The 65,163-nt window shown below is 36.0% G+C and overlaps 4 protein-coding genes and 1 pseudogene across 7 annotated transcripts; 3 read left to right on the top strand and 2 right to left on the bottom strand.

The window, feature by feature from the left end:
* Positions 1–18,403: 18,403 nt before the first annotated feature.
* LOC130986657 (uncharacterized) lies at positions 18,404–23,251 on the bottom strand. Its single transcript, XM_057910124.1, has 6 exons — positions 22,832–23,251; positions 21,400–21,534; positions 21,171–21,255; positions 20,767–20,861; positions 18,874–19,041; positions 18,404–18,781 (listed from the first exon to the last, which is right to left on the bottom strand). Exons 1-6 carry the CDS (start codon positions 23,169–23,171, stop codon positions 18,621–18,623), a joined length of 984 nt encoding a protein of 327 aa, XP_057766107.1. The 5' UTR covers positions 23,172–23,251; the 3' UTR covers positions 18,404–18,620.
* Positions 23,252–25,055: 1,804 nt separating this feature from the next.
* Positions 25,056–28,715, top strand: LOC130986656 (uncharacterized). Of its 3 annotated transcripts, none has more exons than XM_057910122.1 (5): positions 25,056–25,432; positions 26,562–26,691; positions 27,406–27,446; positions 28,059–28,127; positions 28,213–28,715. In XM_057910122.1, the coding sequence occupies exons 2-5, from the start codon at positions 26,571–26,573 to the stop codon at positions 28,468–28,470; spliced, it is 489 nt and encodes a 162-aa protein (XP_057766105.1). In that variant the 5' UTR covers positions 25,056–25,432; positions 26,562–26,570; the 3' UTR covers positions 28,471–28,715. The 3 variants fall into 3 exon arrangements, with proteins under 3 accessions (XP_057766105.1, XP_057766104.1, XP_057766106.1); XM_057910123.1 differs by lacking the exon at positions 25,056–25,432 and having other exon boundaries at positions 26,369–26,691; positions 28,213–28,272; positions 28,393–28,715; XM_057910121.1 differs by lacking the exon at positions 25,056–25,432 and having other exon boundaries at positions 26,306–26,691.
* LOC131025640 (glycine-rich cell wall structural protein 1.0-like) lies at positions 25,086–25,451 on the bottom strand. Its single transcript, XM_057955439.1, has one exon. The coding sequence runs from the start codon at positions 25,449–25,451 to the stop codon at positions 25,086–25,088; it is 366 nt and encodes a 121-aa protein (XP_057811422.1).
* A 21,727-nt stretch (positions 28,716–50,442) lies between the features above and the next one.
* On the top strand, positions 50,443–54,184 carry LOC130986655 (synaptotagmin-2-like). Of its 2 annotated transcripts, none has more exons than XM_057910119.1 (12): positions 50,443–50,584; positions 51,423–51,521; positions 51,602–51,652; positions 51,735–51,858; positions 51,938–52,056; positions 52,136–52,237; positions 52,404–52,478; positions 52,736–52,812; positions 52,912–53,158; positions 53,257–53,607; positions 53,688–53,822; positions 53,895–54,184. In XM_057910119.1, the coding sequence occupies exons 1-12, from the start codon at positions 50,519–50,521 to the stop codon at positions 54,024–54,026; spliced, it is 1,578 nt and encodes a 525-aa protein (XP_057766102.1). In that variant the 5' UTR covers positions 50,443–50,518; the 3' UTR covers positions 54,027–54,184. The 2 variants fall into 2 exon arrangements, with proteins under 2 accessions (XP_057766102.1, XP_057766101.1); XM_057910118.1 differs by lacking the exon at positions 50,443–50,584 and adding an exon at positions 50,591–50,948.
* A 5,665-nt stretch (positions 54,185–59,849) lies between these two features.
* Positions 59,850–65,163, top strand: part of LOC130986654 (leucine-rich repeat receptor-like kinase protein HAR1) — a 6,636-nt pseudogene continuing 1,322 nt past the window's right edge.

The raw sequence follows: 65,163 nt of genomic DNA, 5'->3' as shown, positions 1-65,163 counted from the left end.
GTGAATGCATTAGATTTGATGGTTCTCCCGTTCTCACAAATAATGTAGTTCTCTCTAGAACCACACCCTATATATATATATATATATATATATATATATATATATATAGGGTTAGCTTATATTGAGATTTTAAATATTTTGAGATTTTGAGATAAATGAACATATCAATAAATTCTTTGAACATAACCAATATAACTCATGAACATATGAATCTATTTAATTTATTTAAAAAACACGCCACTTGTAGGGATTGAACCCCAGACCAACGCGCGTTCATAAAAATTAATTGACAAGTTCATCAAAATGTACTTATATGTTCATTTATCTCAAAATCTCAAAATATATATAAATCTCAATTGAACCAATTCCTATATATATATATATATATATATATATATAGGGAGAGGTTCAAATAAGAACCACTAATAAAATAAGAACAGAGAACCATTTTAAGCCATTCGATCATCAAGATCTACGGTGGATGCATCATCTTGGTGGATGGATGCAGGTGCTGGGTTCGAATCCTGAAGGAAGCAAAAAAATTATTTTTTTCGGATGCATTAAATTTAATAGCGGATGCATTAATTTGTATAGCAGATGCAGTAATTTTATTGGTTCTTATGTTCTCACGATAATTGTGGTTCTCACTATAACCGCACCCTATATATATATATATATGATATAACTTGGTATATTAAATATATAGTTTTTATATATGAGTATATGATCGTTACTAGTGGTACCATGGTCTTATAGCTTAATTTAATTTTCCGGCTATGTATGTATATACACACACATATATAATTGGGGGTTTAGTTTACTATTGTACATACATACATATATACAAATATATTTATCCTATATGTATATGTGTGTGTGTGGTTATATTTATTAAATGAATGGTAGAGAAGAATAAGATATTTTTTTTTATGTATACGTGTTTTCTTGGTTTCCACTGGTACACAAGTTAGGTGTATAAAATTTAATTCTGTGTGACAATTCCCGTAAGGATAGCCATTCATAAAATTATCACTATTTCACGAGAAATTTTATTTATTTGGTTTGATGATGATGACTATTATAATTATTATTATTGACAAATTTACAACAATTATTAAAAGTTGCCGGGCCGGTGTTCTCCATTCGATTAAAACATACTAGATGGAAAGCTAATGTTGTTATTAATAGACTAATTAAATGTTTTTAAAAACAATCTTAGCTAGGATGAACTTTCGAAGGTCTTCTTCAAATTCCATGAGTTGGTAATCATTAATAAGTGCTCGTTTGGTTCAAGTAGAGGAATGGAAAGGGAATAGAATCAAATAAAGGAGTGGAATGATAACAATAACCATTACTTTTATTGAGTGTTTGGTTCAACAATGTAAATGAATCATTAGTAAGGGATTCCCTTTCTTTTGTTTCCCCTCTATTTTGAGGGGTAACAAATTGGGTGATTGGGTTACCCTCAAGTAAGGGTAATGATTATCTCATTACCCAAACCAAACAACAAGTAATGGATTCAATTACTTGATTCCCTTTCCAACCTCTAAAAACACCCAACCAAACGTGGGCTAAGAAGGTATTCTGTTTCCCTTAAAAAATGTTACAACATCAATTAGTTCTCCTAAATTTGGATAAGGGTTTTTTCAGATGGGGCTCTCGTCTTGTCTAATGGCTTAAAAAGTGTCAAAATGACAATATTACCATCCCAACTATACCAATGTTTAACGATATTCTAAAAATGTCCTAATAGTTGAAGTGTAAAATTTTGGTACCTAATGTTTAAATATTAATTGTCTTTGAGGAGACATTCAAGTGGAATGAACTCTCGTACGTGAATAATGAGATTTAGGGTTCAAATTTCACCGCTCTCCATTTTAAGTAAAAAAAAAATTGTTTAAATATTAATTTTTAAACGATATTTAATTATTTTATCTTACAATCATTCGTGTATGTGCACAACAAAAAAAAATGCAGTTAACGACGAAAAAATCGTTGTTAAAAATAGTTAACGACGAATCCATTATGTCGTTATTTCTTTCGTGGCAAACTTAATTAATAACGAAAAATTTCGTCGTTTTCGACGTCTTACTTTTTATTATTTTTATTATTTTATTTTAAATTTATATTTTATTAATTTCAATTACAAGGGTTTTATTTTAAATTTTTCTAATGCATTTTGTACTCAATCGTAAACACTTTGGTAGACTTGGGTCACTTTCGTAGTGTTCTAAGCACGATTAACCTTGAAGTTTCTTTCGAGTAGTTACCAGTATAGAAGATGCAAATTATTGATATATTAGCACCTATCAATTCATTTAAACTTTCTTTCAATATACAATTTCATTCATGCATACCCTTAAAATATATGGAGATGGATATCTAAAACTTGTGAAGCTGACAGAAGAGTGACGACAAGAATAACTATCGATTTTAAAATAATAAAAATTTAATATTATAGTTTTAATAATTTTAAGAAATTATCATCGATTTTAAAATATAAATACCGATAAAATTTAATAAAAATAGAATTAATTTTAAATTTAATTATTAATTAACAATAAATTAACGACGAAATTTATAATTTATGTTTTTAAGATGAATGGTCAAATACTAAGTTTTATTGCTCAATATGACTATCTCAAAAGTTGGCTATAAAAATATAAAGTGCGAAGATTCTATAAATTGGTTTTAGCTTTTCCTTTTTTTTTTTATATGTGGAACGCTACGTGTGGGGATCAACATGGATACATTCTAATCTCCAAATATTTTACCGAGATAAATTATTCAGTTCAAGAAAAAGAAAATCAAATTATGAATTTAGGTGTGAAACACTTCAAAATCTTCAATTCAGATAGTAGATAAATAAGTAATTTGATTATTCTGAAAATCCACATTTCATCAAGATGTTGGCACTTGGCACTTGGCTGGGTTGCTCCGGAATGATCAATTTTGGCAAATACAGCCGAGTTTGGTGAGCTGCCACCATTTCAGCCACTTTATTTTTTTTAATTATAGAAAGATGGAGATTTAAGTATATTTGATTGATGATTTGAGCGGAATTTATTGTTTATGGAAATAACAAAAAGTTTGAAATATTAGAATTTGGTACCTGAAATATTGACCTTCTAATGGAATCGTTCTGAACTATATATATTTACAATCAAACAAAAAACAATTGACGATTTAACAAAAATATCACAAGTGTCCGAAATAGCACAAAGCTAATAAACATTTCTCAAAATTCAATTTTTGATCAGGACAAAATTATGTGGCTCCTTAGGAGTTGACGTGAATTTTTAACAAAAATATGTTGATAACAGGCTAGCGCCAAAGCAACTACTAAAAATATCACAAGTATCCTACACTCGTTCAATAGTGTCAAAAAGTGGTCATTTAGCTATTTGATAAATATACACGTAGGAGAACATTGAGATTCCTCATATATGGTGAGATCTTAAATTTATTTATAAGCATTGATTTAATGTATCATATGACTAATATTTAATTGAGGGGATTTTTTTTTTCCTAAGTTCGAATCCTGAAGTATTAGAAATAACTCTTTTCTTTATTTTCTGTGATAGCTTATAGCTAGCAGCAGCCTGTTAGATTAGTTAGTTAGAGCTAAAGACGCGGCGGTCGGTTATAACCGAAACCTCATTTAGCTTAAACTCTTGTATTCTGCTCTATATTAAGAGCTTGAAATCTGGAATGAGAAAAATGCTTTTCCTATTATTTTCTTAACATGGTATCGAGCTGCTGAATTTTTTCTCTCGATCCAAGCTTCCGCAAAAATCTTTCCTCTTCACCTTTTTCATTCCAAATATGACTTCTTCCGCACAAAATCACTCATCTCTACCACAAATGCATCCAATCAGCCTCAAATTGGATCGCACAAATTATAGTTTCTGGAAATTTCAAGTGCTTGCTACTGCGCGAGCCTATGGATTTGAAGATATATTACTTCAAACTGAATCTCCATCACAACATCTGGAGTCTACATCTGCAGAAACAACTGCAAATCCGTAGTACATTGTGTGGCTACGTCGAGATCAATTCATGTTCAGCTGGTTGCCTTCATCGATTTCTCCTCAAATGTTGGGATACATTGGACGCTGCACAACAGCTGCTAAGATCTGGTATGCGTTCGAGACTTTGTTTCATTCTCAATCGAAAGCTCGAGCAATGCAACTCCGCAACTAACTTCAACTCATGAAGAAAGGTGATGCCATGATCGATTAATATATCCTTAAGTTCAGAGAAATCTCTGATCAACTCTTCAATATAAGAAAACCTATATCTGAATCAGATCTTATATCTTACATTCTTCAAGGTCTAGGAGCTGAATTTGAGAGTATAAGTGTGTCACGCTCCTCCAGATCTAATGAAATGACACTACATGAAGTGCACTTTGCTCGTCAAACTCATGAACTTCAATTACAAAATCAAGCTTCTATGCTAACTGCTACTGTCAATTCAGTGTTTCAACCACAGGCAAATGTTGCTTATCAGCAAAATTTTGGTGGTCGTGGTTGTAAATCCGGTAGAGGATCAAGCAATCGTGGAAGGGGAGGATGAAGGTTCAATTCCAACAACAAACCAATCTGTCAACTTTGTGGTAAAACTAATTATGTAGCATTGAAATATTACAAACGGTTTGATGTGAGCTTCACTAGACCAGAGCCACTTCCTCCTCAAAATTCTAACCTCAAGCCTATAATACATCTGTTGATCCTCTCACTAACGACTACTTGCAGCAATCTTCTGTTTCTCAGGTTCCTAAAACCACCAACAACACCTCTTCTCCATCTGCCTTAACTATAGCATCTGCAACATCTCAATCTGCCTCGGATTGGTATCTGGATTCAGGAGCATCTGCACATGTAACTCCTAATCTGGACAACATCTAACACCAATCTCCATATCATGGAAATGAATCAGTTACAGTAGGTAATGGTTCAAAACTTCCAATTACTCATATTGGTTCTACTATGTTACCCTGTCTTTCTTCATCCAAATCTCTCACACTCAACAATATTCTGTTTGTTCCTCACATCATTAAGAGTTTACTAAGTATCTCTCAGTTCACTTCAGAAAATAGTGTTTATCTAGAATTTCACTCACATTGTTGTTTTGTCAAGGACAATACAACACATCAAACTCTACTAGAAGGCAGGCTTAGCAATGGACTCTACCATTTGAACCTCACCAAGCTCTCAAAGTCCACAAAACAATGTCTGGTAGCTAATTCATCCTCCTCCGCTGTCAAGTTGTGGCATGCTAGGTTAGGACACCCTTGTAATAGTGTTCTGCTTTCAGCTTTTAAAGCCATGAAACTGAATGTAACTCTTTCTTCTTCTAGTTTCTGTGAACCTTGTGCATTAGGCCAAATACATGCTGCAAATTTCCCATCTATTGAAATAAAAACAACTGCCCCTTTCCAATTAATACACTCTGATGTTTGGGGACCGAGCTCAACTCTTTCAACTGATGGATACGAATACTATGTTCATTTCATAGATGACCACACTAGGTTCACATGGATCTTCCCCTTAACTGTCAAATATGAAGTTACATCTGTGTTCATCCATGCCCTCATACTCATAAACAAAATAGTAGATCTGAAACATGCATATTATTGAAGTAGGACTTACACTCCTAACCACAACCTCACTTCCTCACAACTATTGGTGGGATGCATTCACTACAGCAGTGTATCTCATCAATTGATTACCCACTCCTTCACTCAAAAATTTCTCCCCATATCAGTCCTTATTCAAAACTAATCCTGACTATAATCTTCTCAAGACCTTTGGATGTAGCTGCTGCCCTGTCTGTTTTTAGGTTATAGTCCTATGCACAAGGGTTACAGATGTCTTCATCCATCAAGTAAGATGTACATTGCTAAAAATGTCCTTTTCAATGAGTCTGAATATCCCTATACAACTCTTTTTCAACACACATCTGTCAGCAACTCATCTTCCTCTAGTGTATCTGCTCCACCAGTATCACTTCCTCTCTCTCTACTCTTTCCAACTCCACATCTGGTACCTCAAACTCTTATCCCTCTCATCTATCCACTAGCTCAGATAAGTCATCTTCCAGCTCTTATCCATCTCATCTATCCTCCAGTCCAAATTCCCAAACACCTGCTCCAAATTCCTCATCCAACTCCAGCTCATATCCCTCTTATCTATCATCTAGACCAAGCTCACCTGCTCTAAATCATCAAAGCTCCAATCTAGCATCTTCATCTCTCTCACCACCACCTCATCCTCCCAACTTAAACACACGTCACATGGCCACTCGTTCAAAATCTAGGATTTATAAGCCCAAAATATACATAGCTACCTCTTATATCTCTCCAGCTAAAATCTTTGCATCTAGACTTCTTCGTAACTCTGGTACTAGTGGCTCTCACATCAAAACTGACTCCACCACTACAAAATTCACTAAACCACTCTCTGACTCTGAAGCAATTGCTAATCCTATGTGGAATAAAGCTATGGCTACTGAGATAGAAGCTATTAAACTGAAAGATACTTGGGATATCATTCCACCCTCTCCAGATTTGCATATCTCATTGATTGTAAATGGGTTTATAGAGTAAAGCTCTTTGCAGATGACACACTTGATAAGCTCAAGGCCAGGCTTGTGGCCAAGGGTTTTCAACAGTTAGCAGGGTTGGATTTCTTGGAGACTTTAGTCCAGTAGTGAAGCCTATTTCAGTCAGACTTCTTTTCTCTTTAGCTGCTCAGTTTAAGTGGGATATTCAACATATTGATATTAATAATGCATTTCTTAATGGTCACTTGGATAGGCCAATATACATGAAGCAGCCTCCTGGCTTTGAGGATCCTGCACATCCTGACTGGATTTGTCGATTGAAAAAGTCACTATATGGTCTTAAACAAGCTCCAAGGGTTTGGTATGAACGGCTGAAAAATCATTTGCTCAGGTATCGTTTCAAGTATTCAGCATCAGACCATTCTTTTTTTTATATGAGAAATGCAGGAAAACTGATCTTAGTCCTAATATATGTTGATGATATTCTAATTACTCGAGTTGATGCTAGTCTTGTTCATAGTCTTATTCAGACTCTCTCACATGAATTTGCTCTTAAGATGTTGGGCACCGTTAGCTTCTTCCTTGGTATTCAGGTGGTAAAGAAAAATCATACTTTTTATCTATCTCAAACAAAGTACATCAGAGATCTTCTAGCCAAAACAAATCTGATGGATAGCAAACCACAGTCTTCACCGTATGATCTGGGCAGTAAACTTCACAAATCTGATAGCCTATCATTCTCTGATCCCACGTTTTATCGCAGTGTTATTGGGGCATTACAGTATCTCACCATCACTCGGCCAGATATTTCATTCATGGTTAATAAACTAAGTCGATTTTTGCATAATCCAACTGAACTCCAGTGGAAGGCCTACAAACGACTTTTACGCTATCTTAAAGGGACACTTCACTTCTCTCTTCGCTTCTCCTCTTCACCCTATTCGCATCTAAAAGCTTACTCTGATGCTGATTGGGCCGGATCAATAGATGACATAAAATCCACCGGTGGTTAACTTGTGTTTTTGGGTTCTAATCTGTTATCTTGGAGCTCCAAGAAGCAAAGTGTTGTATCTAGTAGCTCTACTGAAGTTGAGTATCGTTCCTTAGCCGATACATCTATGGAGTTGGTCTGGATTCGTTCTCTTCTCACTGAAATTAGTTATAACATTTCTCATACTCTGGTTATATGGTGTGATAACAGAAGTGCTACAGCCATGGCGTCTAATCCAGTGTTGCATGCACGCACTAAACACATCGAAATTGATGTGCACTTCGTTCGCGACAAGGTCCTTAAGAAAGAACTTGACGTTTGTCATATTGGAGCTGAAAATCAACTTGCAGATATACTTACAAAACCTGTAACTGCAGTTCATTTCAACAACATTTGCTCTCTTTTACCGTTTGAAAAGGGTTACTCATGGTTCAGTCGGGGTTGTGTTAGAAATAACTCTTTTCTTTATTTTCTGTTATAGCTTATAGCTAGCAGCAATCTGTTAGATTAGTTAGTTAGAGCTAATGACGTGGCAGTCGGTTATAATCGAAATTTCATGTAACTTAAACTCTTGTATTCTGCTCTATATTAAGAGCTTGAAATCTGGAATGAGAAAAATGTTTTTCCTACTATTTTCTTAACATGGAGTGAGATAAAATTTTATTAATTTTCGAATATCATTATTCAACATTATATACTGCATTATCTTTTCACATAATCTTAAAGTGATCGAAAATAAAATTTTAGAATATTTTATTAATTTTATAACAGCTCAAATATATAATTATAATTATACATAGTTTGAGATATTTTTGTTAAAAAGTCAATAATTCTAATATTAAACTGTATGTATTTTTTTCCAAACAATAAAATAAACCTCAAATTCTGCAGTACCGATATTACGTTGGCTTTCGGGAATTTTGCCGAATAGTGATTCTAGAAAATTAGAAATTAGTTCGGTTCTATCAAAAAATACAAAATAAAAATAATAATAAATAAAAATAGTTCGGTAAACTACCACATTGAATTAGCTTTTATATATATATATATATATATATATATATATATATATAAATCTGCTGCAACTGCAAAGAGATAAGTCAAAGTGTATATAATTTTCTAAATGTGATTAAGAAAATTCCATGATGTGAGAATATCTGCTTGTACATGTTGAACAATAAATTAATATTCAATTAATGTTGTAATTTATAATTAAGGACGCTAGTTATTTATTAAATAAATATACTAATCATTTCTTCGTTTTCTTTTTCAAAGGAAATGATGTGGTGGGCTTTCAAGCAAACGATCAAAGGAAATTCAAAATGCGAAAAATTATTGTTGGTTAATTTCTTATTGCATCGTATCTGTGATAATACGAAGGGTTAATTGTATATAAATTATTAATTTTTTAAATATTTTTATTTTGCACATTAATATTAAAATTATTCAATTATTAATTTTTTCTCAGTTTGTCATCTTTCCAACTTAACTTAGTACTAAAGTGGGCGTATGAAATGATGTTATCTTGCCCATTTTGCTATCTCTACAGATCAATGTTGTTTAAGTAATCCACGAATTTGAATACATAAAATTTCAAATGGTCACTTCAAAACTAAATTTGGCCAAAAATTGGAAGAGAGAGCAAAATAAGAAGAAAATAAAAATTGAATAGTATTAATACATGTTTAAAACTTTAGTGTGCAAAATAAAATTATTTGAAAGTCTGATACTATATGCAATTAATCCTAATCCGAAATGAAATAAAATCTCAACTGATAAAATGCTTATCGTGCAAGTTGGAGTAACAATTATATTCAACTAATAATTAATTAAGTTGGATATTTTAGTAATATTTTTGTGACGTCACAACAAATCATTATTTTGCGTGTAAGAAAAGGACTTACCTACAAAATAATTATGTTAAACGTATAGATAAATAAAAGAGTCCGGGGATTTTTTAGGACAATAACTTATGTTGATTTGAAAATTATGACAAAAACTTTCGGATTTATAAAAATATGACACTAATTTTTTTTAGAGTAAAATAGGACACTAATTAATAAGTGTCGTAAAAATAGGACATTTCTCGGCCGATAATTGGCCGAAAAATATCCTGCGAATGCAACACTTATTAATTAGTGTCCTATTTTACTCTAAAAAAAATTAGTGTCCTGTTTTTACAAGTTTGAAAGTTATTTTCCTAATAATTTTCAAATCAATCTAAGTTACTGTCCTAAAAAACCCTCGAACTCATAAATAAAATATTGCATGGTTTTAGATATACATTCAAATTAATTATTTAATTATAACATTACCTTCCAAATTAATGCTAGCTAGTGCATGGTGGTTGCCACAACTATATATGTCTAAAGAGTTCGTTAATTTGATATATTCTAGGTTAGCATTCAATTTAATTTCCCCAATTATAAAGTCCTTTTCACTTGGTCAATTTAATATTGGGTGTGTTTTTTGATGTAATAAAAAGCTCAAATAAACTGTATAAAATTTTACAACACTTGTTCCATTGGCCAAGGTATATATAATTTTATACCTAGGACTTTAAGAGAGGGTGTTATATATTACTTTATAAAAGGTGAGACAAATATATTATTATTTAAAATAATCAAAATGTAAATAATATAATTTCACTTTAAATGATAAATTTATACCTTATTATATTATCCGTTTATTCAAAGGGATAAAATCCAACATAATAAAAGGAAAAAAGAATTGAAAAATTCACACATTATGTGTGAATTCGCTTTCTATATTTACTTTCGGATTGAAGTTATGGTAACTGAATGGATATCTCGAGTTTTATTTATAAATTAAAACAAGTTTGATCTCATAATAGTATAATTAATATTCTCTCTGTCCCACTTATCTTGGCACATTTGCTTTGGGCACGAAGATTACAATGTGAAATACGAACTAGTTAAAATGTATGAATTCTATATAGAACATGTATGAATTCGCTGTGTAAATGTATAAATTGCGAAAAATATTTTTTTTCGCTATCTATGGGAGTCAAACTCTGAACCATGAATTCATCCAACAAGGTGATGAATCAACAATAGATCTTGATGATCTAAGGACTGAAAATAGTTTTTATTTTATATTCTAAAATGTGTTTTTATTTTATCTCACCCCTATATATATATATATATATATATATATATATATATATATATATATCGCGACACTTTTTTTGAAAACACATTATAACATGTTTTTCGTATAAATACAATATCGGTTCAGGACCAAAAGACTACATACCTCACTACAAGAAAATTCACAGGACACCGATGGATTTAATGACGTAATGCATTCCGTCTCTATTCTACGACGGACAGGCGATAACATACCGATGGAAAGTGAGCTAAAGATCTACCTATGAATTTACCGATGGAATTTACGACGGACGTGGCGCCAAAAAATCCCGAGAATTCAACGATGGAAATAACAACGAAAGGACTATATATGTCGGTTATTTAACTCTATAAATTATTATATCTTAAATTTAAAATAAATAACGATGAAATACTTCTGTTATCTTTTGAATAATTCTGTTATGACTAGAACACTTGAAGAACTTATGTTATGTTATTAATATTTGAATGTTAGTTTTGAAATTATATTAAATTTTATTGATTTGGTGTTTAGCAACATTGATGTATTGGTAATATATATAAATGCATAAAATTGTATAACAGGTTGTCAATAACTGGGTATATCAAAATTATAATAAAAAAATATATACTTTTTTTATTTTTTAAAAATAGCGACGAATTTCCATTATGTCGATAAATTATGCCTAGAAAATAACGACGGAGTTTAGATTTCGTCGTTAAAACTACGCACGGAATCAGCGACGGACTACTGATTCTGTCGTTAAAATGAATCATGAACTTACCAAACAGAATTGTATTCCGTCGCCAGTACTGACGAAATATTCTATCGCTATTCGTTGCTATTTTCGAGACGACGCCGGTGTCGTCAAGTGGTCTCCGACGGCCGCTCCGTCGCCGCCGCCGTTGGTAAATCACCGACGACATTGAATTTTTGCCGGTAACCAACTACTTACAGGGAGACACACGGCCGTTGTCGGTGTTCCATCGGTAACCACAAACATCGACAAAAAATTGGTCATTACCGATAAAAAATTTCGTCGGTAATCAGCCAATTTGTTGTAGTGCATGTCGTCTCAATGTGTCATATTATGATTTTCACTTAGTTAATAACAATTCATTAGTATATCTTTTCTTCACAATAAAAGATTATAAAATAGTTTAATTATAAAATTTATTTAGCCTTTCGTTATACTTCCGTGCCATCTATATAATAGATTTTGAGGTAGGTACTTTTTTTTTGAGAAGGAAGACGAGAAATTTTATTACGAAAAGTCTTCTGAAACAATGTCATTAAACTAGCTAGAAAAATTAGCGGTCCAACACACTGTCGTGAATAGCTATAGGTAAATTGCGCTAAATTATATACCATTTTATTGACTTCTATTTTGAGGTAGGTACTTTTTTTTTTGAGAAGGAAGACGAGAAATTTTATTACGAAAAGTCTTCTGAAACAATGTCATTAAACTAGCTAGAAAAATTAGCGGTCCAACCCACTGTCGTGAATAGCTATATGTAAATTGCGCTAAATTATATACCATTTTATTGACTTCTATTTTGAGGTAGGTACTTTTTTTTTTTTTTTTTTGAGAAGGAAGACGAGAAATTTTATTACGAAAAGTCTTCTGAAACAATTTCATTAAACTAGCTAGAAAAATTAGCGGTCCAACACACTGTCGTGAATAGCTATATGTAAATTGCGCTAAATTATATACCATTTTATTTTATTGACTTCTTGATGCACATGATGAACACACTCAATAGAACACACGAGCGAGCCACAATAATCGCCTTCAACACATTCTTGTAGCAAGTATACTTCTTAAAGATCTTTCTAATATGTCGCTAGTACATGTTTTATATTTATTTTGACAAGATACTATTATATACATGTATTTTTTTTTCTAATAATACCATAATACATGTTGCATGATTAAAAAATCAAATCAGCATTACATTATTCTACATATATAACGACATTAATTGATATATTATCAACATATATAATATTTTCTAAAAAAAATAAAATAAATAAATAAATCCTATATAACATTGATTGATATATTATCAACATATATAATATTTTCTCAAAAAAAAAAACAACGTATATAATAAATCAGATACTGTGTATAGTAACAGTTAGTAGATGCAACGAGGTAAATGTTACTCCGTATGTACTATTTAGTTCTCATAGTTTTGTATTAGTAATATTTAGTGAAAATAATATAATATAGTATTATATCAATAATTCATGAAATATAATAATGAGTGGAGAATGTCATATAATTATTTAATAATATTAGTTACATATATAATATACATTGGCATATGGGGTGTTGGCATAAGAGATATCCACAATCTTATCTATTAGTATTAAATCAATAAATTCTTAATCGTAACTTGTCGGCGATCATGTGGACTCCGTAATAGACATGTCCAGCCGTCATTACCAAAGTACAATTTGATGCATTTGGGTAATTACTTAATGAGTTGGAGGCGAATTTGGATAGTAAATTAAAGGGCAGATAGCGTTAAAATCCCTATACTTTTCCCGTTTTCGCATATTTCCCTTGACTTTAAAAATTCGCGATAGAATCCTTGACCGTTGATTAATTTCGTAATTTTCCCTTAATAAAGTTTCCGACGAGTAACTACAATGACGTGTCATTTATGTATTGCTGAGTCATCTAACTAAATTTGCTTAGTCACGTAAATCAGCCAAAAACGTCGTCGTTTTCCCGGTTACTAAGCTGCCGCTGTCTAAATCCGCCGGTTTGACTCCCAACCACATGCTCCAGCGGCTTATTCAGGCGTGGTGCGTCGCCAATGTGAAGAGCGGGATCGATAGGATCCCGACTCCCAAGTCCCCCCTCCACCGCTCCGCCGTCATCAAGCTCATCCGCACTGCGGGCAGCCGGCGGAGCAGATTGGAGAATCTCGAGGCCCTGAGCAAATTGGAGGAGCTCGTTGGCGACAAAGACGGTAAGAATCAGCAGTGCATGGCGGAGGTCGGCGCCGCCAAATCGATGATTCTTATGTGATGAAATGTTTCGACGACGGCTGACTTGGTCCCCCACGGCGGAGAATAAGCAGATCGTTGAAGAAAAAAACCCTCAATTTTTTCAATCGATTCTGTGGATTTTGAACGGCAAATTAGAAATTTCAGCCAAGACTGATGCCCTAATTGTACTATAAATGCCATAGAAGTGACGAGTTCGAATTTTTTGGAGAAATTGAAGCCGTGTTTCTTTAAAGAGATGATGAGAATTTTGAGGTCGCAGACGACACCGGCGCCGGCGATGAGGGCGGTTCTGAAAATTCTGATCCGGAAACGACGACGTTTTACGTTATTAAGTAAAACTACGTCGCTTAATACGCCGAAATTTAATCCTACGTGGATTTCCGGACTCCATGTCAGCATTCTATAAATCGCCAGTCATTTTTTAGGGAGAAACGCGAACGAGATTTAAAGTCAAGGATTCTATCGCGAATTTTTAAAGTCAGGGGAAATATGCGAAAACGGGGAAAGTATAGGGATTTTGACGCTATTTGCCCTAAATTTATATATATATATATATATATATATAGGGGCAGATCCAATATTTGTCGACAGGGGGGCTGAACTAGAAGGTATGCCCCCGAGCCAAAATTTTCCGATAATTCATATAGTTTAATTTTATATTCAAGTAGAATCTTAATGGACTTAGAATTAGAATTCGATCACCGATTATAATAAATAATTGTTCTTTTTTTATTGATTCAATAACAAATATATTGAAGCATATAAAAAATTATCTCTCTGTGATTTTTAAAATATTAATCTATCTTCTACAAAAATAAATTAATTTCTATTATTATTTTAAAAGGTTTTTTTTTTATCTTTTTCTGAAAGGTCGACTGGGCTATATGAGCTTAACTATATAGATATTAGGCTAAATATATTTAATACATATACGACAAAATTTTGGGGTTGCACTGGGCTGGAGCCCAGTGCAGTCCCAATGAAGATCCGCCACTATATATATATATATATATATATATATATATATATATACACTTCATCCGTCCATAAAAAATAGTCATTTTTTGTCATTTTGAGATGTCCACAAAAATTAATTCCTCTTCATTTTGGCAAATCATCAATCATATGGTGGGCTCTATTCTCCACTCATAATATAATTAATTATCATTATAAACACTATTTTTCAAGTGGGACCATTTCTCGATTCACAATACAATAACTATTTATATTAAAACTCGTGTCGTCCCTTACTTGAATTTTTTGTGGACGGAGGGAGTATTATTCTAATTATAGTTTGGGTAGAATGTATCTTCTATCCAATATCTTATTGTACATCTAAGTGAAACGCATTTTGTATAAGCTCAAGTGGAAAAGTTGAGGCATTCAAAGTCTCTTCTTTATGAAGGGTCTTGGGGTTTTTTTTGTCACTTTTGTGTGAATATTTCTCACCTTTGTGTGGTGTAGGTGTAGAGGTCTCGTCTGTGTGTAGATTGCTTGTTTGATCATAAAAACTACACCATACGCATGTGAGATTGAACCCAAGACCTCTCACAAAGAAGAGTATTTGCGTGCCTCAACTTTGTCACTTAAGTTAGGTCTCATTGGCATAATTGTTAATAATTTTAGTAATATTAATGTTTACATTGCAGTGTTTCAATATTTTACGGGGACGAGTACCGTTTGATTATTCAAATAAATTTATGTAAATATGTATTTATTCAGATCGATTATTGTCAACTCATATTTCATTATTAGATATTTAATCAATTTAAGTGAGTTCAAATTATTTGCAGGTATAATTATATATAGGTTTGTGAAAATACTATGTATAATAAAGTTGTTTTTTAATTAAGTTTGGAACGAGCATGCATAAGTGAATAAATTCGAAATGAGTTTGAATTTAAAAGATGTTTCTTTGATGGATAACTGACACATTGTTATCTCCAGGCACATCATACAAATAATTTTGTAAGTGAATAAATTCTAAATGAATTTGAATTTAAAAAATGTTTCTTTGATGGATAATTGACACATTGTTATCTCTAAGCACATCATACAAATAATTTTGTAATTACTTCATTTAAATTATTTAGTTATAGAACTTATACATATTATTGTTAATTTATTTGCATAAGTAGATAGAGTATGCTAAATTACGCGAACTCTGAGAAAGCCCCAACTATATCCTCATTAAATAAAGTAAATTTAAATAACGGCAGAGCACAATTTAGTTGAGAAGACACTTCTTCAAATCTTCAACGAGTAGGTTGGTGTTTCAAATCACCTAATGTAAATGTGTACTAACTCGATTCTAGATTTGACGGGTGATCTTACAGATCAACACAATTTAATTAGTGTGCTTTGTCCTCACTCACACACTCCATGAGAAGTTTAACTTTGAATTTTTTTTATGTAATCATCAAAAAAGAAGATGCATCTTATTGATATGAGTAATAATTGTCAAATTATTTAAGCTCACCGACAATCTTCTTAATTCTTACTTCTATCTCGAGCGTCACAAAATGAGCGTGGATTTTTATAAATTGTTACGCCTAAAAAAAATCAAGTGTGCCTCACAATAAATTTCATTTTGTAAGTCTACAATATGTTTAACTACTTAACCTTTTATAAAAGTATAGTGGATCGGGTTTCCGAATTTCATCAATATAACTCCATTTGAGTTTTTCAAAAGCATATTTCGAATTAATAAGCTTATAATAATAATCTAAGATCAAGAGTCCTAAGATTTTTAAGGAAAAACAACATAAAACATTTGAAGGCACTTACGCACCTCTCTAATGTGAAGAGGCAATATCACATTCCTAACGAATTTGTAACTTATGGTATGGATATGAGAGCTGATGATTGTAACAAACAAAAAAATTCAACAATTTTGATACATCAATTTTTGTTATAATTGTAGGCTGGAAATGTGGTTATTAGGTTTTGCATTAAGTTGAAAGAGTCACGAGTCATCCTTCAACTAATTTTCTAACTGTCATCTCCCAAAACACATTTGTTTATTAATACAACATTAATGTAACCCCCCACCGAAATTCCCTTTTTGCATTGCGAAATTTTAGATTGTTATGGTTATGGATATAACTGTGAAACACTATCTACCAACATTAAGAATAATAAATAGTTACTCGGAAATTACGAATGTTACTCATTTACACGAAATTAGTGGTAATCTGTAATTTAGTGACGAATTGAACACCTCAGCTGTGAGCTTACATTAAATTTAAGTCCAACAGGAATGATTTGATGCTGGTATTTTGTGTTCCCTTTGCTTTGCAATAATTGTTGTTTCGCGCATGTGGTATAGATAGTAGATACCATGTCGCTGTGACATCATTTATGCAATGCACCTACAAATAATGGTCACTTCCCTACCACCCAATTTATAGCTAAATCCTTCTTTCTTTTTCTTTTTTAATTTTTTTTATTTATTTGCTTTTTGTTTTTTTCTTCTTCTACTTAGTACGCCTTCATGTGCGATGCACGAACCACAATATACTTAACTATTTTTAAAAAATTAAATTACGCAATAATATCAAAATATCATCTTTTATGAGTTATAATCATGATGACAAAAAATAATTTCTGTTAATTTAAATATTAATATTTAATTTGAAATAGCGTATAATAACAATACTAATCTCAATGAACCAGTGTAGTTTTCTTCTTTTTAGTTGCATTAAAAACTTTTTAGTTACATTGCCCTCAATTAATATTATAATTGCTAGAAGCCTAGAATGCCATAAAATTAGAGGAAAGTTTTTTAATTGAAAATTGTGTTTTCATATACTTCATCTATCCACAAAAAAAAAATCTATTTTTTCTTTTTGGGACGTTCTTATTTACCCTTATTTTTCACTTTTTCGCTACTTAGAATACGAACTAAAATACATTTTCACTATTTTCAATGCACTCAATAATCTTTTTTCACTTTCAATATACTCAATAACATTTTTCTTAAAATTCGCATCACTTTCTTTTAGGAAGTTTTTTTGTGGATGGAGAGAGTATTATATAGATATAAATATATAAATATAGGTGGAATTGGTTGATTTAATTGCTTGCTCACGAAAAGCGGCAGTCCAAATAATTGTTCAAAAGGGTGCGGCTTTTTTGAGTTTTTTTTTTCCCCCTTCTTTTTTAAAGCTTGTGGTTCTTTTTAGTTAATATGTGATAATATTCATTTTGCTTTTATAAAGATCAACAATAGCCACAAAGATGAAACAATAAAAATTTTAACTTTGAAATCAACAAAATATATAATCCTTAAGAAGCTTTGAGATTATGATTATGGACGAAATATGGCCAATCATGACTAAGAAGTTTCATGATTGTGAAGTATAAACAAAATATGATCTTGTCTCAAAAAAATAAAATACGATCAATTAACAACTAAAAAATATTTTAATCGTAAATTACAAACAGAATATAATCAAGTCCCGGCTGAGAAACTTCATGGTTGTGAATTATAAACAAATTACGATCAATTTATGGCTAAGAAATATATTAATCGTGACATGTAATTAGAATTCAGATTCAAGCACGTTTTAGTACAAGGATATGAAGGTAATTATTTCAAAATACAAACTTGGTAAAAAGAATTATGCTCCTCTAAGTTTCAGAGTGGAACTCGACCAAGTATTAAGAAATTAAAGATGATAAAAGAGCGAATCATAACCTATCAACCAAGAATTATCATTTACTGTAACCTCACTTCGATAGGGGAGGGAGGAACATTATTCTCTTTTCTTTTGAAAGCCCTCAAAAAATATTTTTTAAGAGAAAATCTTAATGGTTTGGAGATGAACACCGTGCCTAGTTGAAATCACAGGACTCCTAGAATACCAATATTGTTATAAGCCAATCGTCCAGCTCAACACCGATAACCTATCTATTCTCGGAATCCAGCAGACACTCCAACAACATTTTCCATTCGATCATACCAATCACCGATGCGTGTATGCTCTACCATGTCCTTACCAGCCCTGAGGTAGCGAATGGATTTTAAGACACCAAAGACGGAAAGGTCAGCTAAGTTGGGCTTCGTTCCACCTGGTACAAGAAGGTTATGAATGAGAATAAGATGTAATGTTACATTGGTGTATCTAGTATCAGCAAAGTCAAACTATGATCATGATACGAACCTAGAAAATCTCGACCCTGAAGAGCATCTACCCATGTTTCGGCAGCTTCATACAAAGCCGCCCTCTCATCAGTAATGTTGTGCCTTTTCTTCAACCTCTTTGATATAAAATACATTGCACCAGCTCCAGCATATTTTGCACTTAATTTCTCCATGAAGCTGAAGTTGCCTGCATTTTAGGCAAAACCAGATAGCAGGGCAGATAAGAGAATAGGGAAAAGAAAGCAATCTCTAATTTTGATAACAGCCAGCGAAACCAGCCAATAGACAGTTTTGTGCCTAGGAGGCAGCAAGATTACCACTATATCATTGACTACCTCGAAGCATTTCAAAAGCCGAGGTCCAAGCCAAACATACATACATAAACTAAAAGAACATGCACTAACAGTCTAACACACATTCTTTAACACGGTTCGTATGATAGCTAAGAAATACAACTAGCATCAAGAATATGGGAATAAACTTAATAAGAGACGCATCAAAGCGAGAGAAAACTGTCATGTTTTCAAGAAAACAATAAACATTTGTCAGCGATAGGTAGTTCCTAGAATAATTGCAAAGTGCACATATTTTGATCAAATATCCTGTTCAAGGATATGGATTTGTTTAAAATGTTGCACATAACAGGTGTGCCATATTGAAGATCAGGTCTGGTTCATGTCATTCATTTGCAAATGCAATTATCCTACATAGCCAAGAGTCTGGAGATCTCTTTTTCCTATATTATATATAATATAAATTGGTAGCGAATGGGTCTTTCGGGGAAAAAATGTTACAAGTGATGTGAATGCTGACAGATACAAGACCATGTTAGTAGTGAAAGGATATAACTGAGAGATGATTACTATAAATCTTTCTCACGACACTAGGAATTACATTTCTGTTTGTGGCCAAGAAATTTATCAAATGGCCATTTTTATTTATGCAATAGCTTAAATAAAGAACTAAAATACATCCAACCAGAAAGCTAGGATGATAAAGGTGAAGCATACAAAGAATGTAAATTAATCAACTTCTGACATGTTCTTTTGTCACCAGTACAGTGGTATAAGAAATTTAAGAACCTTAAAAGTTCGGTTTTAGGAATACCAAAGTAGAACTTGTGTTTTCATTTAAATATTTCAGGGTATAAATGTTTATATTGAAAAGTATTGAGCACGTTAAACCACAATGTAGAGAAGAAGCCTATTGATCCTTGAATCAAACTTTTTCTAGATCAGTTCAGAAAAGTAGGCCAAAACAATTAGCAGTATTAGATATCTAGTCAAACGAATGTGACCTTATCTTGCATGCTCAGCCAGCATACCAAGTGATGAAACTAGAAGAACTAACAAGAGTAATCAGAGACTGAAGGATTAGGGTGAATGTTGCCTGCATTAGAAGAGTGGCTAGTCTACACATGAATATTACGCCATTACGGTAATCCGTAATGCTTATTTGAAATCAGAAATAGCCAACTCTAAGTTGACTAGTGGTTGGGTATTTGCAATAGGAGGTACAAAGGTTGCCAGAGCCCTTAAGAGAAAACTTTTCTTGAATTGTCTTCCATCAAATCTGTGTGATAGCTATGTCGTTAGTGCATTCTCTGTTTCTGTTTCTCCAATTACCTTAAAATAAGCATCTTGTGCATCTTTTACAGTGTGCCTACCCTATTCAGCACCTGCTTTAGTATACATCATAAGTATAACCATCATTCCATATAAAATTTATATCAACTAGAAAATAGGGGAAAATGATCGACAGATGGATCACTTGTCACCATTCCGCAAACTTAAAAACACTAAAAAAGTTGAAATAACAATGCAATCTGCTCCAAAAATGCACAAACTGAAAACAGTATCTTCAAATTCAATCAATATTGCTAGGAATTTAACTGATACTAAAGTAAACTTACCCTTTGTAGTGATGTAGTCAAATGAATCAATAGCCTCAGAAATAGTTCGGTATATATTAGGCGATAAAACGTGCACCAAGTGGTTGTCCACCCATCTGCATTGATAGTAATTGGTGTAACATTTATTATTCCTCATTACTTAAGGTAAAACTAAGTCTTACCCAAATGACAAAATAACAATACTAAGGTATTAAAATTTGTAATAATAAGAAGGCAAATACTGAGAACTAGAAACAGCATTGTTACAAACATCAAAATGGTGACATTTTGATAACAATAACTGCAATCTGCAAATGCAAAAGTTCACCATAGTGTTTTGACATAGTTTATCAATATGCTACGATATGCGTAAATAAGAAGCAATATAAAGAAAGTTTGACATTATAAGAGTCAGAAGCACATGCCTCCGCCACTTCTTCTCTTCACTTTCTTCAGCAGAATTAGTGGACACGTCAGGATTGATCTTTCTGTACAATTTATCAATTATATCTACATAGAGAACATATGAATAGAGATAGGATTAGGAACTTAGGTGAAAACTTTTAGATAAACTAATCAACTCTAGTTGCAGAGAAACAGATATCATACATTTTTTAGAAACATTAACGATGTGATGATTTACTTATTCAATACCTGATGAGTCAACCATTTGTTCTCCATCAACCATCAATATGGGCACTTTCTTGTATTCAGACCACTTGGTTTCCTTTTTGCTAAGAGGGTTGACCTCCACAATTTTGTATGGTATGTCATAGTAATCCAGGAATGCTGGAAAGTAAAGGACAGAAAAATACGAGAGGTCCCCGTGTTATAAATGTCAGTATGGTTAGAAAAGAATACTTAATAAGATAGACAGTAGCAGCTAACAAGATAATGATCAGGAAAGGGTGCTAGAGGAATTAAGAATTGCACACGTTGCCATTTGCTTGCAAATATGTAAGATCAACTACTGGCACATCATTTATATCGTTACTTTAATTGCAGTTGCACACCTTGGTTTAACATACATTTTCTTTGATTGAGTTTAGGCAGAAAGAAGATTTACAGTTTAAAAGTACATCACAATCACATTTCATTACAAAACATTAGCTTTAACTGTTGGCCTTTGTATTACTTATAAATTTAGGCAACAGGTGCAACAGCACTGGCTTCGAGAAGAGACTGTATCCAAACCCTGCAATCATATTATACACCCAGATGCATTTTGTATGATAAAATAAGGGCGAGATAATCTAAACTTTTATCAAGCCTTAAATTTTTTGATGAATCACTTCAATTATAATATCCTAAAGAAGCCTTGCTATATCACGCAAGATCAAGAAAGTTGGAGAAGTTCTAGTTCTTCAAGCCTCTTAGTCTCTAAATAAACTTAAGTGTAAGAAATAAAACAGGATCCCTTTGTTACATCCTTATGGCTCCCACATGAGGTCATGGAGCAAAAAAAATAAGAAAAGACAGGGATGGGGTTTCTCTAGCTTTTGTCACACTCTACTGCATCCGTATTTTTTAGACATTTTTGTGCAGACAGAATATGCCACATCTAGTCCTACACTCATCTGTATGCCCATAACTTAGTATGTCATTAACCAGTAACTAATTAGCTTTCACTACTTACATGTTAATTTGTCTAATGTTTATAACCAACCAAAGAGATCAATCACCAGTAAGTTACGCCCATGTCAATCATAACCAAAAGAATGTTCTCATCAATATGCCATGATTATGCTTAATAGTCACAAATAATTCTACAAATAGATACCGGTCAGATTGTAAGCAAAACATATACTATCAAATAATTACTTGATCAAATACTTATTTTAAAAAAATGGACCGCTTTAATTGAATTATTAAAGTACTAAAGCTATGCAAATTCATTCTACTTAACAATGTTAGTCAAATTTAGAATTTCCATTACTATGAAGGGGGCTCACAAATTAATTACCCAAAGTCAATATCCCCTTCTTTTAACGGATCCAAATTGCATTTCCAGCACCGCAAATGTACAATTTGTGATTGAAGAAAGCAATCCACATTAATGCTTTAGGCCAGAATCGAAATCAAATACCTTTAACTTTATTGCAGAAAGGGCAAGCTTCATACTGGTACAGAACGACTTCTTTCGGCCGGAAATTAACGGTCTCTTTGGCGTGAGCCTCCTCGACGATAGAAGTGGCGGCCGTGGAGAACAGCATCGTTCCGAAAACAGCGTGCGTGGCGGCGCGTGAGGCCTTGTCGCCGGCGATGCCGTTGTACGAGAACCATTGAGATCTGGACGATGAGTTATAGCTGCTGGCGCTGAAGAGCGCCGCCTGGAACAGGCGGTGGTGCTGGTCCGCGGAGGCCACGCCGCCTACGGCGCGGCGAACGGCGGAGAGTCCAGCAGCCCTTCGCATCTGAGGAAACATAGGAAGTTTTTTTTTGGTGCGACGGAGGAAGGAGAAAGATGAAAGCTAGAGAAGGGTTTTAAGGTCAGTAGATTTATGTGGTTTATACGAGGGTTTTAGAAGCTGTACACGTCAGCCTAAACTTTCGTGCAAATTGGCTCGGCTTCAGCCGCAGGCCTAACGCTGCTTAAGATTAAAACTTGCGCCAAATCATTACATTTTTTTTTAAAGAATCACAAGAGACATCTACCATATTCTAATCTAATCTAATCAAATCTAATACTCCTTCCGTCCACGAAATGAGTACCCATTTGTGGACGACACGAGTTTTAAGAAATGTATTGAGTGTAGTGTGAATAGAATAAGGGTCCCACATTTTTTAGTGTATTAATTAAAAAGTTTTGTGGGGTACACTTGCCAAAAAGGGAAATGGGTACTCATTTCGTGGACGAACGAAAAAGGAAATATGGGTACTCATTTCGTGGACGGAGGGAGTACTATCTAAATAATCGGAATCTCTACACCACACAAATGTGGAGTCTATCAGTTTTCATCGTCCTGCTTCCTCCGGCCTTGGTCCATTCGTCTGGCGACTCTTTAGCTCCGCCGACACCTCTCCAACCCAACGCCTAATGGCAGGTAAATCGACTGCAATTTGAAATGTGAGAGCTGAGATGTGGAAGTGAAGAATTCATATTTATTGCTGCTATTTATAGATGGTGAACCTGACTTAGCATATTCAAAATTCAAATAACCTATTACCCAACAGATAAATTGATCCAAATTATTCAGTAGATTAAAAGAAGTGTGACTTGGCGGGAAAAATTGGTAGCTGAAAACCTTGCTTTAATATTAGTATAGATAGATAGATTATGAACTATTAATAAAAAAATTAGTTTATTCTTTTTAGAAGATGAAACAATTTTTTTAATTTTTTTTATAAAAGTAGGTCTTTATATGCTTTCAATATACTTCTTATTGAATTAATTGAATTGCAAATAAAAATTTATTATATTAAGTGACTATTAAAAAAATGCATGAAAATAAATTGTACATAATGTCCAAAAAAATTTGGTTCCAAACCCCCGTGTAAATATTTTCAGATCCATAGTTCGACAAAGTCAGCCCTAAACATAAATCCTGGACCCCCTGCGTACAAGAGATGAGAATTCTTCAATGCGTAAGTAGGTGTATTATTGAGCGTAGAAGAGAGATTAATTTATCGCTAATAAAACTCTCTTACTTATCTTCTACATATGGCTGAAAAAGTCTGTTAAAACTTTTCAGTAGATGGCTAAACACTTTAGAAGATTCAATCTCTTCACTTGATGGAAGATTCAATCGCTCTTACTTATCATTAGGATTTTCAATTGATTTATTTCAAATCATCATAGGGGTCAACATCAGAATGCAATATGCAATAATAATATGGATTAATGGCGTGCGCCTTATTCCTTCGTCCGTGTATGTTCTTTTTTGATGATACGATTTACATATAAGTATTTTTGGGGTTATAGTATAATTAAATTTTCAGTTAATTAGAATTTTAAATTTAGAGTTATAAGGTAAATTAGTAAATTTAATACTAATATTTTTAATATTTTTTAAGTAAAAGGCTATAATGAAAAAAAATGGGGGCTATGTATAAAATTACCTTTATGAAAATGGGCTAGATGCACAATGAGCTGATAATTGGGGTCAGCCCATTAGCGCTTGCTAGGGCTGGTAAATCGGTTCCGGTTATCCGGTTAAAACCGTAATCGAACCGAAAAAACTGGGGTTTTTACCGGTTCGGTTCGGTTTTCGGTTAGTCTTCTTACAGTTAACCGGTGAATCGGTTTAATCGGTCGGTTAACCGGTTTGATTTATAGATTAATTAATACATTTAATTTTGTATTTACATTTTGTAAAAAAACTAGGGCATCAGAACAGAATTCACGCCTCCCCCACGCCCTCCCCGTCTCCACGCCTCCACGCCCTTCCCGTCTGCCTTGCTCCCTCCGGCGACCAGCGCCTCGTCCCACCGCGCCCATCTCCCTCTGCACTCTCCAGCGCCGCCGCGCCCTTCCTCTCCGACCTGTATTCCCCTCCAGCGCTGCCGCGCCCATCTCCCTCTGCACCCTCCCTTCTCTCTCTCACCTCTCTCTCTCCAACAACTACTTCAACTCCTCCCTCCCCGCCGCCGCCATCTCCGTCTGCCGGAATCTCGCCACCCTCGACCTCTCCCAGAATCTGCTCGTGGGCCCCCTCCCGCCCTCCCTCTCCGACCTCCCTTTTCTCAGGTTCGTAAAAAGTTTCCATCTTCGGTTAGAAAAGATAAGAAATTTAAGGTAAAGATGGTTTCTTTGCTCTGCAAATAGCTCAGATGTCGTAAAGATTCAATCTTTTTTATGTAAATTTTGAGATGTCGTGATGAATTTAGTTTTTTTGTTGTTGTTCTTACACTGTAGTCTGAAACCAAACTCCTTGATTATATGTAAATTAGAATCATCATGGTATGTACTTTGTCGGGTTCTTCGGATCTTGCTCTCTTGTGCATTTTACTCATATCGTTTTGTATCTTTCCTCTACTCCATTTCGTCATGTTCCTGAAGGACAACAGAAGCGGCATCCATATTTCTTATTTTATGTTGTGAGAACTAACGGTTGCTATATTTGATGAACTCCCGTTGATGTGCAAATCAAACATACTTGAAATTTTACAGAAAATGTGGCAGTTGAGTTGATGGATAAATCAATCAATTCATTGAACAAGAAAGAATCAGATTATACATATAATGGTGCTTATTACATTTATAGGAAATTGATTGCTAGTGCTTATTACATTTATAGGAAATTGATTGCTAGATAGGATTTGAGAATTGAGATTAAGGTTGGAAATTCATAATTATTAGAGGATTTTTTTTTATTTATTTTTAATTATAAGTCTCTATAAAAGTTTTTTTAAAACTAAATAATCATAAGTCATGAGTTGGTGGAGTGGGTAAAACTCCATCCTTTCTTTCAAAGGTCAAGTTTTCAAATCCTATTGCTTCTATAAAATTTGAATTTTTTAAAATTAACCGGTTAACCGAATTAACCGGTTAATTTGAACAAATTTAAAAATTGAATTATTAACCGGACCGGTTATTCGGTTAACCGATTCTTTAACCGGTTCGGTTTATCGGTTACCGGTTATAAGAATAGGGCTTATTCGGTTCCGGTTAACCGGTTCGGTTAAAACCGAACCGGACCGATTACCAGCCCTAGTGCTTGCCTCTCTCTCTGCAAATTCATCCCCTTTTCTTTGTTTTCTTCCCTCTTTTGATAAACCCTAACCCTAAATCCCTTCTCCCCTCAACCACTGAGCTCTCTTCTTACCACTCTAGATCACTTTTACTCACCCATTTTCATTGGAAAAATCGTGTGTAGAGTGAAATTATGGCAGATTACTGCCGGCAGCGTGACTTCATGTTCTGCGAATTCTGCGGGACAATGCTCTCTTTCGGTACGCCCAAGTATGCTCGATGCCCCTTGTGCAAATCCCAGAAGCGTCTCAAAGGTCAGATTTACTCCATTCATCTTTTTAAATATTTCCCAATTATACTAATTTTAATAGTCTATTGCCAGCATATTGTCTTATCTCTTGAGGAATGATTGGAGTATTATTATTGATTTAGCTTCTTATTTTCTATATTTAATTTTGGGAATTATTGAAATCAATAAAACAACTACAATTTTTGTGCTTTAAGTAGCTTCTAATTTTTATATTGAATTATGGAATTATCACTTCAACTAGTCTTGTTAATGTTACAATAGGGGGTGGATTACACCGGGTATAGCATTTGCTGTCTATTTGCACATTTGCTTGTGGATGTGTTGATGGAAAGTAGATGCTATGCCTTAGAAGCTGCCTTAGCATAGAGTATATCCCACTTTAATATGCTCATTAGATATGATCGCTTCAAAGATAGATGCAATTGCTTGTTTGTGTCGGTTTATATTGAATGCTATCGTTTGAAGCTGGACTTATATATACTTGGTATAGTAGTTCATCAGTTTAAGGATGAGATGATATAGTGATATTGTATTGGCTTTATAGTGATGGACTAACTTTGGAGAGAAATTTAATTAGATTTCTTTTTGTTTGAGTCTCAAGTTGAGTTATGATTCTTAAGAGTAGCAGAATATTCTTGTGTTTTATGTTTCTCTTTTATGAACTTGGAACTAGCAGTTTTTGCTTATTGATTGAGGAATTTCCTTCTTTTGTCTTCAGAGATGAAGGGAAAAGTGATCAGCTATACAATCAGTGCTGAGGTATGATGCTTGATTTGGCTGCATGGGGTTGTCTTTCACTAATTTGAAATTTTTATTTGAGAAGCATAACAAAGTATTTGATCATTTTGTATCATGCCCAAACATCAAACTGAAATTATTTTTTAACTTCATGAATTATTATTATTTTCACGACAAAGATGAGAGGAAAGGGGCCAGATTTTGACGACATATACCTCATGTTTATCTACTAAATCAGCTCAGATAAGCTTACAATTTTTTGTAAATATGTTAAATCAAGAACCTGATGATTATTTCTGAAGAGAATCAGCGCATGTCTCGAATAGCCCTTAGATATGCTAGATTTTCTTACATTTTGGCTGCTACAGGTTTCATGTCTATTTAGTGGGATGTAAAACAATAGCATCAGATTCAAGCATAAGATACACGATCGAGATGCCTGAAGATCTCTTTAAAAATGATCTTTTATGAATAACCACTGAATTGTGGTCCATACATAGCTTGGAAGCACACTTAATAAAATTCTGGGATATCTATGAATATATGATTGCTAGCAACTCTTTTGTTTGTGTTCTGCCCTTGCTATCTCATTATGGCTTAAACTTAGCAACTATAGAACCACATATCTTGCAGGATTTGAGGAGGGAGTTAGGAGTGTCCACCCTCGAGGATATAGAAGAAGAGAGGGAACTAAAACAGATGGTCAGAATTATTCATATACATGCTGCCATCTTTTATGTTGTAGACAACTACTGTTTTTCATGCAATGTTTTTCTTCTTCAAACAGGATTACAACGCAAAATGCAAAGCTTGCCAGCACTTGGGCCTGGCTTACGTTGCTAGACAGGTAAACTGTCAGCTATTATATTTAAGCACATATAACTATCTGTTGGTGGTCTATATCGCTGTTCTAGTCCCAATGTCTATTTTAACAAGCTCTGCTCGCTGGCTTCTTCGTCTTATTCAGATTCGATCAGCTGATGAAGGACAGACAATATTCTATTCCTGCCCCGTGTGCGCCCACAAGCAGACTGAGAACTCATAAAGGAGGGATCTTTGTATGTATCAAAACAGCTATGTCAATCCATCCATTTTCCATTAAGAAAAGAAAAAGAATAGGTTTGCTGCATAATAATACGATGATTCCTGTCCAATGTTGTAGGGGTGCGTTTGTATTACTTTGGGTGATGTATTAGATTGACGAAATATACGATTGGGTATTGGAAGGATACATGGTCGAAGAAGCTCGAAACTGTCCAGTTTATCAAAACACATTATATCTTTGTCTAAGCTATTACTCAAAGTAAACCTGCATATAAATTTTATAGTATGTTTATTTATTCGCCGGCAGAAAACCAACCTTTGACCATAATCAAGGGAAGCTGGATTCTGTCTGTTCACAAACCGCCGGCTACGATTCGGACCTTTTTTGATGTTGAATAATACTACTTTGAATCTGCAAAAATATTCATCCAACTCTTTTTCCTGCGTTTATTCCACTATTTTGTCTTTTCTATTTGTTAAAGGTGTATAAATTTTCCTCCTTAATATGCCTTGGCTTAATTATCTTCAAATTAACAATCTTTTATTTTAGTTAAGTAGATGTAGTTGAAAAGTAATGTTATTTCACATTGCTAAATACATAAGGGGCGTTTACTTTCCATAATTAATAACATGTGTCATTAAGTATTTTTATTCTCAATAATAGAATTTCCTTATTTTCATCATTTCAATGTGATATAAATCAAATCAAATTAGCTCAAATGATAGAAATAATAACACCTCTAAGATATTCCATAGTTCAAATTTATTTAAATAAATTAATATTATTTTTATCTATTAAGATCATTTCTCAAAAGTAAAATAATGTGTTAAAATAGGTTCCCATTTGTTCTTGCTGAGTAAAACTTCCAAGTATATCTAATTGAAATATAACCAATTTATTTTCCAACGTAATAATATAGTAAGAACAGTGTAATTGTCCATGCATGTACCATTACATTTACACCGGAATTTATATTCGAAATTCATATCACTAAATTCATATCACTACAAAAAAAACGCAAAAATAGCGGCGAAAATTAGCGACGGCGAATCCGCCGCCGGCAATTACCGACGGCATGGCGGCGGCAAAAACGGCGACCCGCCTTTTGTCTATTACCGGCGAATTACCGACGGCAAAAACAACCGCCGCTAATTAGCGGCGGTTGCGCCGTCGCTAATTTAAATATATGTTAATTTAAATATAAATTATTTATTACCGACGGCGTTGCCGTCGCTATTTACCGGCGGCAAGCGGCCGCCGCTAATCACCACCGCCGGTGACATCCGGCGATAGCACCACCGCCGTCCGGCCAAAATTACCGATGGCATTTTTCCGCCGCTAATTACCGACGGCAAACGCCGTCGGTAATTTTTTTAATTTTTTTTTCATTTATCATCTAATAAATTGGTCAAAGATAATAATACAAAAACATTAAAATTAAATATATATTGAAATACAAGTGAAAATTTAAACATTGATTATTACTAATATAAGATTATTACTAAGAATTCAAGATTCCTAGTAAGAATCTTATAATTATAACTTTAGAATGTTAATTTGATTAGTGATCCACTCATCAATCATCACTAATCTAATATTATTACTAAGCATCAAGATTATTAGTAAGAAACTTATAATTATAACTTAATAATGTTAATTTCATTAGTGATTCACTCATCACTCATCACTAATGTAAGATATTACTTAAGAATTCATGATTCTTAGTAAGAATCTTATAATTATAACTTAATAATGTTAATTTGATTAGTGATTCACTCATCACTCATCACTAATGTAAGATATTACTTAAGAATTCATGATTCTTAGTAAGAATCTTATAATTATAACTTAAGAATGTTAATTTGATTAGTGATTCACTCATCAATCATCACTAATCTAATATTATTGCTAAGCATTCAAGATTGTTAGTAAGAATCTTATAATTATAACTAAAGAATGTTAATTTGATTAGTGATTCACTCATCAGTCATCACTAATCTAAGATATTACTTAAGAATTCATGATCCTTAGTAAGAATCTTATAATTATAACTTTAGAATGTTAATTTGATTAGTGATCCACTCATCAATCATCACTAATATAATATTATTACTAAGCATTCAAGATTATTAGTAAGAAACTTATAATTATAACTTAATAATGTTAATTTGATTAGTGATTCACTCATCACTCATCACTAATGTAAGATATTACTTAAGAATTCATGATTCTTAGTAAGAATCTTATAATTATAACTTAAGAATGTTAATTTGATTAGTGATTCACTCATCAATCATCACTAATCTAATATTATTGCTAAGCATTCAAGATTGTTAGTGAGAAACTTATAATTATAACTTAATAATGTTAATTTGATTAGTGATTCACTCATCACTCATCACTAATGTAAGGTATTACTTAAGAATTCATGATTCTTAGTAAGAATCTTATAATTATAACTTAAGAATGTTAATTTGATCAGTGATTCACTCATCAGTCATCGCTAATCTAATATTATTACTAAGCATTCAAGATTGTTAGTAAGAATCTTATAATTATAACTTAAGAATGTTAATTTGATTAGTGATCCACTCATCAACCATCACTAATCTAATATTATTACTAAGCATTCAAGATTGTTAGTAAGAATCTTATAATTATAACTTAATAATGTTAATTTGATTAGTGATCCACTCATCAATCATCACTAATCTAATATTATTGCTAAGCATTCAAGATTGTTAGTAAGAATCTTATAATTATAACTTAATAATGTTAATTTGATTAGTGATTCACTCATCACTAATGTAAGATATTACTTAAGAATTCACGATTCTTAGTAAGAATCTTATAATTATAACTTAATAATGTTAATTTGATTAGTGATTCACTCATCACTCATCACTAATCTAATATTATTACTAAGCATTCAAGATTGTTAGTAAGAATCTTATAATTATAACTTAAGAATGTTAATTTGATTAGTGATCATCCACTCATCAATCATCACTAATCTAATATTATTACTAAGCATTCAAGATTGTTAGTAAGAAACTTATAATTATAACTTAATAATGTTAATTTGATTTATTGATTTACTCATCACTCATCACTAATCTAATATTATTACTAAGAATTCAAGATTCTTAGTAAGAATCTTATAATTATAACTTAAGAATGTTAATTTGATTAGTGATTCACTCATCAATCATCACTAATCTAATTTTATTACTATGCATTCAAGATTCTTAGTAAGAAACTTATAATTATAACTTAAGAATGTTAATTTGATTAGTGATTCACTCATCAGTCATCACTAATCTAAGATAATATTCATAGTAAGAATTCAAGATTGTTACAAGATTGATAAAATACTAGATTGATAAAAAAAATTAAATTAAATTAAATTAAATTAATAAATAAATATTTTTCCGACATAAAAATAAGGACGGAAACGAGCCAAATCCGTAACTAACAATATTTTTTTGGATATCATCTCGACATATTCTAAGGTTATGAATATATATGATATTGTATATTGAAGTAGACTTTAAATGAATTAATAGGTACCAGATATATCAATAATACGAGTGTTCTGTACTGGTGACCACTCAAAAAGAACTTCAAGGTTAAGCGTGCTTGACTTAGAGCACAACTAAGATGGGTGACCGACTGTGAAGTTCGTCTAAATTATGCAATACTGTATAAATACGAAAATAAATTGGGGATATACAATAAAATAAATAAAATAAATAAAATAAAATAAATAAAATAAATAAATAAAAAAATTAAAAAAATTACCGACGGAAAAATGCCGTCGGTAATTAGCGAGGGCATTTTGCCGTCGGTAATACATCGGCCAAGTCTGGCGAGTGCGCCACCACCGTCCGGTGGAAATTACCGACGGTGATCTCGCCGCCGCTAATTACCGACCGCACATGCCGTCGGTAATTTTTCGGCAACTCTCCGCCGTTCAACGGCAGCATTTAACGGCGGAAATGCCGGCGGCGGCCGATCGCCGTCGGTAATAGCATTTCCGACGAACCGGTTAGCGACGGCGAGTTGCCGTCGGTAGCCTTTATCACCGGCGGCCGTGCCTGATTACCGACGGCGAAATGCCGTCGGTAATCGTACGTTTTTTTGTAGTGTATATTGTATTTTAGCATTTTGCCAACTTATATAGTGTCTCCTTACATTATTATTTTGAGTTAATCATAAAAAAAATTATGGAAAGCAAATAATACTCATAATAAAAAAATATAAATATTACCCATTTTTCATGTAAAAAGACATCTTTATCCTATACAATATATTGTTGAATAAATAAATAAAAATTCACCTCCACCCCAACTTCATCGTCTTCCCCCCTTTCCCCCTCCAATCAATACATCTTCCCCAATCCTGCCCCGCCCCAACTTCATCGTCTTCCCCAACCCCCTCCATCAATGACATCATCATCATCTTTAGCTCCACCACCACCACATGATCTTTTATCCATGTAATTGTCTTTCTTGTATCATCCCTCCATCATTGGCTTCGTCATCTTCTCCAACCCTTGTCGCTACCACTGTGTGGTCCTTCATCCCTACAATCGTCTTCCTAGCATCATCAACATTGTTGATATCATTGTTATTCATGTTTATCTTTACATGCTTACACACTTCCACATTAGATTGTGCGAGTGTGCATTATCTTTACACGCTTACACGCGTGAGTGTGTAAGCGTGTATTAGTTAAAATTGCTTTAATGTATTCTAGTTCGTGCGTTATATATGTGAGTGTGTATTAGTTAAAATTTACTTAATGCATTCTTACATGTTAGTTCGTGTGTCGTGTGAAAATGTAAACGTTATTAACTAAAATTGATCTAACATACACCTACACACTACAAGGTAAAATTATAAAAATGAGTACTTTTTATATATTCTATAGAAACAATATACTCGCATGGCCATTTTGAAGAAGGAAGCACAATATTTGAAAAAACACAAAATTTGGCAATTTTTTACGTTTTAGGACTATTTTGCCCTTAATTAGGGCATACCAAATTCGGGTCGGATTCGGGTTTGCGCGCGGGTTAGGCACATATGGCACTATTAGTGCCATTAGTGACATATACTCAGTGCTGCACGAATGGTACTTATGGCCATATATAAATGTCATTAGTGACATATAACTGTGTGCTGATATTATTTAGATGGGTACAGTTATATGACTATTTTGAACATTTCTCGAAGGGTTTAGATTATCCATTTAGGGTTTACACTATCCATTTAGGGTGTTGCACGAATGGTACTTATGGTCATATTAGTGTCATTAATGTCATATACTCTCTTATGTAGTGTTGCACGAATGATACTTATGGCTATATTAGTATCATTAGTGCCATATACTTAGATTTTTTTTTTTTCGATTAGCACATATGGCACTAATAATGCCATATGTGCTTAACCTGCGTGCAAACCCGAATTCGACCCGAATCTGGTCCACCCTAATTAAGGGCAAGATAATCTTAACACGAAATAAATAAATGGCCAAAATTTGTATTTTTTCAATTAGTGACCAAATATTATGTTTTCTTCTTCAAAATGGCTATTTCAAAAGCACTCTTTATTTTATATGTGTTGGTATTATTTATTTTTGTTATTCTAAAATAGATATTTTCTATTTTGCATATTACTATACTCCGTACAAATGTACAATACAAGTAGTGTGCATAGTAAAACACAAAGTCTAACAAAAAGTGTAACAAGTGATAAGTACTTGAAATTTTTAATACGGGAGCGACATGTGCATGTACAGATATTTAGTTATCAACACAAAGGATATATTATTGGCATTACATAAATCCACTTCGGTACATTGAATGCCGTTGTACACTATCGCCCCTTTATAAAAACAATAGAGGCAGAGGCAGTGGTCGGTCACAAACTCTAAATACTTACATTTAATTTAATATAATACTATTTGCTCTGAGGTATAAAGAATGAATAAGTTATATTTATCATCTCATACGTCGTTTGTTTTGATGTATAAAAAAATTCGGGTAGATTGTATAATTTTTCGGGCAACTCCTTATTCTTGGAAAATAGATAATTTAATTTATATCTAAAAAAGAGTGGTATGATTTTATACCACCTATAAAGAGTAGATAAATATATTATCATTCAAATCAAATAAAATATAAAAAATATGATTCTCATTTTAAATAGTAAATTTATAATTCATTATCTTATCCCTCCATTTAAAGGGATAAAAAACAAAACACACCCTTAATATGTCGTGTGTTGGCCTTCAAGCTCTAAATCAAACAACAAATTTAAAGCATTCCCCATTTTGAGCTCAAGAAAATATATACTAATGAAGTACAAGTCTCTAAATTAAGTGTAAATCTTATTGAAAATCAATTAGGCGAGTGACCGGTTAGGGCTTATTCAGTGCAGGCGGCGGAGATCATCCGTGGCCGCCGCATTGCAGGTGAGCTTCGGCCTCAAAGAAAATGTGGGCAAGGGCAAGCTGCTCGGCGGCGGCGGAGAGATTGTAAACAACAGGAGCATGTCCACTCGATCTTTAATCACCGAATCATCCGAATTTGGGACGTGTTTTGATCTCCATGGACGTGGAATAAGATGCAGTGGATTTCTTTCGGTGCTTTCTCTTAGTGGGTGGAGCGGGGCAGGAGGAGGTGCGGTGGGGGAGGGGCGGTGGTTGGAGGAGAGAGAGCGGCTGAGCTTTGAGAAGGCCCTTTGAGTTTACCATCCCCCCATGCACTACTGAATCTCTCTCCATTAACAAATTCTACCCAAAAACCATAAAAATTTCATATATATGTGATCAATTGCTCACGCAGAGCAGAGAAGAAGGAAGATTCATATATATGCATGCAAGAGTGGGCCGGGTTGAAGCTCTAAGATAGATATGCCCTTTATATAAAGATGAGAAAGCACATATATATATCTATTTATTTTGATTATTTTAATATATATGGTCGCATGGAAATGTAGCGACAACAGTAGGCGGTTTGGTGATGCAAGATTTTCACGATGTTGAATAGCGTGGGGCGGCGCCGCCGATGCGATCAAGGCCACTGGATTTTCGCTGTTTTTAGAAATATCGGTGCTTCAGATGCTCACCGTTGATTTTCTGCTACGGACTTTTTGGGTAAAAATCCTTGCCACACACAAAATGGGTTTTGCCCTCATTTACAAGGAATTTTCGAAAATTGCAATTAATCCTTATAAATAGTTTGGTACTTTATATGGGATCTGACTTAATATGTTTGAATCAGAAGTATTTACTACTATATAATAGTTTACTATAATACTATTTTTTTTTTTATCAATAAAAAATTCATTAAAAAACTGGGGTGGTACTAGGAGTACCAAAAACATCAAACAAGTGGTGCAAACTCGTTGGAGCACCACAAAGTAAAAGAAACATTGAACTCGACAACATGGAATATTTTGTTCCAGCTCCAAAGCCTCCCTTTGACCTCATTAACAAGATTGGACACCTCCCAATTCTTGTTCTCAAACCTACTCTCATTCCTATACTTCCAGATCAGCCAAACAGTCACAATCCAAAGAGCTTTAAGGAAGTTCTTGTTTCTTTTACCTCTTCCTCCTCCAATGAAAGATATGAAATGATCTTCGACTTTTTGTGGTTTAGCCGTTTCCATTCCAATCCATTGATGGATTTTGTCCCACACGCGATCGACTTTCGGACAATGGAGAAAAGAATGTTCAGATGTTTCCTCCCTCCACACACATGCATTGCACCACTGTTCTTCGGCTGGGATGAGGACATTCCTTTTGAGAAGGTTTTCGCAGGTTGGCAGCCTGTTACAAATGCTTCTCCAAGCTGTCACTCTGGCTTTGTGAGGAGCCGGTGCCGTCCACATTTGGGCACTAGCTACAATGTGTCTCCCAAAATGATCACCTTCCGCCTTTGCGCACTCCTCATAGGCCGCTTTAGTCGAGAAGTTCCCCCCCCGCTGCGTTCTTCCAGCTCCAGCCGTCCATAAGTTCTAGGCAAGGAGAAAGCGTCCCAATGACTGACATCAAATTTTCCTCCATCTCCTTCTCCCTCTCCCTCAGCTCCCTTCGCCACTTGAGATCCCACACCCATCCTTCCTCCGTCCATTCCCCAGCCTCCTGCACATTACCATCTTTAAAGAGACTAAGATTAAAAAGTCTAGGGAAGAGGATCTTGAGTTGGTTGTTCCCCACCCACGTCTCACCCCAAAAACTGACCTCTCTACCATTCCCCATAATCCTTTGAATATTGCCACTAAACCACTTTTCTTCCTCCCTCCCTGCTCTCCCAACAATTTTCGACCACCATCCCTTCATCCCGCCCCTTTTCTCCACCCTCCACTCCCCTCCCACCCCTCTTGACAAATCCCCGTACAAGGATTTAATCACCCTGACCCACAGCGCCTCCCTCTCGACCAAGTACCTCCACACCCATTTTAACACCAAGACCTTGTTAAACCATTCAATGTTTCGAAAGCCCAATCCCCCTTGAAGCTTGTCGACACACATGTCTTTCCATTTGAACCAAGCAATAGACCTAGACACGCCACTTCCCCCCCACAAAAATTTTCCAAAAACGGAGTTGAGGTCGTGAATTACCGATTTAGGAATGAAGGAAAAAGACAATTGAAACACTGGGATGGCTTGAAGGACCGACTTCACAAGAACGATACGCCCTGCCAAAGAAAGAGATTTCTTCTTCCAACCTCTGATTTTCCTCAACACTTTTTCCACGACGCAACTCCATTCCACACTGCTATTCATCCGTCCCCCTACCTTGATACCGAGATAATTGAAAGGAAGAGATCCCTCCTTACAGTTGAGATAACCTGCCCACCTCCTTAAACACGCATTCTCGACACCAACTGCCATCAAGTTGCTCTTGTCGAAGTTGATTTTGAGCCCTGAAAGGAATTGGAAGAGAAGAAAGATCCTTTTAATAAAAGTCACATTCCCCTCGTTAGCTGCCAACAGGAAGATTGTGTCATCTGCATATTGAAGATGCGACACAGAAATTTTATCCATCCCTAGAACAGCCGGAGCCACGAGCTGGAGATCCGTAGCTCTCTCCATCAGGGCATTTAACCCTTCGGCGATGACTAAAAAGAGGAAAGGGGACAACGGATCCCCCTGCCTAAGACCTCGTTCCATTTTGAATACACCTGTGGATGATCCGTTCACCAGCACGCTGCCTGACGCAGAATCGAGGCATCCCTTCACCCAATCCCGCCATTTCTGATCGAAGTTCATACGACCGAATAAAGCATCAAGAAAATCCCATTGAACGGAGTCGTAAGCTTTAGCAAAATCGATCTTGAAGAAAATACGCCAATCTTCTTTTTCTTTGCTTCCGCAATTGCTTCGTTGAGAATAACCACTCCATCAAGAATGAACCGACCTTTGATAAAAGCGCACTGTTTGTCCGAGATAATAGACCCCATCACCATTTTCAGCCTCCCTGCAAGGATTTTTGCAATGATTTTGTATAAGCTATTGATCAGTGAGATCGGTCGGAACTCATCCAGCTTCTCTGCCCCTTCCTTCTTCGGGATAAGTACAATGAACGAAGTATTGCTTCCTTTGGGGATCCTCCCGTTCTCGAAAAACTCTTTCAGAACTTGGAGAAGATCATCCTTTACTGTCGACCATGCATTCTTCCAGAAGGAGAACGTGAACCCATCTGGACCAGGACTCTTGTCGCCACCACAGCTCCACACCGCCTCCTTGATCTCCTCCAAATCGAACTCCCTACACAGCCAATTGCGCTCCTCATCAGAGAGTTTTTTCTTGAGGAAGTCATTGGGGAGGTTTGGCAGATTCCGTGTCCTTTTTTTGAAGAAGACTTCGAAGTGTTCCCGGACTTTGGATTTGACCTCCCCTGGATTAGACACCCACTGATTTCCAAAGTATAATCCCAAGATTTCATTCTTTTTCCTTCTCCCAAGAATCGCTCGGTGATAGAATCCCGTGTTAAGATCACCGCTTTTGAGCCACCGAACCTTGGCTTGCTGTTGCAAGACCCTTTGTTTGTCTTTCAGCTGTAGGAAAATATTCGCTTGGATTTCATTTCTTCGAATGATTTCAGACTCCTCAATTCCATGCTCTTCATCTTTCTGGTCAAGAGCTTGCAATTCAATCTTCAAAACCTGTATCCTTTCATCAATATTCCCAAAAGTGGATTTATTCCATTCTTTCAGTTCCGTTTTCAGTTTCTTCAATTTTTCACTGACCACGAAGCATCTCCATCCCGTCATTCCGTTCGCCGTCCACACTTTCCTAACCTGTTGTTCAAACTCCGGATGTGTCCCCCACACATTGAGGAATCTGAAAGGCATTGGTCCCCAATCTTCTACTTTTGACACCAAAACAATAGGGCAATGATCCGAAATGGTGCGCTGCAGACCACGTCCCATCGACCCCTCCCATTGACGCAGCCACGCGTCGTTAACCAGAAACCTATCCAGTTTACTTTTACACATCCCATTCGGCTTATACCACGTAAATTTTCGCCCTTGGGATCTGATTTCTGTAAGGCCGCTATCACCGATAAAACTGTCGAAGGTTCTTGCATCTGCTGCCCCATAAGAATCCCCACTTCCAACTCTTTCTTCCCGCTTCCGCACTGCGTTAAAATCCCCCATCACACAGACACCGCGATCGGCATTTTGTTCCACTATATTTTTTATAACATCCCAAAGTCTAGATTTCTCTTCCGAACCAACTGGTGCATAGACATTAATGATGCAGCACACAACATCATCTTGAACCCATTTTCCATTCACCACCACAGCCCCGCTGACGTCCCATTTGCTAGAAGCTTGGAAAACGTTTTTATTCCAAGCACTAACCAAACCACCAGACCGCCCTTCAGAATTCCGAACCACAAGATCAAAATTATCAATACCCCACCAAGAGTTACACACCGAGGAATCAAACTCAGTCATTTTTGTTTCTTGAAGGCAACCAAAGTCAATCTTTTGCATTTTGACAATCTCACTAACATCTTTCTGTTTCCCAATACTCCCAAGGCCCCGAATGTTATATAAAAGAAAATTCATGGACACTTACTTGGTTTACTCCCAGCTTCTGTCCTCACGCTGCCTTCCTCTTGGCCCTCAATTTGCGCTGCCATCTCCTGATCTGTAAGTTGGCTTGAAAGCCCCAAAGTTTTCCCTAATTTCCAAATTTCCAAACTTTCGGTTTCCATATCCGCAATGAAGTTTCTCCATCCGTTATTTTCTCCCTGTATTTGGCACACCTTCTTCGATTTCTTGCTCTGTTTCTTTTTGTTATTTTCGAGAGCTTTACCAGCTGTTTCTTTCTCGGTGATATCCTGAAGAAAAAGACTTCTCTCCTCATCTTCTGACTGTCGTGGTTGGCCCTCGCGTTCTTTGTCTTTCTCCGATCCAGACTCGGCTGAAAGCCTCGTTTCTTTTGCAAAAACTTGACAGGATGAACTCTCTCCCACCTGACCACCCGCAAATCCATCTTCCCTTCCCACTGTGACTTCTTCCACAAAAAGAGACGCTGATTTTCCACTTGTTTGGGGGCTCGGGGAGACGAAACCGCAAGAGTCAAAAAAGGGTTGGGCCGAAAATGCTTCCTTATCTCCTGGGCCACTCTGTAGATGATGTGGGCCTTCATCTTCTTTACTGGACTGCTCTTCGGTTGGGCCCTCGGTTCTACCCCCCTCACACGATGTTGGAATCGAAGAGACTGTTTCTTGGGACAAAGAAACGCTGCTGCTTTTGAAAAGATGCTTTTCGTCATCCTCGATAATAGCATCTGCCGGCCCCATTGAGACATCCTCCGAAGACCAATCGGAGTCCGATTCCGTGCTCTCCTCCTCCGCCTGACATCTGACGCAGAGATTGGGTGCATCTCGGACCTCCTCGACACGCATTTTGAAACACGTCCCCTCGATCACGCAATCCAAAATTCTATCGCATGAATGGAGGCCCGTGGCAACCTGAATGAAGGCTTCATCGAACTTTTCCTTTGTCGCGGTGCCTTCATGAATTTTACGAACCACACCAAAGCTAGCACATGCATCGTTGAAGAAACGAGGATTCCATGCATGTAAAGGCACACCCACCCATTTGGTCCAGACCACTCTTTGATGCGCAACATCGCCAATCTTCCATTTCCTACTCCACGAGAACCAGAACCGAAACCATTCGTCCATCTCTTTAAGGATTTCTTCAGTTGGATCTCCGCATGCACTCTGAATGAGAACGAGATTCCCTCCAATTGTCGAAACTTTCAGTTTCCCCGAACATTCTCCCATGATTTCGTCTTTGACCTCTTCCCACAAGAACTCCTTTTTCAGAAGACCGGTAACCGCCCCCTGTATCCAAGCTTTCTCCTCATCCGTTGGCTTGAAATGAAGTACTTCTTCCGCTCGTGTCTCCTTTCCTTCGTTCCCCGTGAGAATATCTTTGAAGGAAATTCCAGCTTTCCTGTCCGCTCTCTCAAAAACACGTGCTTTCTCCTGACTCTTATCAGGCTTCGGATCCTCCCGCCTTTCAGCCCTCAGTTCTCTCTCAAACCTTGGTTTATAGACCCTGATTTTATAGCTGCCGATCCATAGCGTGTTAAGATCCGCAAGCAACTTATCGGGAAAACTCACCCCCCCGAACCTAACAAAACCGAAAGCTTTCCCACGCAAATCCCTCTTTTTTGGACAAACAACTTCGGTAGGTTCCAAGACCGTGGCAAACTTTCTTCTCAGGAAATCCGCGCTGCAGCCGTCTGGCAAATTGTTGACGAAGAAAGTGGTGATCGCCTTATCCCTCCCATTCCACTCTCCCCTCGTCGATTGCCGCCCAAACCTACCACCATCTGTTCCATTAAAGGTTCTTCTCGAACTGAGGCTTGTGTTCCTAGGGTTTGGGTATCTTTGGTGTCTTGTCGGAATTCTCTCGGAAAAAGGTTGGCCAGCCCTTCATTTTCTCACCTCTCTCCATTCCATTTAAACCACCAATGAATTTGACAGCAGATAAAATCACATCGACTCAATCCAATTTCACAGAACCAAACATAACATCCAAGCAGTTGAGAAACGTATCCGAAACCGAACCGAAGAGAGGCGTAGAAGGTTCTCGAGATCTGGGAGAAACCAGAGCACAATCAGTTTTCTGGAAGCACAATCGGCATCGGAAAGAGAAGACAAGAAAAGAGAAGATCCGAGATTGGACAATCGCCGGTCTGCTGCTGTCTCAGATCTGCACGACTGCAGCTACGACTGTGTCAACTTGGCGACGGAGTTCTGCTTAGAGCCAATTGCTGGGTGTTGCAGGAACGGCGTCGGTCTGCTGCTGCGAAGGTCAGCTGGGAGCCGAACGGAGATCTGCTGGGAGCGGATTGCGCCGGTCTGCTGCTGCGAAGGTCTGGTCTGCTACTGTGAAGATCGGCGCCGATCTGCTACGGATGTCTGATGGATCTGCTACGAAGGTCTGCTGCTGTGTAGATCTACTGGGAGCCGATCGGAAGTCTGCTGGGATCGGCTGGGTGTTGCAGGAACGGCGTCGGTCTGCTGCTGCGAAGGTCAGCTGGGAGCCATACTTTGCATCTTCAGTGTTTGGATTGATTATCTTTGTACAGCGAGCAACCTTTGATTGGGAGACGGCGGTGGCTGACTGCAAATCCTCGGCGGTGTCTTCAAATCTAACCTCAAATCGGACTCCGAGACTGTAGTGGCTGCTGGCGTCGGACGGCGAGCGGCTGCTGGCGTCGGGCGTCGGAGGTCGGCACCTCCTCTCCAGCGGCGGCAAGGGGTTGGCGGAGGTGGATCTGGGGTTGGCTCTCTCACAGGTCGGAGGAGGTCACGGCGAGCGTCGGTCGTCGGCTGTTGGAAGAGGCGGCGAGGGTGCCTGCTGCGGGCGCGGCGCGACTGTCGACTACTCGACTGGCGAGAGTGGAGACAGAGAGGGGGTTTCGCGGGAGTCGCGGGGCTGGAGTCGCCGAGTCGGGTCCGTCCGTTGCTGGGCAGCGGTCCGGTCCGGTGCAGGTGGGGTGGCTAGTAAAATATATTAAAATATTTGTAATATACTAATTCAATGTTTGATATATTGTATAATAAAATCATATATAATTAGTAATTTTTATAATTATGATTTGCAAGTATAGTCTCACAAGTCTTTATAATTTTTTTCAACTTTTAATTTATAAAGAACTATATATATTTTATATCAAATAAAATATTTAAATGTTATAAATATATTATATCTTAATTACCCAGGTGAAAGCATTAATTAGTGAGGTTCTTGTTATCTAACACAATTAACTATTGCACATTATTTTGTCATATGCAGTAGCTTGAACTCCCCCGTGTCATTAAAAGTTGCTTGTTTTTCTATTTTGGTCGGTCACGTTAAGAATGGTTCAGTCTATTAAAGACAATAATTAACTCTTGAAAATGTGTAGGTTCTATCTTTCTTTTAAAAATTTAATTTACACATTTTCATTAATTTCCGTGTCAAAAAGAAATGAACAACTTTTAGCGGTATGGATAAAATAATATTTAATTTGATTTTCTTTAAAAAAAATCTTTTATGACAGTGGAAATAATTTACCAGGAACTTAAAAACATATTCTATCAATTTTGATCAAAATATTTTAAAATTCTATTACTATCTTTTATAAAATATAAAATTATTTTTTGAATTTATAGAAAAAAATTTAAAAGAAATAATTTATATAAAAGCTACCTCAAAAAAAATACATAAAAGCTACTCCAATTCATATGCTATAGTTATAAAATAATACAAAATGATTTTTCATTGAATTTAGACGGAGGTTCAAAATTAATGATTTTTTTTTTTCGGAATCTCTAGGTACACTTTTAGTTTTTCTTCTTCGTTCACCCTTTTTATCCATCAATATAAATAATTTGGGGAGTTTGATTCGAGCATGATCGTGAAAATAAATTAAAAACTAAGCAAGGTATATAAGTCATAATTTTTTCTATAAAAAAATCAAAAGAATTCTTATTTCTTCTTCTTCTTTTTTTTCCAAATTATACAAGTAAATAAAGAAATTAAAAGACGCGCCACAGTGAATTCAAATCCAAAACCTCATACTTAAACATTAATTAATCACCTACCGCTAGACCGACACACACGCACACAAGAACACCTTAAATTGTCCACCGTGAGATGTATAGGTAATCATTTCAAACTCTCTCTTAGACTACATGTAGTAGAGAACAAACTATTAAATGGTCGACCGCCAACTAGAATAAATAATTTTTAGGAAAATATTCCTTCAGTCTCACTTATCTTGACATATTTGCTTTGAACATGGAGATTAAAAATAAGGTGTTAAAAGTGTAAAGTGGGTATGAATCATTGATTTGATGTGTATAGACCACGCACTATATTTGAAAAGTGTCATTATAAATGAGACAAACTAAAAAAGAAAGTGTATCAAGATAAGTGAGAAAAATGGAATAAAAATTATATTTCATGGGACCGCCCATGGTCTATATACCCAACTGACCCCAACCTCAATTTGATTACAAAATTTTGTGTCACATGGCAAACTGTTATTGGTTCATCATTTTTTTATGATTATATACTATATTGTGATTGGGTAGTTGAAATGGTCACTGATAAATTGAAAATATAAATGTAATTGGATTGAATAGAACATTAATAATGCATGTGGAAGAAAGAAAAAGTAATTAAATATTAAAAAAAGTTGGATAATTGAACCGATTATTATTAGAGATACTGAGATAGTCTTAGACCATGTGTAGCAGCGCCCAAACTTCATGTGATCGGCCGCTACGTGGAAAAAATAAAATAAAATAACAAATGAAAAATGTAATAGAGGAGATTGTTAGGGCTGGGAAAATATACCGAAAACTTGGTATATCGGTCATACCGTACCGAAAAATACCGTAAAATACCGAACTTAAGGTATACCGAATTTTTCGGTAAAGTATGATACCATACCGAAGATTTACGGTAAGGTATAGGTATGGATTTTCCAGCTACTATCGGCATATACCGATACCGAGGTATTGGTGAAACGAGAAATAATACGGTAAACTAGAAAGCAGTAAATGACACCGGATTTACGTGGTTCGGTCGAGAAGACCTACGTCCACGGGGGTTTTGGGGATTTTCCACTATAATTGAGAGAGTATTTTACAAGTTGTAGGCTAAAAATGACTATCCTCTAATCTATGCATCAAGGCCCTATTTATAAGCATGAATATAAACTTAAGGCCCTTGGGCCCATTAGGCCCTTAAAGCCCATTAGCCCAATGAATCAAGCCTAAGCCCCGTTATTCTAATCTACATCTTGAAATTAAACCATCAGAGTTGGAAAGCGGAGCCGAGCTGAGCCGAGCCGAGAGTCAGGGCAATCCTGTATCAAATATCAGAAATAACCACAATAACAATAATAATAATAATAATCATAACTAGAAATATTCCCGTTATGTTTAGCACAGCGCTGGTGCATATTTCAGTCCTCATCGGGTATATACCTAAAAAATCAATAAATATCATATTAAAGGTATATATCGGAATAAGGTATGATACTTTATTAACGGTATACCGGTATATACCGGTATTAATGTATAATACTTTATTCTGATATACCACAATTGTCGTTATATACCGGTATATCGAAAATCGTTGCATATACCGTATCAAAATCTATAGTTTTAAAATATACAATATATATTTTTATGTTTATATTTTTAAAAATATTGGTAAATTTTATAAAATGATGTATATATAATTTATATTATATGAATATATACAAGTACATGAATTTATAAATATCATCAAATGATACAAAAATAAATAAAATATAGTTCATATAGTTATGATATAATATTCACCTTATAAATATCATCAAATGATAAAAAAAAATATATATATAATATATGAATTTATAACATAGTTATGATGTAATATTCACCTTATGTGAGTTATATAGTACTCCCTCCGTCCACCAAAAATATGCCACAATTTCCTTTTTCGTCCGTCCACAAAAAATATGCCATATCCATTTTTAGTAGTAGGGTCCACACTATTCCACTCACATTTAAAGTGGGACCCTTACTCCACTACCAACTTCACTCACATTTTATTAAAACCCGTGCCGAAAGTAAAGTGGCATGTTTTTGGTGGACGGAGGGAGTAATATTTTATAGTATATATATAACTAAGATTATTGTTCTACAATAAATTATACTCCCTCCGTCCGCCAAGATAATGTCACAATTACTATATCGGGCGTCTACCAAGATTATGTGACTTTTCTTTTATGACAATGGTCCCACCATCCTCTTTAATATTTTATCCTTACTAACACTCTTTATTTACAAATAAATCACTCAAAATTCAATCTCAACCACTCATCTCATAAAGTGGTGGGACCCTTTCTCCACTACATCAAAATCATCACCAATTTTATTAAATCTCGTGCCCAAGCAAATTGCCATAATCTTGGCGGACGGAGGGAGTATCTAACTTATAACATCTATATTTACACGAATATATATAGAAGTCTGAGAATATAAATATCATCGATACAAAAATGAACATAGTATAATATATATGTTATACAATTTAATATAACTGAATTATAGTATTGTTTATATTGATATTATAGGCTTATAGCATAGTTATAATATAATATTCACCTTGTTTAAGTTGTAGTATTGTTAATGGTATTATATTGTAGACTTGTAAAATTGCTGAGACGGGAACAAATTTTGTACTTTATTTATTTTATTGTGTTTGAGTTTTATTGTTGACATTATATTTGTTTAATGTTGTTTATCAGGTAAACAAGTTTAAAACAAAATTATTGATATTATCGTATTGAAATTTATCAATTTCAATATACCGTGTAAGTGCGGTATACCGAAACATGATACGGTATACTGAAACCGCGGTATACCGAAATACAGTACGGTAAAGGTATGAGATTTTTTCATACCATAATTTAAGGTATACCGTAGGTAAATGTATGAAATTTCTCCATCCCGGAGATAAAGGTAATGTATAAGGTATGGACAATTTATTAAGGTATACCGTTGATGGCTCAATTGGTCAGATTGATGTTCAGCCTCTAGAATACAAAGATTTCGCTGAGTATAAAGAAGGCCAACTGACGATCTATCATCTTGCTAAAAATTGATTGAAAGTCGAGACGCAGACACGTACACATATTCACTTACTCCACGTCAGTCCTAAAGTTAGAAGAATAAAAATGGAGTCAACCTTTGAAGCGTATCTGACATTTAATGCGGAAGATTTGACATTTAATGAGGATCCCATTTTTTCCTGGAAAAATGACAAAGTTTGTAGATTTTTGTAGAATATCAACTCTACAAAGTACGAAATTGCAGAAAATTTGACACAGCCATTCCTTGAGTTCAACGGGAAGAAAATCAAGCCAACCATCGAAAGATTTGAAAACACTATCTCTAATAGATTTGCCTCAAGCATTGATGTATAAACACTATGTGGTATCCCAATGGAAAGGCTACCGAAAACGCTGCAAATTTGAAATCTTTTAACCTATCAAGAATTCAACTATTACTCCCAAGAACTCAGTATATATTAAAGAAGGAAGTCAACAAGTGTTTACAAGCTTGATTCTAGAATAATAAGACAAGTTCTTCCAGATCTTGCATACAAACATTCCATTAGTTCTAGACAATCATCTTTGTATATTAAGAATAGATTCGAGGCAATCATTCCAGATCTTGCATACAAACATTCCATCTTAGTTCTAGGCAATCATCTTTGTAAAAAAAAAAAAAAGAATAGATTCGAGCACATTTTCAAACCCAGTGTTCTTATTGTAACAGTGTGCTCTATTAATTGAAATCTCACCATAAAATCCTTTCACCTTGTGTAAAAGTTATGTCTTAGGGGGTGTATTCAATTCAGAATTTAAAAGATTTTGACATAATTTTTATATTCTGTGGATTCTGATAATTCTATGGATTATTTTAATTCTACTTAGAGTTTAGCAGATTCTGTTAGATTTATTTATCTCTATTTTCATAGACTTTATAAATCTATAGATTATTATAATAAAAAAATATTTATGAACAAAACATAAATACAAAAAGGATTGATGCAGAATGGATTAGAAACATGCTTCGACTATATAGGGCATTGTCAATAATTTGTGGATATTAACTTCTTAATAGTAGATTTTTTTGTTTTCCCATTTATCAACTTGATTTTGTGAACACATTAGTCAAGAACATTAGTTGAGTATTCAGATAAAAATATAATGATATACAATATATATTATGGAATCCACTTCGAAAGGGAAAAAAAAAAAAAAAACTCAACTTTTTTTTCCACTTTGACCATTGTTTTTGTAATGTTCTGAAACTGAAGTACATGTATCAAAATTTGGCTTAACCAAACCTTCATCTAATTCCGCCGAAGACGACACCACAGATGCTTACAAAATCTATTCCTATGAACTTTTTTCCCAAATTCTTAAAAAAACCCAAAAGTTTTAAAGGTTAGATGTTAGATGCGATTGTCAAAATCTCAAAACAATTAAAGGGAGAGGGAGAGGGAGAGGGAGTAAAAACAGATACCTGTTTGATCAACCGAGAAGAAAGAACGAAAAACTAAAAAAAACTAAAAAAGGGATGAAAATACTATACCTGAGAATATGCCAAAATCTCTTACGTAGAGGTGAGATTTCTGGAAGGGTTTTTTTATTTATATTAGGCATTAAGAATCCTATAAAGTCCATGACAGAATCCTATAAATTTTCAATATCACCAGATTTGGATGGATATTTAAGAGTAATAATAGAATACCAACAGATTTTTAAGGATTTTTTAAAATCTAAATTGAATACCAATGGACTTTTAAAATACAAAAAAATCATTTAAAATCTGAATTGAATACGCCCCTTTAGTGTTAGAAGAAAATCAACAAATAAGCTATAAGTTCGTAGTTTGAAAGTTGAAGGATTGTATTCGGGTGCAACCGAGGAAATTGCTTTAATGGTCACAATTACGTAATCCATGGATTAGTCGTAACTGACTGATCAGCTGACTTCTGCTTTAAAATAAGGGATCCAAAATTAGTGGATTCTTTTATAAACCAGGATTGTAGACGTAGGAGTGTTCTCCTAACAACGTAAAACAGATTGTATTCTTACTTTATGCATTTTACTTCAGCTTTACTATATTTGTTTATCTGCTTTGCAAACTGACCTCACGCATCACAATCAGCACTTCAGTTTTACTATATTTATTTATCTGTTTTGCAAACTGACCTCACACATCATACATATTTCATCAGACTGATTCAAGTCACTGATCATAAACTGAAAATTGATTAAGCTGAAAAGATAACTTAAAAAGATTACATGAACAGCCATCGAACCCCCCAGCCCCCAAAAGTTCATGACATGTTCAATGCTTCTCTATTCTCTATTTTTTTTTGCTTCTCCATAGAAACTAACCCTATATATATATATATATATATATATATATATATATATATATATAGAGAGAGAGAGAGAGAGAGAGAAGGGTTCAACAGAGAAGCTAAATATTGTGGAGAATAGAGAATTCGCAAAATAAAAACGAACAGATCTATAGTTTTAATGAACAGATCAATGTACCGCATGAACAACAATTTGCCCCGGGTTCGAATCCTGCTGGTGGCGAGTTTTTCTATATTTTTATTAAATACGTATGTTCATTACTTATGTTGATCTGTTCGTAAAATATATAGATTTGTTCGTTCTCTCGAAAAAGTTAATTCTCTGTTGAACTCAACCCTATATATATATGGGGATGGCTATAATAAAAACACATTTTATTGTATAAAATATGAACCATTTTCAGCCCTTAGATCATTAAGATCTACGGTTGATTCATCACCTTGTTAGATGAATTCATGGTCTTGAGTTCGAATCCCATAAGTAGCAAAAAAAAATATTTTTCGCAATTCATACCTTTATACAGTGAATTCATGCGTGTTCTACATAAAATTCATACAATTTTGCTGATTTGTAGTTTTTATTTTAAGAGTTGTTTTTACTGTAGCTCTTCCTTATATATATATATAATAATATATGAATAATTTATTAATTTATGCTTAATATTAAATATGGTATTACCATAATTATAAATACATTATTGATTTAATAGAATCAATCAACTATAAGATTATTATGTGTAAATGTATAATGAATAGAAACTAATTATATCATTGAATTAACTTCAATTAAGGCTTTGACGATGAAGCACAGTCTGTTAGTAAGACGCTTCTCCTCTAACCAATAGGTCGGAGGTTCGCGTCACCTAGAAGGCTAGAATATGAGTGTGTTTTTTCCTTTTTTTGGGTGTAACAAATTTTTTTTTTTAACTTCAATTAAGGCTATACCAACGAAATTCAATCATCTATATAACTAATTTAGAATAAAGTTTTCAGCAATAATTATGTTAGATATGTATAATTAATAAATCACAAAATCTCCTGTGCACCCAGGTGCACGGTGCACCCGGGTGTACAGTGTCATTTCGATAACATGATCGTGTCATTTAATGTTAGTGTCATTTCGCGACAGTGTTATTTATATAACATGATAGTGTCATTTGTAAAACAAAATAGTGTTAGTGTCATTTCAAGATAGTGTTAGTATTAGTGTCATTTAGTGTAAGGGTTAGTGTCATTTTGCACCCGAGTGCACAAGAGGCCACTTCTTAATAAATTCCTCAACATCTAAAATATAGTTTTATCAAAAAAAAAAAAACACCTAAAATATCTAAATTCAAAAATATGAAAACAGAAAACAGAAGTTACTATAAATTCCCACAGGAGACTAACAAAAGTGTTTCAAATTCCTGAATTAGCAACAACTGTCCTATATAGAATCAAGATTCAGACATGCATGACCATTAAATTTCAAACAATATAGTTCCAAATATTGCACATGTCGATGATGCTATTTTATTACATAGTACTAGTTAAAATAGTTACAGAAAACCGTTATGTATGGATCCACCATGGGTCGTTGAATGCAAGGAGAGGGAGCCATTTATGTTACCCTTTATCACATCTGTAAAACTTTCGTTTGCCATTGTGATATCCTTCGTACTTGTTTTATTTTTTTACAAAAAATATAGTAATTAATCCATTTTGATGAAGCCCCTTTACGATATAATTAATGTAATATTGGCCCATTTGGTTCTTGAATTTGAGTCCCTTTTCTTGATCAAGATTCTTAGAGACAATTGTTTTTGAAAATTTATGTGGTTTGTGCGTTGATCGGTGGAATTGTTTGAGAGAATTCTTGATATAAGTAAGATTAGAGATGGGTTTTGTAAGCACAATATTGGGCATGATTGGTTTTGGGATGGGTTTTTCAGCTGGGCTTGTGGCTGGATATTTCTTGTTAATCTACTTTCTGCCAAATGATGTAAAGGTGAAATTTTCTCAGACTTGGTTTCTGTTTTAGGATATGTAGTAATTACTGATCTCATCTCTGTTCTGTTTAATTTGATGTTATCATCACATAAATTTGGTTTCTTGATGAAATGTGAATTGGGATTGTTCCTTTATCTGAAGCTTGTTATACAGTAAATTATGGCATTACAAAGTGTTCTTCATTGATCAATATAGGGTGGAATCATAGTTTGTGTTCAACTCTCAAATTTGGTGGTGCATTGATTGAATTATTTGGAGATTTTACCACATTCTGCATTCTTATAATTTATATTTGAGGAACTGATAAACTGTTTCTGGAGTGTTTACTTTAGCTTATATTGATAACCATCGCATGCCAAATAGATATGAACAATTTCAGCTTTGTTTGATGACTAGTTTAAGTGTGCTGAGCCCGTTTTTGCTTAGAGAAGATTAGAGTTTGTGCTCATTCATTTGATAATACTCTCGGCAGGATCCTGAAGTCCGTCCATTAGTCGAGCAATCTTATGAATTTCTCCAAACTCTTCTTCCAGAAATACCACTTTGGATAAAAAATCCAGATTATGATCGAGTGAGCTCTCCTTTTTTTTCACTTATTGAGTTTGTAAGTTCTGGTCATACATAGTCTATAATATAATGCCTCTCCTGCAGCTGGACTGGTTGAACAAATTCATAGAATGTATGTGGCCTTATTTAGATAAGGTATGGTTGCTTTTTTGCATACTGTAAATGGCTTTCTGATGATAAGTTTGCAATCTGATGATATATACGACGAAGCTCTCAGGCCATATGCAAGACAGTAAAACAGATCGCGGAGCCTATTATAGCTGAGCAGATTCCACAATACAAAATTGATGCAGTGGAATTTGAACAGCTAACTTTGGGTGGCCTGCCTCCAACTTTTCAAGGTTTGGCCATGGATTTTTTCTTGCTATTTTCTGCTTATTGCCATTAAACATGGAAATTAATTTACCATTATCCAACCAGGAATGAAGGTCTACAGCACTGAGGAAAAGGAACTGATGATGGAGCTAGGCTTGAAGTGGGCAGGTACGCCTAACATTCTCGTTGCTGTCAAGGCGTTTGGGCTGAAAGCTACTGCACAGGTATCGTCTCCTTGTATCAGTCCTCTCACATATATCCCTCCGGAAGTGATCTGTCCCGCCTTTTTGGAGTGTGTTTCAGGTCATCGACTTTCAAGTTTTTGCTTCTCCACGTATCACCTTGAAGCCTCTCGTTCCAACTTTTCCTTGTTTTGCAAATATATATGTTTCTCTGATGGAGAAGGTACATACTCAGCATGTATATATACTTCTCTCGCTGATACATTATCTCTCGTGCAGAGAGAGCACGGGTTGAAAGTATTTGTATTTGACTCCATTCTTTTTGGCTCTAGAAAAGTTACTACAATCAAAATCACATTCATGTTGATTAGCTTTTGTTGTTCTAATAGCCTCACGTCGACTTTGGAGTGAAGCTTCTCGGTGCTGATGCAATGTCCATCCCTGGTGCATACAGAATGGTGCAGGTATGTATATTTCAATAGCTTTACTTAACTCATGAAAAAAAAGTCATTTATATTTTTTGAAGTTGATGTTGGATTATGAGAGGCGAGATTCACCCAAACAGCCTGCTGATTCGGATAGATTTTTCGTGACGATGTGTTTTACAACATGGATTTATGCTATTGCTTTAAAGTGTGGTGATAGTTTTTTTTTTTTTTTTTTCTGTTTATATAGATTCGAATCATTTCCATGATAAAATGTTATTATGCTTCTTTTTAAGGAAATCATCAAAGATCAGGTTGCTAACATGTATTTATGGCCTAAGAGGCTTGAAGTTCAAATAATGGATCCTATGAAGTAAGTTGGTAATTGGTGTTTAGCTTAATTTTCTAAATAAAATCATATCTTACTAATACTATAGCCTGATTCATGGATTCATGATATGTGAATTGACAGAGCAATGCAGAGACCAGTTGGCATTCTGAACGTGAACGTGGTCAGAGCAATGAATTTGAAGAAGAAAGATCTCTTAGGCTCCTCTGATCCTTATGTCAAGCTACGACTGCACGATGACAAGCTGCAGTCGAAGCAGACAAGCGTAAAGAAGAACAACTTGAACCCCGAATGGAACGAGGAGTTCAGCCTCGTTGTGAAGGACCCTCAAGTTCAAGATTTAGTGCTCACATTGTACGACTGGGAAAAGGCATGTCTCGCTTCTCATCTGTCGTTATGATACCATCCGCTACTCGGTATTATTTTTTACCTCTCTGTTTCTCATACAGATTGCAAACAATTTGTTAGGTTGGATCACATGAAAAGATGGGGTTGAACGTAGTTCACTTGAAAGACCTCACTCCCGAGGAACCAAAACTTGTAACTCTTGACATTCTTAAGAATCTGAATCCGGACGACGCTCAGAATGAGAAGTCGCGAGGGCAGCTCATAGTCGAGGTCAATTACAAACCTTTTGGTGAAAAGGAGTTGGCGAGCAGCAATATTGCTATAGGTGAAGTCGAGAAGGCTCCTCAGGGCACGCCCGAGGGTGGTGGTGTGCTCGTCGTTATAGTGCACGAAGCTGAAGATTTGGAGGGCAAGAACCACAACAATCCGTCCGTACGTCTACACTTTCGAGGGGAGATGAGAAAAACCAAGGTTAATTTTGTGCTATATATGAGAAGCTTGCAAAATCTTCAACTATTTTTAATGCAGCTTTTCTTGCATATATTTGGTAGAGATTGAAAAAGAACAGAGATCCGAGATGGGAAGAGGAGTTCCAGTTCGTGCTTGACGAGCCACCTATGAACGACAGGATCCACGTTGAAGTAACGAGTTCTTCTAAGAAAATGGGAGGCCTGCGATACCCAAAGGTAACAACGCTTCGTTCCAGATAGTAATTGTGATGAGTGATGAGAATGCAAATATTTGAATTTTCTTATCAGGAAAGTCTAGGCTACGCGGATCTAAACCTAGCAGACGTCGTCAACAACAAGAGGATCAACGAGAGGTACCACCTTATCGACTCAAAGAATGGCCGGATTCAGATTGAGATGCAGTGGCGAACCGCGTCTTAGACGCTCTTGCAAACTGCGTTGCCTTAATAATATGGTAGACGGGTTTAGATGAGGCATACATTGTGTTTTATGCTTTTCCTGCTAATATTTGATCCTTTAAGATGTGAATTAGGTTGCTCAAAATTCATTTCATTGCCATTAATCATCTAAGTTCTATACATATGTGTGTAGTCCAAGGCATAGTTTCTCAATACAAGGAGTTTGAGAAACTTTCCACACTATCTCACTTTATTTTTCTATTCTAAATCATCGTTTTCAACCATATGCTTTATATCATCATTTTCTAAGAAATGCACATTCCCATAAGAACAACAGTAGTAATTCATCCCATCCCGTCATAATATATCCATTCTCATTCATCTTGATACTATAATTTTTTTGTGTATTTCTTTTTTAATTGGTTTCAACATATACAATATCTACACTTCATGAATCAATCTATAAGGGCATAATTTATTCACAACATTAAATAAATTACGAGAACAAAAAAAATTAGAAAACCATAAGAAATTTATACAAAATTCTCTCTAGAAAACTTTTAAATGAAAACTAAGCTTTTAAATTTTAGAAGTCGAACTAAAAGATTCAAGATATTAAAGGTTTATTCCATATGGGAAAAAAAAAATTCAAGATTTCTTTTTGAATAAAAAAAATGATTGACTATATAAGATAATTTCATTGGTTGTAATTATCAGTTGCTTTAATAAAATCAATTAAAAAATTACAATTCATTTATTTCTATATATATATATATATAATATATTCCATTCATTCTATATTTCTTTTAGATACTACTCATGAACTTTAAAGTTATTTCACTCATTTCTCAACATTATTTTCTATTTTCAAATTTATTTCTCTTCATCCATGATAAAATTTTATACTTTTCTTTTTAACGATGTCCACAAAAAGAGTTATATTTTATTTTTGACTATACTCTATCTTTTATGATACCTTATTTATTTTTACTTTGTACATTTTCACTATTCCAAATACAAATTAAAACAACACAATAATAATTATAATATTTTTTTATCACTTTAAATATATTCAACAATTTCCTTTTAAAATCCGAATCACTTTCTCCTAATAAATATTATCGTGGAAAAGAGTATTTCATTTATATTTAACAACGTTTAGAATCAGGTTACAGAGGTGCTTCGGATATTTCTAAATTCTAACCATTTAGCTAGTCGGTGATGGTAATTGGTAGGATATTTCACGAAGGCTAAACTCTTTAGAATGTCAAAGTTTTGCAACATATGATACAATTTCGATCATATGTGTTATACTCCCTCCGTCCCATTATTGAAGACACACTTTCTTTATTAGGGTGTCCCAATAATAAAGACACACTTCCAAATAAGGAAAGAATTAGGCTTTAATATACACTAGTTAATTGCAACTTAATTAAAGTATAAATAAGACAACAAAAAAAAAACCCTAAACCAATTTTCTACACTTGGCCTCTCTCTCTCGGCTCTCTCGCCGCCGGCGCCGCCCTGACCGCAACACCTCCCGACGAAGGCCGACGGTATCCATCCCCATCTCGCCCTCTCTCTCTCTCTCTCTCTCTCTCGCCCGACGAAGACGTCGCCTCAGTGGTGCAGCCGCCGCCTGCTGCTTCTTCTCCGGCCGAACAGCCGTCACCCACCCCCTTGTTCGGCCGTCACCCACCCCCCTCTCTTCTCCTTTCGACTGCACAACAACGGTGGCTTCGCTTCCTCCGACGGAATCGTTTGCCTCATCTCCTTCGTTCTCTCCCTCCTTGCCGGTGGACTAGGGTTTGCAGCGCGGCGCCCCTCCTCCTCTCTTCTCCTTCTCCAGCCGACGGCGGCTCTGGGGCCGCGCCGCGACCGCTTTCCTTCTTCCCCTAGCATCTCTCTCTGTCCGACTCCTCTCACTTCCCCTCTCGGTTCTCCCTCATCTCTCTCGCTCATCTCTCTCTCCCTAGACTCTGTGTCTGCCGCGATTCGATTTTTGGGTTAGGGGCTAGGGTTTGTCGCGATTCGATTTTTGGGTTCGATTTTGCAGGTTCGATTTTGGGTTTGATTTCTGGGTTTGATTTGGGGGTTGAATTTCTGAGGTGGTGGTGGTTGTCGTAGGCGGCGGCGGTAGTGTCGATTTTGGGTATGAATTGGGGGTTGAATTTTTGAGGTGGCGGTGGTGTCGGAGGTGGCGGTGGTGGTTGTCGGAGGTGGTGGTTGAATCTGAAATGTAATGAATTCTGGACAATATTTTTTATTTAATTCATTTAAATTAATTAAAATTTTCGAAATTAATGAAATTACAAAAAATTAAAATTCAACTAAAACATTAAATAGAAATAAATAAATACACTAAATTAAAACTAATCAACTACACTAATAGTGGTGGGCCACAATACTTTAACAACTAATCTACCTCTCCTTAATATCCGTGTCCAAAATACCTATGTCTTTATTAATGGGAGGGACGGAGTATTAAATATTAAATATACATATTAAATACTACATGATGCAAAAGATTGATTGGTGGCAGATTCGCATAGGGATTAACGTTGGGTGATTTGTGTGAGATATGGTCCATCTTCTGATCTGTTATGTCACAAAAGCCTATGTAACCTTTTCCTCTTTTTGTTAAACATGTCATCACATAACTAGTCAATCTAGGGGGAAAAAGGTTTTAATTTACTCCATGCTCTTCACTATTTTAGAATTTCTCATTTAAAATGCCTCTCCTTTTCTTTTTCAAGTATATAAATATACTTACATTTTGAAGTATGTTAAAAATATCTAAGTTAATTAATAAAAAAAACTGAATCTATATATTTTTTAATTATCAAATATGATAATATATTATCCATCGAGATAATGTATTCTGATCGGTCAATTATCTGATGAGATAATATATCATATACTGTCCGACGGGATAATGCATTATTTGTTGTCTAACAAGATAATTTAATTTTTTACGGTTAATAGTGGCGGCTGACAAAAACTAACTTGATTTAAGATTGTTTTATTAAAATGAATATTTTTAACATATAACATACTGTAAAAATTGGGTAGTTTATTTTTCACATTTTCTCATTCTTATAAAAATAATTAATATATATCACAAAATAAAAAAAATGAGGTATTTGAGCATTTAAAGAAAAAATAATAAATTGGTATGTAAAGTCTTGGGTTTAAATAATAAACGTATCAAAAGTAATTATAATATATATAATTACTAAATCATAAAAATATACACTTTCATAGTAACAATAGGAAGGGTAAATATCACTTTAAATCCCGAATTATTTTTTGCATTATCAATTATATCCTGAATTATAGAAAATAATTTTTTAAATTTTGAACTATCAATTTTGTATCAATTGTACCCTTCATCCATTTTTCACCCTTTGAATTTTTAATTAGTAAGGCGTATAATCACGTCGTTTTATATGACGTAGGTTAAGAAAAGAATAATTCTAAATACATTGTGGCATCTGGTGAGCCACGTCAACTTTTTGGAGCAAAAAAAAAAAAATAAACGAATGATATAATTGATACAAAATTAATAATTCAAGATTTAAAAATTTATTTTCAATAATTCATGATATAATTGATAGTATGAAAATTTATTGATTTAAAATGATATTTACCTGTTAGGAATCAATAAATGTATACTTTGCAGCTTGGACCTTAGTTTCTAGTCAAAATATGTAACTTCATGTTGATTATAAATGTTATTTTATGTCAACTTTTGGACTGGTAATTGATTCTCATCTCATATGACGTGAAGTGGTTGAATTAAATATGTATATAATTGAGTTAATGTGATTAACTATGACTACTATGCTTACTGATTTCTACTCACGCCATTAGTTTTATGTACATTTCAAGTCAACTAATTGATTATGTGTCTCCTCTTTTTATGTGGTTTTAGGTGATATGTTCTAAAAATTGTCATAGTTTAGGTAGCAATTCCAACAACCGCTTCTGCATGATCAACTCTTCAGTTTTGTCCTTTTGACTCCCACACTTCTTTAGTGTATATATTTGATTAAGTTTAACAAAGCACAAATAAAATAAAATAAACTTCACATTCAATGGGATATTAATTAAGAGTTCAATTTCGCAATCACCAAATAAAATAAAATCAATCCGACTTTATTAACTTTGCTAAATTAATGAGTGTGATTTTTTTAATTTTATCTTTTAATTTACATAAAAATTCAATAGTTAAGTCGTACAGTAGCTTTGTCCACACAAGAGTCTATCTCTTTGATATAATACTATGTGATTGGGAACAATATTCATATATTCTAGAAATAGTATCACTGTTGGGATTGAGCTACAACTTGATCCAACTTAGATTCAATATCTCCCACTTCACCCTCCCCCCATTCAAAATAATATTAGGATTATTGTTAAGTTAGATTTCATAGTAAGCTTTTTGCTTGAACTAGTATATATTTATTTCTTTTGTTTATTTATTAGTCCGACTCATAATTTTTGGATGACTTAATTAAGTGGATTTTTGTTGTTTTTTCAACATTTAAAAAGAATATTTCAGCTTATTTACAAGCATACCATTGAACTTAATGATTTTTTCTTGAAGACACATCATTTAAGTTGACTGAAAATTTTGACATGTGCTATTAAGTGATAACTATATATTATATTTATAATATTTTTAAATTTAAATTGAAAAATCATTATAAAAGCAAAGTTCGGTCTATAATTTAAGAATAATTTTTGATACTACAACATTTTTTAAAAGAAAAAGTGATATTACTACAAGACATGTAATTAATCGTGCATCAACCTTTTAAGGCTTTTACATCACAATAAATAATTCTATGAAATGAAACTTATCCTCTTTGAAATTTGAATGAAATTTATGTTAGGAACATTACTTTATAAAATAGTTTTGCATTTTGTGTAAGATTTGTAGTTGGTAAAGATGAGAAATTTAAGAGCGAAGAATACAACCAAAACAATCCTTCAGTATTCATGTGCAGGATTTGGTCCTAATTTATAAGAAGAGACAAGGAATAATTATGAAGTCATAAATAATCGGAATTGACTCATCTCATATAAAACGGATTGGTGTGGTTGAAGATGAAGATGAGCACTCCTTCCTCGACACAAACAAAAATGCAAGTTGACTTTTGATCCTCTTCCAAATTAGAGTCAGAAGGGTACTTCTGTCTTATTGCGTCACGACACACCGGGCCTTTCCCCGGGTCCCGCCCGACCCGTTTGATTGATAGCGCACTAATCATAACCTGCCACGTCATCCCATTCAGTGTCCACAATTTTATGTGTGTCACTGTGTCCCATTTTTATATCTATTATTTTAAAAATATTTTTTATAAAATAAAATTTATTTAATTTTTATTTTAAAAAATTACTAACATTTTTAAAAAGTATATACCATGACTTTGAATTTATCAACCTATTATTAACTAATAAAAGTGAAATTAAATGATAAAAAATAATTTTATACCCTAGATTGATGGAATAAACCCTAGTTAATAATCACAAAATTAAAGCATATAAAGTTTTTTTTTTGATTTGGGGGAGTTGGGGAGGGGGAGCAGTGGGGTTTGAACCCGGGACCTCACTGTTCAAACACAGGAGGTCGCACCGCTTGGTGTCCCCTTGGGGACCTAAAGCATATAAAGTTGAAATTGAAGAAAAAATATATAAAAAAATAAATAAAATAAGTGGGACACACTTATGGTACACTGAATCTCATTCCCACAAACACCAGCAGTGAAATAGTAAAATTTAGGTGATTTAAGCGCGCAGCCAACATCTCTCTCTCCTTCCTATAAAACCATACAACAAAATCTCTTTTGCTACCAAAATAGAAAATAAAAAAAATGGAAAGAAAATGTTGTGTTATTTTGTTCATCGTCTTCATATTTTGTGAAACTGTATATCTTGATGCATTATCAGATGTTGAAATCTTAGTAATGCTGAAATCATCCTTGGTGGGGCCATCGGGTTCGGGGCTTGAGGACTGGGTTCCCGCCAGCGCCAGCCACTGCTCATTCTCCGGCATAACATGCGACGCCGGCGGCCAACTAATCTCTCTCGAAATCACCAACTCTCCGCTCTTGGGCACTCTTCCGCCGGAGATTGGGCTTCTACGCGGACTCATCAATCTCACACTCGCCGCCTCCAATCTCACCGGCGCTTTGCCCAGAGAATTATGCATGCTAACTTCGTTGAAGCGCCTCAATCTCAGCTCGAATGCGATCAGCGGCGAATTTCCCGACGAAATGCTGCTGAAACTGACTGAACTCGAGGTCTTGGACGTCTACAACAATAATTTCGCCGGCGGACTCCCAGTCGGATTCGTCAAGTTGAGCAAGTTAAGGGTTTTGAATCTCGCCGGAAACTACTTCTCTGGCGAAATCCCGGAGGTCTACTCCGAGTTGACAAGCGTGACGCACTTGGCCTTGCAGGGAAACAGCCTCACCGGTAGGATTCCGGCCGGTCTGGCCAACATTCCGAATCTTCTAGAACTTTCTCTCGGATACTTCAACACTTATTCCGGCGGTATCCCCCCGGAATTCGGGTCCATATCGACGCTTCAGTTACTCGATCTCGCCAAATGCAATCTCAGCGGCGACATTCCTGCGAGCCTCGGCTCCCTGAAGCGCTTGCACAGCTTGTTTCTCCAGGTGAACAATCTCTCCGGCCAAATTCCTCCGGAGCTGTCGGGGCTGGCGAGCCTCATGTCGTTGGACCTCTCCATAAACAATCTCTCCGGCGGAATTCCCGACACCTTCGCGAGGTTAAAGAATCTGACGCTGATTAATTTGTTTGGAAATAAATTCGAGGGCCCGTTTCCTAGTTTCATTGGCGATCTTCCAAATCTCGAAGTTCTGCAAATTTGGCGCAACAATTTCACGCTGGAGTTGCCGGAGAACCTCGGGAGCAACGGGAGGCTGGTGCTGGTCGACGTTAATACTAATCATCTCACTGGCAAAATCCCAACGGAATTGTGCAGAGGAGGGAGGCTCACAACTCTTATCTTGATGGACAACTATTTCTACGGCCCCATTCCGGTCCAACTCGGGGAATGCAGGTCCTTAACCCGAGTTCGAATCCGGAATAATTTCTTGAACGGAACCATTCCGGCCGGCTTCTTCGCTTCTCCGGCGCTGGACATGCTGGAGCTCAGTGGTAATTATCTAACAGGTCACCTTCCGGTTGAAATTTCTGCTCAGAATCTCGGAAATCTTGATTTGTCCAACAACTGGATATCGGGGAAGATTCCGGAAGCAATAGGGAATCTGAGGAATCTGGAGTATCTATCACTTGACACCAACAGACTCTCGGGTGAAATTCCGAGCAAGATTTCCGATCTGAAGAAGCTGTCGGTGCTGAAGCTGAGTGGCAATGCCTTGACAGGGCCTATTCCAGCCTCCATTGCTCATTGCTCCCACTTGACGTTCGTGGACTTGAGCCGAAACGAGCTGGACGGCGAGATTCCGGCGGCTATCTCGGCGCTGCAGAATCTGAACGCGATGAATCTGTCGAGAAATGGGCTGGTTGGTCCGATTCCAAGTGAGATTGGGCTGATGAAAAGCCTGACATTGTTGGACCTGTCATACAATGATCTGTCGGGGCGGAGGCCAACGGCGGGGCTGCTGAAGGACATGGACGACGGTTGCTTTGCCGGGAATCCAAACCTCTGCACCGCCTGGTGCGCGTCTGCATCACACGCGTCGAGGAGTTTGATGATGATCACAATAGTGGTGGTGGTGGGGGTGTTGGTTTTGGTAGCAACGACGTGGGTGGTGGTGAGAAGAATGAAGGTAGGCGATGAGAAGAGGAGGAGATGGAAGCTGACGGCGTTCCAGAAGGTGGAGATGAGAGCAGAGGACGTGGTGGAATGCCTGAAAGAGGAGAAGGTGATCGGGAAAGGGGGGGGCGGGGTGGTGTACAGGGGAGCGATGCCAGACGGGGGGGAAATCGCCATAAAGAGGGTGGTGGGGCGGGGAAGCGAGCGGGGGTTCAGGGCGGAGATCGGGACGCTGGGGAGGATCCGGCACAGGAACATAGTGAGGCTGGTGGGGTACGTGTGGGACGGGGTGGATACGAAGCTGCTGTTGTATGAGTATATGGCGAATGGGAGCTTGGGGGAGATGCTACATGGGAGCAAGGGGGCGCATCTGCAATGGGAAATGAGGTGCAGGATAGCAGTGGATGCAGCCATGGGGCTCAGCTATCTGCACCACCATTGCTCGCCATCCATCATCCACAGGGACGTCAAGTCTAATAACATATTGCTTGATGCTAATTTTGGGGCTCGTCTCGCTGATTTTGGTCTCGCCAAGTTCTGGCAACCCTCCCAGTCCATGTCCGCCGTTGCTGGCTCCTACGGCTACATTGCACCAGGTCCACTTTCAATATTCTAAAACATACCAACAAAACTACCCACAAACTTTACAAAATTTCTTGCTTAATTAAGCTAATATTTTGGTTTTAATGTACGTAAATTTGCCGTATTTCAAAATTAATAAGCCTCCTGATTGTAAATTATAGGTTATAATTGTGAATTGTAAGCAAAATGAATTAACTATTAAGAAGCATTTTGATCCTCAATTATATATAGGCAAGATAGATTAAATATTCACAATAAAAAGTTCTGTAGATGAGATATTTACAACTAAGGGTTTGTTTAATTTTATGGAAAATGAGAGAATACATATATTTTCACTCTTTTTCCACTATTTTCATATGTTTACTATGTTAGAAAATTTTCTCTCGATATGGTGGAATATTTTTCCCGGTAGCTCATTTTCACTCCCATATTGAATAATATTATCTTTAGGTAGTGGAATCGACTCTTTCTCACTCTCCTCCCCGTCGCCGATCGTCTTCCTCCCCTTCGCGTCGTCGTGCCGCTGCCGTCCTCTCGCCGTTACGGTAGTTGCGCCGCTGTCTTCCCCTTCTCTAGACTCCAATCATCAACAACCTCTAAATTTTGGAGTTGACGAGGAACAGTGTAAAAGGCGATCTGCGGCTCTCCTCTCTCGTGACCGTCTTCTCCGGCTCTCCTCGCTCCAGTCGGACGGCAGACCATCTTCTCCAGCCGGTGGTGCCGACAGCCCCCACCACCATGAAATCTGAGAAGAGTTGACGAGGAACAGTGAGGCGATCTGCGGCTCTCCTCTCTCCCGATCGAGAGCTGCTCAGGTTGAGCTGAGCGACGCCGCACCTCGAGCAACGCCGCACCTCGACTCCTTCCACCGGGTCACCGAGCCTGCTGCGTCAAGCGTTGACGGAACAGCAAGGTCGAGTCGCCACCATCTTCGGCCTGCGTCTGCACCCGCCTCTGACGCAAACTCTGTGCGGCGGACTCGGGTCTCTCCAAAGCTCGACTTTTACACCAGCCACGCACGGCCGTTCCAGATCGCCGGTCGCCGCGCTGCTGCTGCTGGATCTGGACGCCGCGCTGTGCTGCTGGATCATGAGTTGCGGGCGGTAGACGGACGTGAGCTGCTGCTGGATCGTGAGCTTACGTTGTCGCCAAGATCGGAGTGATTGAGGCGCTTCCTCGTGCTGTTGCTCCGGCAGTACAATGACTACCTCGCCGGCCGGAGTTCAAGATACTGGAGCTTCAAGAACTCCTTCGATGCATCATTCGGCTGCTCGGGCCACCTCGTCGGCCGGAAATCAAGATAAGGGATTCCTAAATCTACCATCTGTTTCTGCGAATTTTGAACACCCTCAAGCTCGATCTTCTTCCGCTCGGTCTATATCTGCCACGGTTGGTAACAGCGAGGTGAAGACTACAAAGGCCCAGGATGCCGCTGGGAAGACATCGGCCACAAATCCTTGTGGTACCGATTGCACGGCAGTTGATAGGAACTCTGTAAATCCTTGCGTGGCAGATAACGCTAGGATTTCTTATGCTAGTGCTACTGTTAAGCGACCTGTTAAACGGCAAGATTTAGCTGCTCATGTTTTCATGATTTGCGTCCAACGAAGGAAGGAGATCAATTCTCTCTCAAAATTCCTAAGGCTTTATATTTAAAGGAGGTCCAAGCTTTTGAGCATGCACTAACAGGACGACTTCTGTTGGGGAAAGGCGATAAACCACGTTCAAACTATGGAGTTGAAGTCGGAGCTTCAACAGATTTGGGCTATAAATTCTGACTGGCAACTGATTCCGCTGGGAAAGGGTTTTTACACGCTCCGTTTTACTACAAGCGACTGATAAAACTACAGCAAAGGCGAAGGTGATCTGGGAGCTGTCAAAGGGTCTTCTTCGGCTCCGAGAGTGGGACTCGCAACTTTGATCCGTTCAAAGAAAACTCTCCCTTGGCGAATGTTTGGGTTCGAATTCATTATCTTCCTATCGAGTATTGGAATCCACAAATTATCTCTGGAATTGGACGTTACTTGGGCCATCCTCTAAAGATCGATGGTGCTTCGGCAGGTAGAGATTTTGGACATTTCGCCCGTATTCTTGTTGAAAATAGATATGTCTCACCCTCTTCCTAATACTCTTCTTATTGATGATGGAGGATTTTTCTTTTCATATTGAGTTTGTTTTCGAAAATCTTCCCCTCTTATTGTGGTCGTTGCAAGATTACGGGACACTCCCCCGATAGGATGCCGCAAGTCGAAGTTTGGGGGGATGGGGTGAGCAGAATGACACTGTGAATGACAAGGCTAAGCTTACGCAAGTTCACAATGGGCCGCATTGCCACGCGGCGATTACCTCGAATGAACAGGATGCAAACCCGGCGCAGGCTGCCCCTTTGAAGAAGCAGCAGCAGGTTGAGAATGCTAAACCTGTTGCGGCTTGGTCAAAGGTCGCCGAACAGGCGGTAAAAAAACAGATTGTCGTTCCGGTTCTTCAGAAAGAGGATGTCGAGACGCGAAATGCATTTCAGGCTCTGGACTTGGAGAATAATGCGGAGAATTGTTTGGATACGGCCGTGGATCCTATTTCTGGACCGTCTTTCGAGGTTCATTTATCTCAGCCGGATTCGTTGGACAAAATACTGGTTCCGATTCAGGGGGATACAAATGTGATTAAAGATAGTGACTTGGTCATTAACGAGGAGGACTCGGATGTGGAGGAAACTTTGGAGATGGAGGCTCCGGATGGCACGGGTTTGAACACAACGATTATT

The sequence above is a fragment of the Salvia miltiorrhiza genome, chromosome 5 (assembly GCF_028751815.1).
Source record: "Salvia miltiorrhiza cultivar Shanhuang (shh) chromosome 5, IMPLAD_Smil_shh, whole genome shotgun sequence".
Lineage (NCBI taxonomy): Eukaryota > Viridiplantae > Streptophyta > Magnoliopsida > Lamiales > Lamiaceae > Salvia > Salvia miltiorrhiza.
The sequence above is the reverse complement of the archived record's forward strand: the minus strand, read 5'-3'. Positions and strand labels throughout refer to the sequence as shown.

What these genes read in the sequence shown, in the direction of transcription:
- LOC130986657 (XM_057910124.1), bottom strand. Translation starts at nt 23,171, where the DNA reads ATGTTTCCTCAGATGCGAAGGGCTGCTGGACTCTCCGCCGTTCGCCGC. An exon ending in GAAGAGAAGAAGTGGCGGAG is followed by an intron (nt 20,862 to 21,170) that starts GCATGTGCTTCT and finishes CTATCAATGCAG; the next exon opens with ATGGGTGGACAACCACTTGG. An exon ending in TGACTACATCACTACAAAGG is followed by an intron (nt 19,042 to 20,766) that starts GTAAGTTTACTT and finishes CCTAAAATGCAG; the next exon opens with GCAACTTCAGCTTCATGGAG.
- LOC131025640 (XM_057955439.1), bottom strand. Translation starts at nt 25,451, where the DNA reads ATGGAAACTTTTTACGAACCTGAGAAAAGGGAGGTCGGAGAGGGAGGG.
- LOC130986656 (XM_057910122.1), top strand. Translation starts at nt 26,571, where the DNA reads ATGGCAGATTACTGCCGGCAGCGTGACTTCATGTTCTGCGAATTCTGC. An exon ending in ATCCCAGAAGCGTCTCAAAG is followed by an intron (nt 26,692 to 27,405) that starts GTCAGATTTACT and finishes TTTTGTCTTCAG; the next exon opens with AGATGAAGGGAAAAGTGATC. An exon ending in AGAGGGAACTAAAACAGATG is followed by an intron (nt 28,128 to 28,212) that starts GTCAGAATTATT and finishes TTCTTCAAACAG; the next exon opens with GATTACAACGCAAAATGCAA.
- LOC130986655 (XM_057910118.1), top strand. Translation starts at nt 50,838, where the DNA reads ATGGGTTTTGTAAGCACAATATTGGGCATGATTGGTTTTGGGATGGGT. An exon ending in TTCTGCCAAATGATGTAAAG is followed by an intron (nt 50,949 to 51,422) that starts GTGAAATTTTCT and finishes TACTCTCGGCAG; the next exon opens with GATCCTGAAGTCCGTCCATT. An exon ending in CCTGCCTCCAACTTTTCAAG is followed by an intron (nt 51,859 to 51,937) that starts GTTTGGCCATGG and finishes TTATCCAACCAG; the next exon opens with GAATGAAGGTCTACAGCACT.